At 37.3% G+C, this 72,089-nt stretch overlaps 2 protein-coding genes and 2 pseudogenes across 2 annotated transcripts; all 4 read left to right on the forward strand.

The window, feature by feature from the left end:
* The first annotated feature begins 14,227 nt into the window (after positions 1-14,227).
* Positions 14,228-15,196, forward strand: LOC126061360 (olfactory receptor 5K1-like). Its single transcript, XM_049857867.1, has one exon. The coding sequence runs from the start codon at positions 14,228-14,230 to the stop codon at positions 15,194-15,196; it is 969 nt and encodes a 322-aa protein (XP_049713824.1).
* Positions 15,197-19,615: 4,419 nt separating this feature from the next.
* LOC126061361 (olfactory receptor 5K4-like) lies at positions 19,616-21,766 on the forward strand (annotated as a pseudogene).
* Positions 21,767-48,558: 26,792 nt separating this feature from the next.
* Positions 48,559-49,527, forward strand: LOC126061362 (olfactory receptor 5K1-like). Its single transcript, XM_049857868.1, has one exon. It carries the CDS (start codon positions 48,559-48,561, stop codon positions 49,525-49,527), a length of 969 nt encoding a protein of 322 aa, XP_049713825.1.
* A 1,473-nt stretch (positions 49,528-51,000) lies between these two features.
* On the forward strand, positions 51,001-56,387 carry LOC126061363 (olfactory receptor 5K4-like; annotated as a pseudogene).
* The last annotated feature ends 15,702 nt before the right edge of the window (positions 56,388-72,089 follow it).

Consider the following 72,089-nt stretch of genomic DNA (forward strand, 5'->3'; position numbering starts at 1 on the left):
CAGATGTCACAAAACAATGTGTATTAATTGCTTAATGGGAAACTAATTTTCTCTGTAAACCACCTAAATTAAAATAAGAAAGAAAGAAAGAATTTATCCAGGGTCAAACACTTTACAAGTAACAACACTGGAATTCAATCCAGGTTGAAGAAAACTCAGACTTTAACAAATAAGTTTGTAGTGAGTCTCTAGGTCAGTTTTCTTTGAGGAACTTAAAAGACGTATATCATAACTACTGACTTAAGGATATTTAACCAAGACATACAATTAGAAGGATATATAAGTTGCACTTAATTAAGTGTCAAATGTGTTATGATGTCAAGTAATGTACCATGTAGGTCAGGAACAGGATTTGATTTAAAAGACCTGAGAAAGTCCTTATAGGGGAGATCAGACGGAACTCAAGGATGAGAAGAACTGGGGTGGAAAGACAGGAGTAGGTGTTTAGGTAAGGAAACATTATGAGCAAGATCATTGAGTCAAGGGTGAACTGAGTACACAGAGGAACAGTAAAGAGATGTACTGAGAGGAAGAAAGCAAAAGACTGAGAGCCCTGAGCTGAGAGGAAGGAAGGAAGGGGACAGATAAAACCCAGGCAGAGCATGAAGTATCTGAAATACCAAAACACAGAAAGTGGATTTGGATTGAAAAATAATGAGGGACCATTAAACATTCCTGAGCATAGGAGTACCTTTTCTTTTTTTCATTTATTCAAAAAATATTTATTGAGCACTCCAAGGTTCCAGACACTGTGAAGGTGTTGGTACTGCAATCATGAAGAAAGAAGAAACATTTCCTCCCGTCTTAAATCTATACGCTAATGGTGGCGGTAGAGTGGGTGTAATGAATTATACATGTGCCAACTAATAAATATATGCTATGCTTAGGTGTGATTAGCGGTATAACAACAACCAAAAAAAAAAGGTAATGAACATAAAGAGCTGCTATGGTGAACAGAAAAGATAGAAAAACAAGTTCAGTAATTCATTTAGACTAAATAATTGTTTTGGATTTAATTGTGCCCGCAAAATTTGTGTTGTAAATCCTAACCTCTATGCCTGTGGTTATAATCCCATTTGGGAATGGGTTGCCTTTGTTAAGTTAAGGTGGTAGAATGAGTGTAGGCTGTACCTTGAGTCAATCTCTTTAGAGCTATAAATAAGATTAAACAAGCAGTAGATAACTAAGACAGAATTTGGTACCAGAAGAGTGGAGTGCTCTTCGAACAGATAGCTAAAAAGCGAAGTGGTTTTGGAATTGGGCAATGGGAAGAGGTTAGAAGAATTTTAAGTTTCCTAATAGTAAAAGAGTAGATTGCCTCAAAGAGAGTGTTAATAGAATTGTGGATGTCAAAAGCAATTCTGGTGAAGGCTCAGAAGGAAGTGAGGAAAACTATAAAGTCGCTATTATCTTTGAGAATACATATGACACCAGCAACAGAATATTTTTAGAAATATACACATTAAATACGCTTATGGTGAGATTTTAAAAGAAAATGATGAGCATGTGATTGAATAATTGAGGAAGGGCCATGTTTTTTTTATCAGGGGAAAGAATTATATTCAAATGTTTAGTGGAAGGTAGAATTTGTAAGTGATAAACTTGGATATCTGGCTGAGGAGATTTCTAGGCAAGATCTTAAAAGGGTCATGTGGATCCTTCTTGCCACTTATAGCAAAATGCAAAAGAGATGGATTTAAAAATGAACTGTGCAAAATGAAACCATAACTTAAAGATTTTGAAAATTCTGCTGTATGAACTAAGGACACATGCCCTAAAACACTCACTGAGGACTCGGTGACTTAATCTTTTGTTAAGGAGAGTAAATCTGTGACTGACAGATCTAATCAACTGCCACAGCAGAAAACCCATCAACTTACAGGGAAGAAGACAAAGACAGAATGAAAGGAAAGCAAGCTGTCTGACCCTTGGAATTCTACAGGCAAGAAACAGGCCAAAGAAGATACATCTGCTTACCTCCAAGAAAGAAAACGACCATCCCTGGAGGAGCGTGGAGCTCAGGAGTATTGTTGGAAGGCACATGGGAAGCAGGGCCTTCTTAGTTTCAAAGGGTGGGGCTACCGTCTCCTGGATCTCAAAGGGTGCACCAGAGCCTACAAGGTTTCAAAGAGTTAGAGCTTCTCTAGTTCATTTCCAGAGTCTGGGGCTGCCTTTAAGGTGTGCCAGGGGGATGATGCTGCCACTCAAAGCTGTGGAGATGTGGCTGCCCTCTCCAAGGAGCAGAAGAATAAGGCCTGCTGGACCAAAGGGATGTGGTTGCCACTGAGACGGACTAGGAGAATGAGGCCACCCAGAGCCAAGGAGAAGAGTTGCCATGCCAGTGGGGCTGGTGGGCAAGGGTGAAATCCAGGGCCAAGGAATCTTCACCTAAAATTTAGAAAGCATAATCAACACGCTGAGTCTAGAGGGAAGATGGTCTCAGAGAAGACTTGATTATTTTCAAGCCTTGACAACTCATGTAAATTGTTCTGCTGGGTTTTGGACTTGCTTGGTGCCCATTATCTGTTCTTCCAATTTTTCCCATTTGTAAAGGCAATGTCTACTTTGTATCTGTTCCTCCATTGTACTTTGAAAACAGAAAATTTGTAGTCTAGTTTTCACAAGTTAACAGATGAAAATTAATTTTGCCCAAGGATGGAATACTCCTTAAGTTTCACCCATATTTTATTTAAGTGCTTCAGAAGATGAGATTTAGGACTTGGAGTTCATTTGAGACTTTTGGGATGATGTGATGGGTTGAATGTGTTTTGCATGTGGCAAGGATGAGAATTTTGGGGAAACAAAAAGTGGAATGTTATGGATTAAATTGTGATCCCCCAAAATATGTGTTGTATGTCCTAACTTCTATGCCTGTGGTTAAAATCCTATTTGGGAATGGGTTATGTTTGTTATGGTAATGAGGCTGGATAAGCCTAGGGTGTATCTTGTGTCAATATCTTTTGAGATATAAAAGAGATTAAGCAAGCAAAGGAGAGAAGAAGATATGCCGGAAGAAAAATTCCCAGGAACAGAAGTTAAAACAGAAAATGACCTTCCACCAGAGCTAACACTGAGAGAAAGCCTTTCCCTAGAGCTAGCATTCTGAATTTGAATTTCTAGCCTCCTAAAGTGCAAGACAATGAATTTCTGTTTGTTAAAGCCATCCTCTCGTGGCATTTCTGTTATAGCAGCACTAGATAAAAGACAATAGAAATATAAAAATTTTTCCAATGAAGACTTGAAGGACAGGTGGACAGATTCAATTCACAGAGTGAAGAAGTCGGTGACATTGGCTGAAATCACCATACCTTTTCATCTTTTCTTCACCAAATCCTGTTTATTTTTCATAAGCCTCATTAGATCTACTGCCTTCAGGAAGTGGTCAAAACAGTCTGGGAATTTTTTCTGCCCATTTTACATTTTATGCACAGAATGTTGAACGGGACTTAGAAATTAGATCTGTTACATAAGAGTCAGCAAGATGAGAGGTGGGGCCAAGATGGCTGACTAGGTAGGCGCTACCTCAGATCCCTCTTGCAACAAAGACTCAGAAAAACAAATGAATTGATCACATACATGACAATCTATGAACCATGACCAACAAACACAGATTTAAAGAGTTGACCTGAGTGACAGAGCCTGAGAATGAACAACCACGGGGAGGCAGTGACTGTTTTCGGAGCCTGGAGCCAGTGTCCCAGTCAGAAAACCTTGGCGCCGGGCTTTGGACTGGGCTCAGGGAAGCTGAGCACAGCATCCTGAGTGGGCGCAAACACGAGATGCAGCCCTAGCCCCCAGAAGTGACCTGGGGGAAGTCCAGCAGTGCATGCAGACAGCTCAGGGACGTGGCTGACAGGAGGAGAAGTCACCAGGAGGCAGCCACTGGTTTTGGAGCCGGGAGTGCAGCGTCCCAGCAGGTGAACCTTGGCGCTGGGCTTTGGACTGGGTGTGGAGGAACTAACAGCGGCTTCTGAGACAGCACGAGCACGTGATATGGGCCTGACCACTGGGAACAATCTCCACCCAGCCAGCACACACAGTCGACGCACTCCTTGGGAATCTCAGATAAAAGAGTCATCTCAATCAAGAAAAGTAACTTTGTCTATATTCCGGGGTGCTACTCTCTGCTATTTATCTGAACTCTCCCCTCCCCTTCCCAGGCAGCTTCATTAACATTGGAATTTCCTGAGGCAGAGAGTGAACTTCTCTGCGTTTTTACTTTTCCTTTTTTTTTTTTTTTTTTTTTGGTCTTTTCCTAACCCATTCTCCTGGCCTGAGAGAAGCAGCTACAAAAAACCCAGGGACCAAAAATCCTTCCCTAATTGGACTAAAAACACAGAACCAGCTCCAGCCAAGCATATGTGATCCACAGTCTTGGGCTTTCATCCCTACAGGGAACAAGGTGGCTATTATAATGCAAAGGCATTTCTGATAGGGATCTGACTGCATTTGTTTTAGCGGATTTACTGGAAAGACAAGTTTCCCAGGTCTGATATCTCTGCTATTCAACAGAGCCCTCACTGACCCACAACAGGAAACTGAGGGCTTAAGCTCCCCCCAGACCACCTAGCCTCCTGCCTTAGGGGTCTAAGGAGGGTGACACCTACCAATCTGTAGGGGTACTTGCATTGGGGGCCTAAGGTACAGCTGCAGAGCCCATCCTCCAAGATGCTTTAGGAATAGAGACACACTTACCTCACTGACACTTGGGGGAAGCCTGTCAGCATCCTGCCCCCCTGGAGTGTGAACCCCAGCTGCTACTAGAATCTGGTGCACACAACCATCACCACTACTTCTCTAGGTGGATAGGTGACAGTCTGCATCACATACTTGATGACACAAAATCAGATTCTACTCAAGAATAGTGAATGGACTCAGGCTTATATATATGGTAACAGCCCAAACCAGCTGGTAATAGGACATAAGCGAGCCAAGGGCTACAACAATCAAGACAGAGCAATCTAGTAGCCCATCTATGTATATTGAAAGAAAACAAAACAAGATAAGACTCAGTGAGCAAATATAGAATAAATCACTACAATATCTTAGTGATGGCTCGGAGACAGCAGTCGATATCAAACCACATAAAGAAGCAGACCATGACTGCTTGTACAACTCCCCAAACTAAAGAATCAAAATCTTTCCCAAATGAAGATATAATCCTGGAATTGCCAGATACAGAATATAAAAAACTAATTTACAGAATGCTTCAAGACATCAGGGATGACCTCAGAAATGAGATAAGGCAATCTACAGAAAAAGCCAAGGAACACACTGATAAAGCAGTTGAAGAATTCAAAAAGATTATTCAAGAACATAGTGGAAAATTAATAAGTTGCAAGAATCCATAGAGAGAGAGCATTCAGAAACCCAAAAGATTAACAATAAAATTACAGAATTAGACAACTCAATAGGAAGTCAGAGGAGCAGACTCGAGCAATTAGAATGCAGAGTGGGAAATCTGAAGGACCAGCGAATTAACACCAACATAGCTGAAAAAAAAATCAGATAAAAGAATTAAAAAAAATGAAGAAACCCTAAGAATCATGTGGGACTCTATCAAGAAGAATAACTTGTACGTGATTGGAGTCCCAGAACAGGGAGGGATAACACAAAACACAGAGAGAATAGTTGAAGATCTGTTGGCAGAAAACTTCCCTGACATCATGAAAGACGAAAGGATATCTATCCAAGATGCTCATCGAACCCCATTTGAGACTGATCCAAAAAGAAAATCACCAAGACATATTATCATCAAACTTGACAAAACCAAATATAAAAAGAAAAATTTAAAAGCAGCTAGGGATAAAAGAAAGGTCTCCTACAAGGGAGAATCAATAAGAATAAGTTCAGACTACTCAGCAGAAACCATGCAGGCAAGAAGGCAATGGCATGACATATATAGAGCACTGAAGGAGAAAAACTGCCAGTCAAGGATCATATATCCAGCAAAACTCTCTCTCAAATATGAAGGCAAATTTAAGACATTTACAGATAAACACAAGCACAGAGAATTTGCAAAAGCCAAACCAAAGCTACAAGAAATACTAAAGGAAATTGGTCATAAAACCAATAATATCAGATACCAGCACAACACAAGGTCACAGAACAGAGCATCCTGATACCAACTCAAATAGGGAAATCACAAAAACAAACGAAGATTAATCAAAAAAAAAAAAAAGCTCAAAACAGGGAATCATTGAAGTCAATATGTAAAAGATCACAATAATCAAAAAGAGGGACTAAATACAGGTGGCATAGAACTCCCATATGGAGAGGGATACAAGGCGATATAGGACAATACAAGTTAGGTTTTTACTTAGAAAAATAGGGGTAAATATTAAGGTAACCACAAAGAGGTATAACAACTCCATAACTCAAAATAAAAACCAAGAAAAACGTAACGACTCAGCAAACATAAAGTCAAATACTATGAAAATGAGGAACACACAAGTTACAAAGAAAAACATCTCAGCACAAAAAAGTGGACAAATGAAATTGTCAACAACACACATAAAAAGGCATCAAAATGACAACACTAAACACATACTTATCTATAATTACGCTGAATGTAAATGGACGAAATGCACCAATAAAGAGACAGAGAGTCTCAGACTGGATAAAGAAACACGATCCGTCTATATGCTGCCTACAAGAGACACATCTTAGACTTAGAGACACAAGCAAACTAAAACTCAAAGGATGGAACAAAATATATCAAGCAAACAATAAGCAAAAAAGAGCAGAAGTAGCAATACTAATTTCTGACAAAATAGACTTTAAAGTTAAATCCACCACAAAGGATAAAGAAAGACACTACATAATGATAAGAGGGACAATTGATCAGGAAGATATAACCGTATTAAATACTTATGCACCCAGTGACAGGGCTGCAAGATACATAAAACAAATTTTAACAGAAGTGAAAAGTGAAATAGACACCTCCACAATTATAGTAGGAGACTTCAACACACCACTTTTGGAGAAGGACAGGACTTCCAGTAAGAAGCTCAACAGAGACACCGAAGACCTAATTACTATAATCAACCAACTTGACCTCATTGACTTATACAGAACTCTCCACCCAACTGCTGCAAAGTATACTTTTTTTTCTAGCGCACATGGAACATTCTCTAGAATAGACCACATATTAGGTCATAAAACAAACCTTTGCAGAATCCAAAACATCGAAATATTACAAAGCATCTTATCAGACCACAAGGCCATAAAAGTGGAAATCAATAACAGAAAAATTAGGGAAAAGAAATCAAATACTTGGAAACTGAACAATACCCTCCTGAAAAAAGACTGGGTTATAGAAGATATTAAGAAGGGAATAAAGAAATTCATAGAATGCAAAGAGAATGAAAACACTTCCTACCAAAACCTCTGGGACACAACAAAAGCAGTGCTCAGAGGCCAATTTATATCAATAAACGCACACATACAAAAAGAAGAAAGAGCCAAAATCAGAGAACTGTCCCTACAACTTGAACAAAAAGAAAGTGAGCAACAAAAGAATCCATCAGGCACCAGAAGAAAACAAATAATAAAAGTTAGAGCTGAACTAAATGAATTAGAGAACAGAAAAACAATTGAAAGAATTAGCAAAGCCAAAAGCTGGTTTTTTGAAAAAATTAACAAAATTGATAAACCATTGGCTAGACTGACTAAAGAAATACAGGAAAGGAAACAAATAACCCGAATAAGAAACGAGATGGGCCACATCACAACAGACCCAACTGAAATTAAAAGAATCATATCAGATTACTACAAAAAATTGTACTCTAACAAATCTGCAAACCTAGAAGTAATGGATGAATTCCTGGAAAAACACTACCTACCTAAACTAACACAATCAGAAGTAGAACAACTAAATAGATCCATAACAAAAAAAGACATTGAAACTGTAAACAAAAAACTCCCAACAAAAAAAAGCCCTGGCCCGGATGGCTTTACCGCAGAGTTCTACCAAACTTTCAGAGAAGAGTTAACCCCACTACTACTAAAGGTATTTCAAAGCATAAAAAATGACAGAATACTGCCTAACTCATTCTATGAAGCCACCATCTCCCTGATACCAAAACCAGGTAAGGACATCACAAAAAAAGAAAATTACAGACCTATATCCCTCATGAACATAGATGCAAAAATCCTCAACAAAATTCTAGCCAATAGAATTCAACAACATATCAAAAAAATAATCCACCACGACCAAGTGGGATTTATACCAGGTATGCAAGGCTGGTTTAATATTAGAAAAACCATTAATGTAATCCACCATCTAAATAAAACAAAAGACAAAAACCACATGATCTTATCAATTGATGCAGAAAAGGCATTTGACAAAGTCCAACACCCATTTATGGTAAAACTCTCACCAAAATAGGAATTGAAGGAAAATTCCTCAACATAATAAAGGGCATCTACACAAAGCCAACAGCCAACATCACTCTAAATGGGGAGAGTCTGAAAGCATTTCCCTTGAGAACGGGAACCAGACAAGGATGCCCTTTATCACCGCTCTTATTCAACATTGTGCTAGAGGTCCTAGCCAGAGTAATTAGGCTAGACAAAGAAATAAAGGGCATCTGGATTGGCAAGGAGGAAGTAAAATTATCTCTACTTGCAGATGACATGATCTTATATACAGAAAATCCTAAGGAATCCTCCAGAAAACTACTGAAACTAATAGAAGAGTTTGGCAGAGTCTCAGGTTATAAGATAAACATACAAAAATCATTTGGATTCCTCTACATCAACAAAAAGAACATTGAAGAGGAAATCACCAAATCAATACCATTCACAGTAGCCCCCCAAAAGATAAAATACTTAGGAATAAATCTTACCAAAGATGTAAAAGACTGATATAAAGAAAACTACAAAGTACTACTACAAGAAACTAAAAAGGACCTACTTAAGTGGAAAAACATACCTTGCTCATGGAAAGGAAGACTTAACATAGTAAAAATGTCTACTCTACCAAAAGCCATCTATACATACAACGCACTTCCGTTCCAAATGCCAATGACATTTTTTAAAGTGATGGAGAAACAAATCACCAACTTCATATGGAAGGGAAAGAAGCCTCGGATAAGTAAAGCATTACTGAAAAAGAAGAAGAAAGTGGAAGGACTCACTCTACCTGATTTTAGAAGCTATTATACAGCCACTGTAGTCAAAACAGCCTGGTACTGGTACAACAACAGGCACATAGACCAATGGAACAGAATAGAGAACCCAGATATAAATCCATCCACATATGAGCTGCTGATATTTGACAAAGGCCCAGTGTCAGTTAATTGGGGAAAAGATAGCCATTTTAACAAATGGTGCTGGCATGCCTGGATATCCAGCTGCAAAAAAATGGAACAGGACCCATACCTCACACCATGCACAAAAACTAACTCCAAGTGGATCAAAGACCTAATCATAAAGACTAAAATGATAAAGATCATGGAAGAAAAAATAGGGACAACCTTAGGAGCCCTAATACAAGGCATAAACAGAATACAGAACATTACCAAAAATGACAAAGAGAAACCAGATAACTGGGAGCTCCTAAAAATCAAACCCCTATGCTCATCTAAAGACTTCACCAAAAGAGCAAAAAGACCACCTACAGACTGGGAAAGAATTTTCAGCTATGACATCTGCGACCAGTGCCTGATCTCTAAAATCTATATGATTCTGTGAAAACTCAACCACAAAAAGACAAACAACCCAATCAAGAAGTGGGCAAAGGATATGAACACACATTTCACTAAAGAAGATATTCAGGCAGCTAACAGATACATGAGAAAATGCTCTCGATCATTAGCCATTAGAGAAATGCAAATTAAAAGTACGATGAGATTCCATCTCACTCCCACAAGGCTGGCATTAATCCAAAAAACAGAAAATAATAAATGTTGCAGAGGCTGCGGAGAGATTGGAACTCTTATACACTGCTGGTGGGAGTGTCAAATGGTACAACCACTTTGGAAATCTATCTGGCATTTTCTTAAAAAGTTAGAAATAGAACTACCATACAACCCAGAAATCCCACTCCTCGGAATATACCCTAGAGAAATAAGAGCCTTCACACAAACAGATATATGCACACCCATGTTTAGTGCAGCTCTGTTTATAATAGCAAAAGGCTGGAAGCAACCAAGGTGTTCATCAACGGATGAATGGTTAAATAAATTGTGGTATATTCACACAATGGAATACTATGCATCGATAAAGAACAGTGAGGAATCTGTGAAACATTTCATGACATGGAGGAACCTGGAAGGCATTATGCTGAGTGAAATCAGTCAGAGGCAAAAGGACAAATATTGTATAAGACCACTATGATAAGATCTTGAGAAATAGTATAAACTGCGAAGAACACATACTTTTGTGGTTACGATGGGGGGAGGGAGGGAGAGTGGGAGAGGATTTTTTATTGATTAATTAGTATATAAGAACTGCTTTAGGTGAAGGGAAGGACAATGCTCAGTACATGGAAGGTCAGCTCAACTGGACTGGACCAAAAGCAAAGAAGTTTCTGGGATAAACTGAATGCTTCAAAGGTCAGCGGAGCAAGGGTGGGGGTTTGGGGACCAAGTTTTAAGGGGACTTCTAAGTCAATTGGCAAAATAATTCTATTATGAAAACATTCTGCATCCCACTTTGAAATGTGGCATCTGGGGTCTTAAATGCTAACAAGCGGCCATCTAAGATGCATCAATTGGTCTCAACCCACCTGCATCAAAGGAGAATGAAGAACACCAAGGTCACACGATAACTAAGAGCCCAAGAGACAGAAAGGGCCACATGAACCAGAGACTTACATCATCCTGAGACCAGAAGAACTAGATGGTGCCCGGCCACAACCGATGACTGCCCTGACAGGGAGCACAACAGAGAACCCCTGAGGGAGCAGGAGATCAGTGGGATGTGGACCCCAAATTCTCATAAAAAGACCAGACTTAATGGTCTGACTGAGACTAGAGGAATCCCGGCGGTCATGGTCCCCAAACCTTCTGTTGGCCCAGGACAGGAACATTCCTGAAGACAACTCATCAGACATGGGAAGGACTGGACAGTGGGTAGGAGAGAGATGGTGATGAAGAGTGAGCTAATTATATCAGGTGGACACTTGAGACTGTGTTGGCATCTCCTGTCTGGAGGGCAGATAGGAGGGTAGAGAGGGTTAGAAACTGGCAAAATCGTCACAAAAGGAGAGACTGGAAGGGCTGACTCATTAGGGTGAGAGTAAGTTGGAGTATGAGTAAGGTATATATAAGCTTATATGTGACAGACTGACTTGATTTGTAAACGTTCGCTTAAAGCGCAATAAAAATTATTTTTAAAAAAAAGAGTCAGCAAGATGATTAGCACAGACTTTAGTGAGGGTCATTAGCGTTAACCACAGTATTTTACAGAGCATCTTTAATTGATGCCATATGGTTTCCGTGTTTTGGGAACAGAATCTCTTTTAACAGAAATACACTGATGTCAGTTCAAGAAAATCCCCTTAGAATTAGATGGAAGACAAGCTTTGCACTCTAATTATAGTCACTGACCTATTAGTAGTCTCCAAGATTTTCATTCTTTTAATCCCAAATGTTTTAGAGACCAAGATTTATATTTAGAAATTTATTTGTGCTAACACCATAAAGCAAGTAAAAAGCTCTTTGCCTCAAAGAAATACAGGTAAGAGAAATATTCTAATTTATTTTTTTAATATTGACATCTACAATTATTTATTTCTCAAAATTATTATCTCCATTGTTCTTAGAGTTTAACTCATTACTTATCTTTCTAGTTTTTCTCTAAATTGAAAACTGTGAGGAGCTAGAACAAGACACAGTACTGCAATTCATCCCCACTTTTTCTGATTGTAAGGTTCAATTTCAAAACAGACAAGTGAAGTCACAAAATAATTCTATGAAATAATTCAAGTTTGTTGTTATTAAGTGCCATCGAGTAGGTTCCAAGTCATAGCAACCCTATGTACAAAAAAGAAACACTGCCTGCTCCTGTGCCATCCTCAGAATCTTTGCCATGTTTGAGCCCGTTGCTGCAGCTATGCGAATTTAAAGTTATTTCTAATTTAGCTGAATAGATGGTTTATATTTAATACTTTTAAATAAAGAAATAAAAAATATTTAGCTAATGTCTGCCTTTTGATGTTTATGGAAAAATTAATTTCAACATTATGGAAAAATAAATCCATTTTGACCATAGAATTTACATGATTACCATCTTCTGCTGAAATGTTCTTCTGCTAACACTAAATAAAACTCAGAAATCCTAAGACAATTTAAAGTATTTTAGAAAACTAACATATAAAGACAAGCTTAGGTTAACTTATAAATTTATAAGCTATTGTGATATAATTCAGAAAATTTTATAATTTTCCAAGGAAACAGAAATATAGTAGATAAACTGGACAACATGATTGATGTAATTAGTACCACTAAATTCTACACTTGAAAAGTCTTGAATTGGCAAATATTGTGTTACGTTTATTTTTACAACAATTTTTGAAAAGTCAATTCAAGTAATAGAAAGATACCTGAATTTTTTCAAATGAAGAGTTTGAATAATTTCCTTTGTAGGCTCTTCTTCAAAGTTAATAATCTCCATTTGCAGAGTCCGCAGTGGTCACTCAGCATCATTGGTAGGATACCCAAAACAAGTTCACTTGTCGCAGGTGATTAGGGTAGAGCTCAGATTTGAATCAATTCTGCCTATTTACAAGAACATTTTACAGCTTGCTTCACAGAAGTATAAATCAGAGTTAATCTCCCAATGCTTACAATCTAATAAGCAAATTGTGCGTACACATATAATAAAAGCAATGTATATTAAACATGAAAAATTGCAGATAATGTTAGGTATATAACATGCTTAAAAAAAGAGATCAGTGTGGTCTGGGTTATTTAGTTAAAATTTTATTACATATCTTTATATGTTAATTATGCCTTAGAAAAGTATGGAAAGGATGTAGATATTTGGTCAAAGCACCAAATATCTATATTTGGACTAATGATTAGTAAGAAATTATAGCCTGAGCAGGGTCAGTGTTTACGAAAATGAGTAAGTGTGGCACTGGGGATGGGGATGAGGTAGCCGAACAATGGATGGACAGGGTGAGAAAGCTGGAAGAGTTACTGGTGTATGTGGGAAATAAGCACAGGTATGGATCAGGTCACAAGGAACCTTAAATGTCGTCCTAAAGAATTTGAAATTATCTTAGAAACAGCAAATATTAAAGCCTTCTTGGAAGCAGTGTTGCATTTTACAACGTCATGAAGTAATGGCCACTGAACTTCAACAAAGATAAATAGATCTGGAAATGATCAGGAGAACGTGGCCTTAAATAAATAATGAAACAATGGGGAACTTCTATCTGATAAATGGTAGAAGTCTCTATGGAACAAAGTGGAGAGCATACATAACTGATATTTATCAATTCTCATAATATGGTCATAATTATTAGAGTATGATCACCAAATTTCAAGATTAGAACAGCATGAGACCCTTAAGGCTAGAAATGGAAAGTACACAGATAAAGAAGGAAAATATTAGTATTTTATCTACATATAGTCTCAAAAATTTGCTCCATCCTAGTAGAATGGGTTAACGGAAATATAAAGATGATATATACCAATTAACTTACTAAGGAAATTCATGGATTTTTATTTCTATTGCTTTCCAAGGTAAATTTCTTTAGATAGTTCCCTCCTTAATAATCGTTAACCTTTATGCACTTTCTAAGTCATAAATTTAACACATCCATACTTTGTAATTTATAAATTTTCACTCCATTGTGATAGTATATAAAAAAAATTGCTTACTGGAAATATGTATATATATGTATATAAGGATCGTCAATACAAAAACTGCCATTGAAATATTTGAGAACACTAATTCTCAGATACCCTGTATTTGTCCACTATCTTTGTATAAGTTCACACACAGAAACCTTTTCACTGCAAGCATCTCCTTGGAATTATGAAAATAGTCTTGTGAATCTTGAGTGTCAGCACTTGAGGTCATATAGGATGACAGTTTAGGGGAACTAACACTTCCTAGAATTATGCGTGCCTGTATTTCACAGACAGCAGGGGAGGCTTGGGGGAGTGGCTCTACTTCGTGTTTTCCAAGAGAAATTCGAAGCAACAATTAGAAACATTCTAAATTAGAATCTTATCTCCCCATAATTTCCACCTCAACAGAGAAAGTAGAGATGACCCAGGACAATCACTCCTTGACAACTGAGTTTATGCTCATAGCATTTACGGATCACCCAGGTCTGAAGATTCTTCTGTTTGTGGTATTCTTTGCTATTTACCTAATCACCATGGTGGGGAATCTTGGGTTGGTGGCGTTGATTTTCCTGGAGCGCCGTCTCCGCACACCCATGTACATCTTTCTGGGCAACCTGGCTCTGATGGATTCCTGCTGTTCCTGTGCCATCAACCCCAGGATGTTAGAGAACTTCTTTTCTGAGGACAGAATGATTTCCCTCTGTGAATGCATGGCACAATTTTATTTTTTCTGCCTTGCTGAAACTGCAGACTGCTTTCTCCTGGCAGCAATGGCCTATGATCGCTATGTGGCAATATGTCGTCCACTGCAGTACCACACCATGATGTCGAAGAAACTCTGCATTCAGATGACCATAGGGTCCTACATAGCTGGGAACCTGCATTCCCTTATTCACGTAGTACTTCTATTAAGGTTAACCTTTTGTGGATCTCATCAAATCAATCACTTTTTTTGTGATGTTCTTCCATTGTACAGACTCTCCTGTGTTGACACATATATCAATGAACTGATGGTCCTTATCTTTTCAGGGTCCGTTCAAATCTTCACTATTACTGTAGTCATAATATCATATCTTTGCATCCTTTTCGCAATTTTCAAAATAAAATCCAAAGAAGGAAGAGGCAAAGCTTTATCTACTTGTGCATCTCACTTTCCCTCTGTCTCAATATTCTATGGTTCTCTTCTCTTCATGTACATTCGACCAAGTTCAGTTAAAAAAGGGTATAAAGATATACCAGTTGCTATTTTTTATACTCTAGTAATTCCTTTATTAAACCCTTTTATCTATAGTCTAAGAAATAAGGACGTGATAAATGTTATGAAAGGAATTGTGAAGAAGAGAAAACCTCATAGTATTCTGAAACAAATATCTCCTGTAACAAATTGATTTTAATTAAATAAACTTTTTTTCAAAGCCAAGGATTCTGGGAGAATGGAAAATGGCCATTTTGTAGATCAAATATTAAATCACTGAACTGTGATGGTTTTTAGGTTAAATAAAGTGTAAATGGTTAAATAAGTTCAGAAGGGAGGGATTCTATAAAATATATTTCAAAATCTAAACTACTAAGGTCCCTTGGGAGCCAATTAAATGACTACTCCTAAGGTCACGAACTGTGGCAGAGTGGAACTAGCTACATTTTTCAACATATCCAGCAAATCCTAGGAATAAAAATTGGTATGTAAAGGTTGCCTCCATTTAACATTGTTGGCAAATTTATGGAATCTCTAAGCATAGTCCTACTGCTCACACTCATTTCAAGTTCTCATATATTAATTACTTAAGCCATACCATCTAGGAGGATTAAACTGCACATTTGAATTCGATTCTCAACTTCCTTTGAGTTGTTCGAGATTTTATTTTTGAAATGGATTTATACAGAATATGTATTCTCAAATCAAGAGCATCTTTATCTTTTGTGTGAGTCCTTTCTTCTGTTAAGCTCTCTAAAATAGAGTGTTTGTATAATGGTAATTTATAAATCTTAGCTGAAACTGTTGCTATTTATATGAAAGTCCTATGGATTTGAACGTTTTCACATAGTTTGATAGTCGTCCCTGATGCCTGACAGTATAATTGCTGAATATATCAATTAATTCAAGTGTTTTTTCCCCCAAGATAGCATTATTTATCTTGTTTGTTATTAGGAATATCAGTAACCTGTACCAATTCCTATGTATATTATTGGAATATACATTAACATTATTGGAATATACATGAACATTAACAAAAACCTGGAGATGCTGCTTGGTAAAAATGAGGCAGGAAAGAGTGAAACTCCTAAAATCTAAACAACGAAAACAAACAAAAAAATTATTGATTACTTAAATGTGCAAATATGAAAGGGAAAACGGTTTAATAGGAACTCACTCTCTGCTAGACACAAAACTACACCTCTCAGATATATTGCCTTCCAATGAGTTAGGCATTATTTTTCATGCTTGTCCAGAGTAAAAAACTGATAGGTTGAAATATTAAGTAGTTCGCCCAAGTTCCTGCAAGCATTTGAATGGAGTTAGTATTTGTACCAATGATGCCTTTTCCCCATATCATTTTACAGCTCCTTTCACAGAAACATAAGTCACAGTTAATCTCTACATCCTTAAAATCTAATAAGGAAGATGGACATACACATATGATGGGAAAAAGCAATGTAGATCATACACGAGGAATTTTAGGCTGTGTTGGGTATATAGCATGTGCTTGTGAATGCAGAACGTGGAGATCGGTGTAGCCTGAGGTATTTAGTCATCAAGTAGCATCAGAAATAACAGATATACAAAAAGTGGGAAAAAAACTGATATGGGGGAAAACAGGAATAAAAGCATGAGCAGAGTCAATGTTTACAGAAATGAGTGTGACAATGGTGGTAGGAAATGAGGGAGGTGAAGGATGAGTGTAAAAACCTGGCAAAGCTATTGGGTAAAGCTGTTGGTGAATGTGGAATATAAGGATGGAAGTGGATCCATTTACTGAGAATTTTAAATGCCACAATAGGGAATCTCAGTTTATCTTAGAGGCATCAAACATTGATGTCTTCCTGGTAGCAGAGTGCAGTTGTCCCTCCCTATCTGCAAGGGATTGGTTCCAGGACCCCTGTGGGTGTCAAAATCTGAGGATGCTCAAGTCCTTTATATAAAAGGGCATGGTATTTGCATGTAACCTACGCATATCCTCCAGTATACCTAAATCATCTCTAGATTACTTGTAATACACAAAACATTGTAAATGCTGTGTAAATACTTGTTAACGCTTACACTTAATAATGCTTTTCAGTCTTTGCAAGCATTTTATCAAGAACCAGAGAGACCATTTTTGCCTTTGTAAGACAGCACTTCAACTGACACTTGCATAAATTTCAGTTTCTTTCTGCTTTATTGTGCAAATGTTCTATTCTCAACACCCTTACAGCCCACTGCAGCAAGCAACATGCCACTTTTCAAAATATCTAAGATTTTTCTGGACGCCTCTTTAACTCAGTACAGAAGTCACTCCTGACTTTAGCCAAAAATTAGACATGCGTATAAAACAAACAATAACACATGTAGTTCAACTATGTATATGAGACTGAATGGGCACACCAGCCCAAAAGCAAAGGTGAGAAGGCAGGAAGGGACAGGAAAGGTGGGTGAACTGAAATGGGGAAACTGAAGTCGAGATGGGAAGTGTTGACACATTGCCGGGCTGGCAATCAATTTCACAAAACAATATGTGTATTAATTGTGTAATGAGAAACTAATTTGCTCTGTAAACATTCACCTCAAGCACAATTAAAAAAAAAAATGAGCAGAGGAAAAATAAAAGAATTTTTATAGAAAGATTTAAGAATAGGTTGTTACTTGATAACATTAAGCCAAACAAGCTACTTTCGGAGCGCTGTTTTTTTTTGGTTGTTGTGTTTGGGCGGGATCTTCTATTTGTTTCTCCATTAGAAGCCAATGGTACAATATGCCAACTTCTCACTATGGCTGCTTATTCTGGGGCTTCTGAGAAGGCTCTTTTATGTCTGGAGTCTGGTTTCCCCCTAAACTGTTACTTCCTTTTCTAAGAAGACTTGGTCTATTAGCAAAGCAATTAATACCTAGAAAGGAGTACACCTCCCCAGGAACATTCTATTATAATTCATTTCTCTCTTCCTGCCTGTTTGGCAAGACTATTCAGTGAGCCTCTTGGTTTAGGACCTGTAAGCAGCCTCTGATGGTGTACTGGTCAAGAGCTATGCTGTTAATCAAAAGGCCTGAAGTTCTAATCCACCAGCTGCTCCTTGAAAGTCCTATGGAACAGTTCTACTCTGTCCTATAAGTTCCCTAAGAGCTGCGATTGAGTTGATGGCAATGGGTTTGGTTGGTTTTTCAGAAGCAGGCTCTTAAATTTATTTGGTCTTTTGTAAATTGTTATTTTTTACCCTTAGGAAACAAGCAAAGCAATGAACACTTAATAATAAATTAAGGTGGAAAGTAGGCTAATCCATTTTAGAAAAATTTTTCTACAGGAAGGTTTTTCCAGTTAAACTTCTACCTCCCATTAGCCAGAAAATTAATTTAACAATATCTGATTTCATGAGCAAGCTGGTCAATCCATATTTTAATGTAAAACAAAGGGAATATTTGGGATCTTTAATCTGATTTTTTCTAAAGAACCTATTCATTTGATTAATGTTTTTTCCCATAACTCTCTCACTTACATTGTGAATCTCACCAATCTAATTTTTCCTTGTTTGAGAATGATTTAAGAATCCTGCCCTGTCTTTAAACCTTAAACCAAAAATATTCCCTGAAGTCTACCTCAAACCAAAAATAGCTTATCTTAACTAGTAAAACATGTCTACCTTGAGCATTACGCTTTTTTAAGAACTATCTGTATGGCATGAAATTGGCAACAGCAACTTGAAAGATTAGATAGAAACCTTAGGGGGCAGTGTCTGTTTATGCTGATGGGGGAGGAACAACTCAGAAAAAGAGGGTGAGAAAGGTTGCACAACTCAAAGAATATAACCAATGACACTGAATTACATATGTGGAAACTGTTGAATTGGTGTATGTTCTGCCCTGTATATCCTCAATAACAACAAAATTAAAAAAAAAAAAAAAAAGATCTAGGATTTTTATTTTCTCATCAAAAGATAGCACTTTACACTCCCTTTTAGCATTTGAGGGATTGTTTTGACCACTAAATTGCTTTTTAGGAGGCATTTCTTCACAGAAACAAAGGGTACACACAACACAAGTAGCAAACAATGGAGATGCAAGGCAAACAATGTTCAAACAAAGCCTGTTGGACAGAGTTTGAGGAGATATCTGTAAAAGGGTGGGAGGGCATGGCAGGGTATGCCTACACATCATTTCATTCGTGTGGATTAAAGATAGTGTTCAGCATCTGGTGAACTCAAGTTTTGCTTTTTGGAACTTACTTTTTTTTTTTTTTTTAATATTTTCTATTTGTAGTTGGTTGAATCCGCAAATGTAGAAACCGTGGTTACGGAGGGCCAACTGTCAAATGATTTATTTTAGAAAACTGATGTGGCATTTGACTGCAAAGAGAGTCTAGAAGCAATGAGACTAACTGCAATTATTCAAATATCAGTAGTAAGAGCTAAAACTGAAGACTATAAAAGAGAAATTCATGATGCCTTTTTGGCCAAGACTAAATGATTGAATTAAACTCAATTTCTTGATGAATTAAACTGGTCTGTTTTTCTTTTGTTTTTTTACACACTTTTCTGGGGCTCTTTATTTGCCCAGCTTCTCTCGGCAGGGTTACTTTTTACACTTGCCTGCTCTCTGGCTCCTTAATTTGCTGGTAGTCATGGGAATTGAACAAGTGGTTCTCTGTGTAGTTAAGCCTGGATGTAAAAGAAATGCTCTTTAAGAAAGCGAATGTTGCCACAGGAGTCTTTGTATGTAAAGTGGGCCAAGAAATGCTTCTTTATGAAAGGAATGCAGTTAAAATTGTTTTGGAGGGGACTTGGAGCTCACCTTTTCTAAAGTTTCCCAGACAACTTAAAAGGTTTTTGTTGTAATCAGCTGTTTCTGGGAAATAAGGTACTAGTACTGAATGGTTATCACCACTCCCTGAGACATTGAGTTAGAGCTGTTTAACCTCATCCAGTGATGTGTTTATGATCCCTCCTGCAGCATATGTGACTATGATCGAAAACCTGTGTAACAAGCCCTTGAAACCAATCACTGTAAGCCTCTGTACACAATTATTCAATTGAAGCCTATTCCCCACCTTCTAACCCACACTTCTTATGACCTTAACAAAAAACAAAAATTATGATACAAATGATTGTATTTATCATTTCTTTGTTCCTTGGACTGTATCTGTTCCTGTTAGAAGTTCCCTTGTTGGAGCCATGAGTTTTTCACTTATGTAAACTGGTATCTCTCTGCATTCAAATGTATCTTCTTTTGTTTGTTTGTTTACTTTTACTGAATAAATCCTCCTACGCATATTTCAAGGACTGAATGGTTTTGTTCTCTACAACAACTGTAAGAAAGGAAAGCGATGCATAGATATAAACTACATTTTAAAGAACAACAAATAGTAAATTGTAATTGTTGGATAATAAAGCCTGTTACTTTCTTGTATCAACCATGTCATCTCTGATTTTATATTACCAGTGCTTCTTACAGTAACAGACACGTTTGAGCATTCATTAAACATTTTCTGACTATATGATGTGATTTTTGAATATTTTTGATTACTAGTGAATTTAAATAATTTCTATACCTTTATTTACCATTTACCTTATTTCTGAAAATCACCTGCTGGTGTCCTTTGAGTACTCTTTCAAAGAGCCTTGCCATTTTTGTTGTTATTTATATATATTTTATATAAAAAGGCTATTGGACTTTTATATGCAGTTGTGATACATTTTTTTGTCAATAATTTGTGTGCCTTCCTGATTTGCTTTTGATGTTTTGTGATGTACAGATATTTTCATTTTAAGATCCTCAAAACTATTAATTTATCCCTTTGCAATTTGTTCTTTCTTTTGCTACTTAAAATTTCCCAATATGAAATCTCATAATCATTATTTTTAAATACTTTAAATTTTTACATTTAGTTCTTGAATTAGTCTGGGATATATTTTTGGTGAACTAATATAGGTTTCTAAATTTATTTAGATTTAAATTAGATGATAGTTTAATTCCCTTATAAGGGAATTATATTGAAAAATAGCTAAAAATATTTATTAAAGAAGTTGATTTTCATGTAGCATCCTCTCCACACACCCTGGACAACCTGGCTCTGATGGTTTCCTATTGTTCCTGTGCCATTACCTTCAAGATATTAGAAATATTAGAGAACTCCTTTTCTGAGGGCAGAATGATATCTCTCTATGAGTGCATGGTACAATTTTATTTTCTCTGCCTTGCTGAAACCGTGGACTGCTTTCTCCTGGCAGCACTGTCTTACGATCACTATGTGGCAAGATGTAGTCCACTGCAGTACCACACCATGATGCCGAAGAAACTCTGCATTCATGTGACCACATAAACCTTTATAACTAGTAACCTGCATTCCATAATTCATGTTGTGCTTCTATTAAGGTTAACTTCTGCAGGCCTAATCAAATCGACTACTTTTTTGTGATATTTTGCCCTTATACAGATTATCCTGTACTGAACTTTTTATTGACAAACTAATGATACATATTTTTTCAACGCCTACTGAAATCTTCACCATTGCCACTGTCTTCATCTCTTTGCATCCTTTTCACGATTTTCAGGATGAAATCCAAAATAGCAGAAGTAAAGCCTTTTCTACCTGTGCATCTCATTTTCTCTCTGTCTCAATAGTCTGCATTTGTCTTCTCTTGTGTATTTGACCATCTGAAGAACAGGATAAAGAATACCAGTGGCAATTTTTTATATACTATTAAATCCTTTATTAAACCCTTTTATTTATAGTCTGAGAAATAAGCAGGTAATAATTCATGAGGAACTATAATATTCCTAAGCAAACTTCATCTTCTACAGCAAATTGATGTTAATTTATTAAAATGCTTCTCTAGGAAAAGAAAAATATGTTTTATACAAAATATTAATCTCTAAATCATTAGGCTGTGTTTGTTAAAATACGCATGACTGGAGTTTCAAAATATTCTGCCAGACTTTAATACAATATTTTATCTGTTTATTGGCTATTTTCATTTCTTCTGTGAATTGTCTGTTCATTTTTCCTTCATCTTACTGTTTCTTTTTTTGCCCTCATTTATTTCTACCACTGTTGATAGAGAAGATATTAAAATGCTGTGACTATTTGTGCAAGTAGTTTCTCTGTGTGTTGATAGTCTTTTAATATTTTTTGTGATATTCATGTTTAGTAAACATTTTAATGTGATCTAATCATACTTATTGTTTTTTTCCAATATTGTTTATTTTATGTTCATTTGTTTAGAATTTCTTTCCTCAATTTGAGATCTGATATTAGCTAACTTTTCTTTTTTCTCTTTTTCTTTATCTTCTCCTGCTCTTTCTCCCTGCCTTTCTCTTCTTTCTTGATAGTTTAAGTTTTTGCCCTTGACTCTTGGCACTTCCTGAAACTTCTTTAGTACATGGCATGAGGTGTGGATGTAACTTTTTTTTTTTTTTTTTGCCTGTGTCTTCCAAAATATTCCACAGATTCATTTAGTTTGAATAAACACCAAAGGAGTACTTCTTTGGAAACCCGAAAAAGTCATTCATGCTAAAATTCTCTAGAATTCTAGATTTTCTAAGAAATAATAATAACCAATAAACAAATAGAGTTTGTGTATTACATCCTAAAGTATATGATGAAGCTCAAATAATGAAAACAGTTAACTTTTAGATCAAGAATCAAGAGATGGATCAATGGAACAGGTCATACTATTCAAAAGTAAATTCCTTGTAAAATAAGCAGCACACCATAAATCAGAGAAGAAAGAAATTATTGTTTAATAAATGTTCGTGTGGCAATTGGCTATTTCTCTTTTCTGTTTGTGTTAAAATTTATATGCCACCTCTCATGCAGAGATTTTTTTTTTTAATTTTATTGTGCTTTAATTGAAAGTTTACAAATCAAGCCAGTGTCTCATACAAAAATTTATACACACCTTGCTATATAGCCTTAACTGCTCTCCCCCTAGTGAGACAGTCCGCTCCTTCCCTCCAATCTCTCTTTTTGTGTCCATTCTGCCAGCACCTGATCCCCTCTGCCCTCCTTTCTCCCCTCCAGATGGGAGGTGCCAACATACACTCGAGTGTCTACTTGATCCAAGAAGCTCATTCTTCATTAGAATTTTTTTCTATCCATTTGTCCAGTACAATCCCTGTCTGAGGAGTAGGCTTTGGGAATGGTTCCTGTCTTGCGCTAACAGAAGGTCTGGGAGCCATGATCGCCGGGGTCCTTCTAGTCTCAGTCAGACCATTCAGCCTGGTCTCTTTACAAGAATTTGTAGTATGCGTCCCACTGCTGTCCTGCTCCTTCAGGGGTTCTCTACTGTGTTCCCTGTCAGGGCAGTCATCTGCTGTAGCCAGGCACAATCTAGTTCTTCTGGTTTCAGGCTGATGTAGTCTCTGGCTTACGTGGCCCTTCTGTCTCTTGGGCTCATAATTACCTTGTGTCCTTGGTGTTCTTCATTCTCCTTTGCTCCAGGTGGGTTGAGACCAATTGATGCATCTTAGATGGCCACTTGCTAGCATTGAAGACCCCAGACGCCGATCTCCAAAGTGTAATGCAGAATGTTTTCATAATAGATTGTACTATGCCAATTGTACCCCCGCCACTGCTACACTGGCCTTCGAAGCATTCAGTTTATTCAGGAAACTTCTTTGCTTTTGGTTTAGTCCAGTTGTGCCGAGCTCCCTGTATTGTGTTTTGTCTTTCCCTTCACCTAAAGTATTCTTACCTACTATCTAATTAGTGAATACCTCTCTCCCATTCTCCCTCTCCCCTCTCGTAACCATCAAAGAATATTTTCTTCTCTGTTTAAACTATTTCTCAAGTTCTTAAAATAGTGGTCTTATACAATATTTGTCCTCTTGCAGCTGACTGATTTCATTCAGCATAATGACTTCCAGTTTCCTCCATGTTATGAAATGGTTCCCAAATTCATCACTGTTCTTTATTAATGTGTAGTATTCCATAGTGTGAATACTCCACAATTTATTTATCCATTCATCCATTGATGGGCATCTTAGTTACTTCCATCTTTTCACTATTGTAAACAGTGCTGCAATGAACATGGGTGTGCGTATATCTTTTCTTGTAAAGGCTCTTATTTCTCTAGGGTATATTCCAAGGAGTGTGATTGCTGGATCTTATGGTAGTTCTAGTTCTAGCTTTTTAAGGAAGCACCAAATTGATTTCCAAAGTGGTTGTACCATTTTACATTCCCACCAGCAGTGTATAAGTGTTCTGGCCTCTTCACAAACTCTCCACCATTTATTATTTTGTGTTTTTTTGGATTAATGCCAGCCTTGTTGGAGTGAGATGAAATCTCATCGTAGTTTTGATTCGCATTTCTCTAATGGCTAATGATTGTGAGCATTTCCTCATGTATCTGTTAGCTACCTGAATATTTAGTGAAGTGTCTGTTCATATCTTTTCCCCATTTTTTAATCGAATCATTTGTCTTTTTGTAGTTGAGTTTTTGTAGCATCATGTAAATTTTAGAGATCAGGCACTGATTGGAAATGTCATAGCTAAAAACTTTTTCCCTGTCTGTAGGTAATCTTTTTACTCTTTTGGTGAAGTCTTTGGATGAGCATAGGTGTTCGATTTTTAGGAGTTCCCAGTCATTTACTTTTATTCTGCGTTGTTAGAAATATTTTGTATACTGTTTATGCCATGTATTAGGGCTTCTAATGGTGTCCCTATTTTTTCTTCCATGATCTTTATGGTTTTAGATTTTATATTTAGGTCTTTGATCTATTTTGGGTTCGTTTTTGCGCATGGTGTGAGGTATGGGTCTTGTTTCCTTTTTTTTGCAGATGGATATCCACTCATGCCAGCACCATTTGTTAAAAAGACTGTCTTTTCCCCATTTAACTGATCTGGGACCTTTATCAAATATCAACTGCTTATATGTCTGGATTCTCAATTCTATCCCATTGGTCTATGTATCTGTTGTTGTACCACTACCAGGCTATTTTCACTACTGTGGTGGTATAATAGGCTCTAAAATCAGGTAAAGTGAGGTCTCCCATCTTGTTCTTCTTTTTCAGTAATGCTTTACTTATCCAGGGCCTCTATCCTTTTATTATGAAGTTGGTGATTTATTTCTCCACCTCATTAAAAAATGTCATGGAGATTTAGATTGGAATTGCCTTAAATCTATAGATCGTTTTTGGTAGAATAGACGTTTTTATAATGTTAAGTCTTCCTATCCATGAGCAAGGTATGTTTTTACACTTATGTAGGTCTCTTTTGTTTTGTAGTTTTCTTTGTATAAGTCTTTTACATCTCTGGCAAGATTTATTCCTAAGTATTTTATCTTCTTGGGGGCTACTGTAAATAGTATTGATTTGGTGATTTCCTCCTCGATGTTCTTTTTATTGGTGTAGAGGAATCCAACTGATTTTTGTATGTTTATCTTATATCCTGATAATCTGCTGAACTCTTCTATTGGTTTCGGTAGTTTTCATGATGATTCTTTAGGGCTTTCTGTGTATAAGATCATGTCATCCACAAATAGAGTTACTTTTACCTCTTCCTCTCCAATCTGGATGCCCTTTATTTATTCATCTAGCCTAATTTCTCTGGCTAGGACTTCCAGCACAATGTTGAATAAGAGTGGTGATAAAGATCATCCTTGTCTGGTTCCCAATATCAAGGGGAATGCTTTCAGACTGTCTACACTTAGGATGATGTTGGCTATTGGTTTTGTATACATGCTCTTTATTAAGTGGAGGAATTTTCCTTCTATTCCTATTTTGCTGAGAGTTTTTATCATGAATGAGTGTTGAACTTTGTCAAATGATTTTCTGCATCAATTGATAAAATCATGTGATTCTTGTCTTTTGTTTTATTTACATGATGGATTACATTAATTGTTTTTCTAATGTTGAACCATCCTGCATACTGGTATAAATCCCACTTGGTCATGGTGAATTCTTTTTTGGATATGTTGTTGAATTCTATTGGATAGAATTTTGTTGAGAGTTTTTGCATCTAAGTTCATGAGCGATATAGGTCTGTAATTTTTTTGGTGTCTTTACTTGGTTTTGGTATCAAGGATATGCTGGTTTCATAGAATAAGTTTGGGAGTATTCTGTCCTTTTCTATGCTTTGAAATACCTTTAGTACTAGTGATGTTAACTCTTCTCTGAAAGTTTGATAGAACTCTGCAGTGAAGCCCTCTGGGCCAGGGTATTTTGGGGGGGGATGGGGGAGTTTTTTGATTACGTTTTCAGTCTCTTCTTTTGTTATGGGTGTATTTAGCTGTTCTACCTGTGTTTGTATTAGTTTAGGTAGGTAGTGTGTTTCTAGGAATTCATTCATTTCTTCTAGGTTTTCAAATTCGTTAGAGTACAATTTTTTATAGTAATCTGATGTGATTCATTTAATTTCAGATGGGTCTGTTGTAACATCACCCAACTCATTTCTTATTCACTTTATTTGCTTCCTCTCCTGTTTTTCTTTTGTCAGTTTGGCCAATGGTTTATCAATTTTGTTAATTTTTTCAAAGAACCAGCTTTTGGTCTTGTTAATTCTATTGTTTTTTTTCTGTTTTCTATTTCATTTAATTCGACTCTAATTTTTATTATTTGCTTTCTTCTGGTGCCCGTGGGTTTCTTTTGTTGCTCTCTTTCTATTTGTTCAAGTTGTAGGGATTATTCTTTGATTTTGGCCCTTTCTTCTTTTTGTATGTGTGCATTTATTGATATAAATTGACCTCTGAGCACTGCTTTCACTGTGTCCCATAGGCTCTGATGGGAAGTGTTTTCATTCTCATTGGATTTTATGAATTTCTTTATTCCGTCTCTAATGTCGTCTATAACCCAGTCTTTTTTGAGCAGGGAATTGTTCAGTTTCCAAGTGTTTGATTTCTTTTCCCTGCTTTTTCTGTTATTGATTTCTACTTTTATGGCCTTATTGTCAGAAGAGATGCTTTGTAATATTTCAGTGTTTTGATCCTGCTAAGGCTTGCTTTATGACCTAATACATGGTCTTTTCTAGAGAATGTTCCATGTGCACTAGGAAAAAAAGTATACTTGGCTGCGGTTGGGTAGAGTATTCTTTATATGTCTATGAGGTCAAGTTGGTTGATTGTGGCATTTAAATCTTCATGTCTTTATTGAGCTTCTTTCTTTTGTGTATTGTTGACAGTTTCTTTTTCCCACTTAATTTTTTGTGCTGAGTAGTTTATCTTTACATATAGTCTGTTCCTCGTATTTGTTGTTGTTGGTTTTGTTTCTGCTGAGTCTCTATTTTTTTCTTGTATTTTATTTTAATGCGTAGGGTGTTTGTCTCCTTTGTGGTTATCTTCATATTTACCCCTATTTTTCTAAATTTGAACCTAATTTTTATTTCTTTGTGTCACCTTGTCTTCCTCTCCATATGAAAGATCTATGACTACATTTCTTAGTCCCTCTTTATTGTTTTAATGTTGTCTTCTTTTACATAATAACATCGCTGTTTCCCTGTTTTGAGCATTTTTTTAACTTGATTTATTTTTGTGACTTCTCTGTCTGAGTTGACATCTCGTTGCTTTGTCCAGTGTTCTAGTCTCGGGTTGATATCTGATATTATTGATTTTCTGACCAAAGAACTCCCTTTAGTATTTCTTGTAGTTTTGTTTTGGATTTTATAAATTCCCTAAACTTTTGATTATCTGGCAATGTCCTAATTGCACCTTCAAAGATGAGAGACAGTTTTGCTGGATATATGATTCTTGGCTGGCAATTTTTTTCCATCAAAGCTTTGTATAAATCATCCCATTCCATTCTTGCCTGCATGGTTTCTGCCAAGTAGTTGAAGTGTATTCTTATTGACTCTCCTTGTAGGTGACTTTTCGTTTATCCCTAACTGCTCTTAAAATTATCTCTTGATCTTTGGTTTTGGAAGTTTGATTATATCCTGATGATTTTCTTTTAAAATCTAACTTATGCAGAGTTCGATGAGCATCTTGGGTAGATATCTTCTCATCTTTCACAGTATCAGGGAAGCTTTCTGACAACAAATCTTCAACAATTCTCTCTGTATTTTCTTTTATCTCTCCCTGTTCTGGTACTCCAATCACTCACAGGTTAATTCTCTTGACAGAGTCCCACATCATTCTTAAGTTTTCTTCATTTTTTCAAATTCCGTTGTCTGATTTTTCTTCAAATATATTGGTAGTAAAAAATATTGGTAGTACCAAGTGCTATATCTTCAAGTTCACAAATTCTGCCTTCCATTTGCTCAGTTTTGCTTCTCGACTTCCCATAAAAAAAAAAAAGAGTTGTCTAATTCTGTGATTTTATTGTTAATCTTCTGAATTTCTGATTGCTGTCTGTCTATGGATTTTTCCAGCTTATTAAATTTTTCATTATGTTCCTGAATAACCTTTTGAATTTCTTCAACTGCTTTACGTGTGTGTTCCTTGGCTTGTTCTGGGTATTGCCTGATTTCCTTCCTGATGTCTTGAAGGGTTCTGTATATGAATCTTTTGTATTTTGCATCTGGTAATTCCAGGAATGCACTTTCAACTTGAAGATCCCTCTGATTCTTTGTTTTGAGAGCTTGTTGAGGCGATCACGCTGTGTTTCTTTATGTGACTTGATATCGACTGTTGTCTCCAAGCCATCTATAAATTATTGTATTGGTTTCTCTTATGTTTGTTTACTGTATCCTAGCTTCTTGATTTGTTTTGTTTTGATATGACCAGATGGGTTGCTTGAGTGAGCTAGCTTGATTATTTTCACCTTTGGAGCTCTGAGGTCCTGTCCCCAGGTGGCTAGAGCTGTTATCAGGTTTATCAGTTTAGGAGTCCATTCACTTTTCTTGTAAGAACTCAGCTCTGGTGTCCAGGTAGCTGATCATCAAGTGTGTGGTACAGGCTCTGTCCTACATTTTCAGGGGCAATTGGTGTAGGTACTGGTATCTGGCTGCAGCAGGGGGTCACACTCTGAACAAGGCAGGGGGCTGAGAATCATTCCCCAAATGTCTCTGAAGTGGGTGGGTTCTGCAGATGAACCATGACACTCAATGTTTTTGGTTGCAAGGACTGGGAGGTGCCAGGTATCCTTGGACCCCTGTCATGGGTGTCTGGGTGACTTGAGTAGAGCTACCAGTCCTTAGGCCCTTGATGTGGGTAGGCGAGAGCCCTGTTTAATAGGCAAAATGGTGTCAAACCTCAAATACCCACCTCTTCACCATGCAGCTGAAACACTTGTAGTCTGCCAACAAGGGCCTAGTCTTCCGAAATAGGCCCACACAGGTCCATGCAGGGGGAAGGGTACTCAAAGTACATAGGCTTTTTATGCCTGGACAGGAGCCACTTCTATCCTGAGCTCCCCTGGTTAGTGGATCTGACAAATTATCTTTTCCCCCAAATGCAAATTTATTCCTTCTTCAAGGCAGGGAAGATGGCTCTAGGCACTCAACAGGGTCTATATCAGTCCCAGGGAAATCAACAGCCACTGAATCCAGCTTGGAGACTGGGGGGCAGGGTAAAATATATGCAAGTACTTAGCTTTTGCTGAGAGCTCCATTCTTCTCTGGTTCCAGAGGTGTGAGTAGGCTGTGTGTTTGGCTGCTTCTCCTTGAGGAAACTGCGGCTGAATGCTATTGTCAGCCTGCTGCAGCCACTCCCGGGAATGGTGCCTGAGGGCTTTGGTGATTCAGGTCCAGTAATTCCTCTCCTCTTCTGAACCATCTCTTCCTCACCCTGCCACTCAGTTCATTTTCTAACTTTGCCTTTGATGTTCGGGGCTCCTAGCTTGTCATAAATATACTTGTTTCACTTGTTTTTTCAGGTCTTTGTTGTAAGAGGGCTCGCTGGAAGCACCTGTCTATCTCACCATCTTGGCCCCACCTCCTACAGAGATTATTTTATAAACATAATTTGTATTTTCTCTTTTATAGCATGAATTTTTATACATACAATTTTAATTCAACTGCAGTTCATTTTTAAATGTTGTGAAGAATCAAAATTTGATTTGTAATGGATTACAAGTAGTTCCAGAAGCATTTGTTAACTAGTTCTTCCCTTAAGTACCAATTTCACATCTGTTTTTATACATGTACACTCACACACTCTTATGTTCATGCACATAGGAGGCCTATTTCTGGCCTGGCTAATCCGCACAACACAAAATAAGACAGGTACAAGTTCTACCCTTATATTCCATCAGGGAAACACTAGAAGCACTCACTCATCTATGCCAAGAAATTTAGAAGGCAGGTACCTGGCCAACTGCTTAGAAGAGATCCATATTTGTGCCCATGCCAAAGAAAAGCATCCAGCAGAAAGCAGAAATTATTGAACAATATCTTTGTTATCACACAAAAGTAAAATTTTGCTGAAGATAACTCAAAAATGTTTGCAGGAATACATTGACAGGGAACTGCCAGAAAATCAAGCCAAATTCAGATGAGGACATGGAAGGAGGGATATGATTGCTGATGTTAGATGGATCTTGGCTAAAAGCAAAAAATCCCAGAAAGATGTTTACCTGCCTTTTATTGACTATACAAAGGCATTCATTTGTGTGGGTCATGACAAATTATGAATAACATTGTGAAGAATAGGAATTGCAGGACACTTAATTATGCTTAAGTGGAACCCCTATGTAAACCAAGAGGCAGTCTTTAGAAGGAGGGAATAACAGGTGATTTAATATCAGAAAAGATGGGTATCAGGGTTGTATCCTTTCACCATATTTACTCAATTTGTACGCTGAGCAAATAATCCAAGGAGCTGTACTATATAAAGAAGAACACAATATCAGGATTGGAGGAAGACTCATTAACAACCTTCAGTATGAAGATGACACAATCTTGCTTGCTGAAAGTGAAGAGGACTTGAAGCACTTACTGATGAAGACCAAAGACCACAGCCTTCAGGATGGATTACAACGTCATGATAAACAGAGAAAAGATTGAGGTTGTGAAGAATTTCAGTTTACTTGGATCCACAATCATCAGCCATGGAAACTGTTGTTGTTGTTGCTGTTGTTGTTGTTGTTAGGTGCAGTCGAGTCAGTTCCAATTCATAGCGACACTATGCACAACAGAACGAAACACTACCCGATCCTGAGCCATCCTCACAATCGTTGTTATGCTTGAGCCCATTTTTGCAGCCACTGTGTCAATCCACCTCATTGAGGGTCTTCTTCTTTTCTGCTGACCCTGTACTTTGCCAAGCATGTTGTCCTTCTCTAGAGTCTGAGCCCTCCTGACAACATGTCCAAAGTATGTAAGACACAGTCTTGCCACCCTTGCTTCTAAGGAGCATTCTGGTTGCACTTCTTCCAAAACAGATTTATTCGTTCTTCTGGCAGTCCATGGTATATTCAATATTCTTCACCAACACCACAGCTCAAAGGCATCAATTCTTCTTCAGTCTTCTTTATTCATTGTCCAGCTTTCACATAAATATGATGTGTTTGAAAATACCATGGCTTGAGTCAGGCACACCTTAGTCTTCAAGGTGACATCTTTGCTCTTCAACACTTTAATGAGGTCCTTTGTGGAAGATTTACCCAGTGCAATGCATCTTTTGATTTCTTGACTGCTGCTTCCATGGATTTGATTGTGGATCCAAGTAAAATGAAATCCTTGACAACTTGAATCTTTTCTATGTTCATCACGATGTTACTCCTTGGTCCAGTTGAGAGGATTTTTGTTTTCTTTATGTTGAGGTGCAATCCATACTGAAGGTTGTGGTCTTTGATCTTCGTTAGTAAGTGCTTCAAGTCCTCTTTACTTTCAGCAAGCAAGGTTGTGTCATCTGCATAACATAGGTCGTTAATGAGTCTTTCTCCAATCCTGATGCCCCATTCTTCTTCATATACTCCAGCTTCTCAGATTATTATCTGAATAGGTATGGTGAAAGAATACAATCCTGGTGCACACCTTTCCTGACTTTAAACCAATCAGTATCCCCTTGTTCTGTCTGAACAACTGCGTCTTGATCTATGTAGTTTCCTCATGAGCACAATTAAGTGTTCTGGAATCCCCGTTCTTCCCAACATTATCCCTAATTTGTTATGATCCACACAGTCGAATGCCTTTGCTAGTTAATAAAACACAGGTAAACATCCTTCTGGTATTCTTTGCTTTCAGCCAGGATCCATTTGACATCAGCAATGATATTCCTGCTTCCACGTCCTTTTCTGACATCGACCTGAATTTCTGGCAGTTCCCCGTCGATATACTGCTGCAGCCATTTTCAAATGATCTTCAGCAAAATTTTGCTTTTGTGTGATATTAATGATATTGTTCTATAATTTCCACATTCGGTTGGATCACCTTTCTTGGAAATAGACATAAATATAGCTCTCTTCCAGTCAGTTGGCCAGGTAGCTGTCTTCCATATTTCTTGGCATAGACGAGTGAACAACTTCAGCACTGCATCCGTTTGTTGAAACATCTCAATTGATATTCCACCAATTCCTGGAGCCTTGTTTTTCTCCAATGCCTTCAGAGCAGCTTGGCCTTCTTCCTTCAGTACCATCAGTTTCTGATCATATGCTACGTCTTGAAATGGTTGAACATTGACTAATTCTTTTTGGTATAATGACTCTGTGTATTTCTTCCATCTTCTTTTGATGCTTCCTGCATTGTTTAATATTTTCCCCATAGAGTCCTTCCCTATTGCAAGACGAGGCTTGAATTTTTTCTTCAGTTCTTTCAGCTTGAGAAATGCTGAGCATGTTCTTCCCTTTGGTTTTCCATTTCCAGTTCTTTGGACATGTCATTATAATACTTTACTTTGCCTTCTCAAGCCGCCCTTTGAAATCTTCTGTTCAGTTCTTTTACTTTGTCAACTCTTCCTTTTGCTTTGGCTGCTCGACATTCGAGAGCAAGTTTCAGAGTTTCCTCCAACATCCATCTTGGTCTTTTCTTTCTTTCCTGTCTTTTCAATGACGTCTTGCTTTCTTCATGGATGATGTCCTTGATGTCATTCCACAACTCATCCGGTCTTCAGTCACCAGTGTTCAATGCACCAAATCTATTGTTTGGATGGTCTCTAAAATCAGGTGCGATATACTCAAGGTCATATTTTGGCTCTCGTGGGCTCGCTCTGATTTTCTTCAGTTTCAGCTTGAACTTGCGTATGAGCAATTGATGGTCTGTTCCACAGTCGGCCGCTGGCCTCATTCTGACTGATGACATTGAGGTTTTCCATCGTCTCTTTCCACAGATGTAGTCCATTTGATTTCTGTGTCCTCCATCTGGCGAGGTCCATGTGTATAGTCACCGTTTATGTTGGTGAAAGAAGGTATTTGCAATGAAGAAATAGTTGGTCTTGCAAAATACTATCATTCCATCTCCAGCATTGTTTCTATCACCAAGGCCATATTTTCCAGCTAATGATCGTTCTTCTTTGTTTCCAACTTTCGTGTTAAAATCAGCAGTAGTTATCAATGCATCTTGATTACACGTTCGATCAATTTCAGACTGTGGCAGCTGATAAAAGTCTATTTCTTCATCTTTGGCCCTAGTCGTTGGTGGGTGTATTTGAATAATGGTCGTATTAACTGGTCTTCCTTGTAGGCACATGGGTATTATCCTATCACCGACAGCATTGTACTTCAGGAGAGATCTTGAAATGTTCTTTTTGACGAAGAAAGCAACACCATTCCTCTTCAAGTTGTCATTCCCAGCATGGTAGACTATATGATTGTCCAATTCAAAATGGCCAATACCAGTCCATTCCAGTTCACTAACGCCTAGGATATTTTTTATGTATTCCATTTCATTTTTGATGATTTCTAATTTTCCTAGATTCATACTTGGTATATTCCAGGTTCTGATTATTAATGGATGTTTGCAGCTGTTTCTTCTCCTTTTGAGTCATTCCACTTCAGCAGATGAAGGTCCCGAAAGCTTTACTCCATCCACGTCATTAAGGTCGACTCTACTTTGAGGAGGCAGATCTTCCCTAGCCATCTTTTGAGTGCCTTCCAACCTGGGGGGCTCATTTTCCAGCACTATATCAGACAGTGTTTCGCTGCTATTCATAAGGTTTTCACTGGCTAATGCTTTTCAGAAGTAGACTGCCGGGTCCTTCTTCTTAGTCTCTCTTAGTCTGGAAGCTCAGCTGAACCCTGTCCTCCATGGGTGACCCTGCTGGTATCTGAATACCAGTGGCATAGCTTCCAGCATCACAGCAACACCCAAGCCCCCACAGTAGGACAAACTGACAGACACTTGGGGGAACCAAGGAAACAGCAGTCAAGAAATCAAACAGTGTATTGCACTGGGCAAATTTGCTCCAAAAGACCTCTTTCAAGTAGTAAGAAGTGAAGATATGCATAACCTTGAGAACTCAGGTGATCCTGACCCAAGTCATGATATTTTGACCACCTCAATATGCATGAGATAGTGAACAACGAGTAAGGAAGACCGAAGAAGAATTGATGCATTTAAATTATGGCGTTGGTGAAAAATATTGAATATACCATGGACTGCCAGAAGAATGGAAAAAATCTGTCTTAGAAGAAGTAGAGCCAGAATGCTTCTTAGAAGCAAGGATGACAAGACTTCATCTCACCTATTTTGAACATGTTATCAGGGCAGAACAATCCCTGAAGAAGGACATCATGCTTGGTGGAGTAGAAGGCCAGCAAAAAGAGAAAGACCCTCAACGAGATGGACTGACAAAGTGGCTGTAATGATTCGCTCAAACATAGCAAAGATTTTGAAGATGGCACTGGACCAGGCAGTGCTTCATTGTGTTATATATGGGGTCGCTATGAGTTGGAATGGACTCCATGGAACCTAACAACAACAAAAAATATCATCAATATGGAGATGACCCAGAATATGTATATTTCCAGCTCTCATGTTTCCCTTAATCCCCAGACGCATGTATCCAATTGCCTATTGGATATCTTCCCTTGAATGACTCAAAGACATCTGGAATTTAACATGTTCAAACTGCAGCTCTTGAATTCTCCTATCACCGTGGTCTTCCCTGATCTTCTTCAACTTGATGGTGGTATTATCCAACTAGTTGGTCAATTCAGAAATTAAGGGTAATCCTCCCTCTTCCTCTCCCATCACACACAAATTTTCATAAGACCTGTCAACTCTATCTCTGAAGTACAAGTAGTCCCCACTTAGGACATACTGGAGTTATGATGAACTGCACTTACAACTTTCCATTTTGGGGTTTTTTGTACATCTTGTCTTCTGTCATATGTACTACCTACAGTGTCATAGCACATAATTTGTTGATGTTGTGGTTCTTATGTCAAACCCCAAAGACAAATAAAGATCAGATTTATAAAGACACTGATAATAAAAGGCAATGATAATGACAACTTAAATAAATAAAAATGAGGTATTCCACTTATATTGGACCCAACTTAGGACAGAGTCATTGGAATGGAGCCTTGCCGTAAAATGGGGAATATCTATATATCTTAAATGTGCCTACATCTCTCTATTTAAACTTCTTATATACAAACCGTGGTGGCATAGTGGTTAAGCGCTACAGCTGCTAAACAAAAGGTTGTCAGTTCGAATCTACCAGGTGCTTCTTGTAAACTCTATGGGGCAGTTGTACTCTGTCTTATAGGGTTGCTATGAGTCAGAATCGACTCGACGGCAATGGCTCTGGTTTTTTTAGTTTATATGCAATTCCATTCTGCCTTCGTCTCTCACCTGTACAATATTAATAACTTCAAACTGATCTCCGTGATTTCACAACTTAACATTCCTTTTTAATTTCTTATCACAAGCCAATTTTAAAAATACCACAAAAAGTGTATTTCAAAAACTGTAGTGTCCTACCCGTCATAAATGATGCATTCCAGTTGAAACCGCTTCCTAATTTTTTAGCTACTTCTCTGTAAATTGAACATCAGATTTCTTACCGTCAATTGTAGATATATTAACTAACCTCCTGTTATAACCCATTGCTATCCAGTAGATTCCAACTCATGACAACCCTATAAGACAGAGTAGAACTGCCCTATAGGGTTTCCAAAGCTGTAATCTCTGTAGAAGAAGGCTGCCTCATCTTTCCCCATCCGGTGTCTGGTTGTTTGCAACCAACGGATCTTTCCATTAGCAGCCAAGTGCTTAAACACTGTACCATCTAGACTCATAGCATATCCCCTCAGAGTCTTTTTACCCTTTTCTTTTGTTTTTGTTCTCTTGGCTGTTTTCATTTCTCTCTTTAATGCCCCTTGCTTTTGTTGTAGAATCTCTTGTCTCTTGGGAACCTTGAGATTTAGTCTTAATTTATAAAACGATTTTGTCTTTTTCTCCAATTTCTTTTCTGTTAGTTTTCATTTTATACATATTTTTGTCCATCTTGGTTCTCATTTTGGAATTTTTTTTTATAAAAGCTCTTTCTCTTTGTCTGAAAATGCTTGCTTAAAGATAATTAGGTTTAGATGTTGTGTTACAGTTTTTCTCTGTCTATGGCTGTTTTTCTCGGAAGAATTTTCATCAGCTGAAATACTTTTAATTCTCAATTTTTATTTTCTTCCTCTATTAATTTGGTATGGATGTGGCTTGTAAATTTTCTGTTGATTTTTAATTGCTTTGTTTTCTCTGGATCAGCAATGATAGATGACTCTATTTAAGTAGGCTTGAGGGGATTCTGTAGATTACTGTTATTAGTATGAGAGCACTTTCCTCTGTTGGTACATGATTTGCCACTTCTTAAGTAGAAGGTTCATCTTTGAGGGATGGAGCTAGTTGTGTCTTTTAGCCTTGTGATCTTGTTCCTGTAGCAACTTGACTAAATTGAGTTTCCCCAGGAAAACAAATTCTGAGATGGAGATTTGCATGCAGAACATTTGTTGAGGAACATTCTCAGGCTCAATCTTTATTGAGGGAGTGAAGGAAGTAAGATTAGGCAAATGGCTAAGTTTAACTTTAATGTAGTCACAACAAAAATCCCAACCAATTTCTTGGGGAAGTGAGGAGCTGGGATTTTCCTTCAGAGTTTCCATGCCACAAAGTAAGGGCTCTGAATTTCATACTTTCTGTGGAGTAGTTATTGGATACAGGCTGCCTCAAGGGAACAGTGTGAAATGAATGAGGCAGCTCTCTTCAGCCAAGGTCAATTCCTGGGCAGAGATTCATATGAGAACTGCCAGCTATCAACAATCTCACAGGGAATTAAGGTGGGATCTGGGCAGTGAACCACAGATTCACTACAGTCCACCTCTTAGACTGTTCAGAGTGACTTGTTTCATATAATAAGCTCTGGCGACAGCTCCTCTAGGATACTGTTCTTGTCTTTTTTTGAAGAATTTTAAATGATGAATGTTAGTGGGACAGCTTACAGCTTTCACTGCTGCAGCTACTCTCAAGGCCAAAATTAATATTCTTATCCTTCCTCTAGGCTCCCTTTGCCTTTAGCTAATACTTCTGCTGGTTTAGGTGGCTCATATAGTGGAGTGACACAGAGGTCTGATCTTTGAGCTCTAAGTCCTTTGTCACCATGCCCTTTTCAGGTCACTTTATTGTCATTTGTCACTTTATTGTTAAACTTGGATAAGGGAGTACCAAGTCATACCCATGGATCACCTGAATGCCAAACATATTCTTCCCAGCCCCCACTGAACAACAGGAACTCTACCTCCTCCCCATGATTAGGGTCAATTATCCTTGCAAGTCTGTAACTCCTTCCCTTGCCTTCTAGTCTCTTGCTACAAGGAACCCAAAGTGACTGGGTCGCAGTTATAGCTTTAAGTACAATGGGATTTTTGCTGTGTTTCCTAGTAAAAGCATTTCTCCTCTGAGATCCAGGACTCCTAAATTCATACAGCTCAGAGTTCTGGTGAAAAAGGTGCAAATTCCCCAAGTGCGCTACTTAGGGAGTTCCTGGATTCATTTTATATGGCCCAAATAAATATACTACTGAGGACATATGGTCCAAGTAAATATACTACTGAGGCACCATATAGTGGTCATTGATTTATGATGTACAATGCTTCCTAGAAAATGAAGCTTTCATATTACAAGATATCCACTCCAAGACGATACCTTAGTTGTTCTTTCAAAGGCCATTCCATCAATATATTAAGCTAGTAGTTTCTGGATGATGTGGAATATTATAAGACCAAACCATATAACCAAACCAAACCCAGTACCGTGATAGGACCAGTAAGCCACTAATTGTCCAATGCCACACCTTTGCTGTAAAATAGGTTTCTTGGTCCAACTCATAGTTATGTACCACTCTTTCAGCCCTCATATAGTTGTTCTATCTGAAGTCTTGCAGATAGGAAAATATAACCCATACCTGGATTATATGCCAGTTCTAGTCAAGGTGAATTTCTGCTATTTTTAAGGTGGAGGAATTTACAGTAGCTAATTTGTCACCAAGTGACTGGTTGATTTCCTTGAGAAGTGTTGCCATATTAGGGGCTGCACATTGGTTTCTGTCACTGGCAAGTCTGACATTTGGAAGTGACAGTAATTAGATTAGCTTTGAAAAGTAGGAACCCATTTTCATATGCATAGCTTCCATCCCAGCCATCATAGCTACTTTGATTTTCTAGGAAGAGGGTGTAAGATGAACAAAGCTGCAAGATTTCAACTGGCTGAGTCATTTTGTCAACCTGGTCGTTTAGTGTATCTGTCACGATAGATGTTCTCTGGTGGACAATAACATCTGATATAATTTTTCCACACTTCACATCTACTGTTATCATGGATTGAATTATGTCCCCCCCAAAATGTGTCTATCAGATTGGTTGGGCCATGTTTCCCAGTATTGTGCAGTTGTCCTCCATTTCGTGATTGTAATTTTATGTTGACAGGATTAGGGTGGGATTGTAACACCACCCTTACTCAGGTCACCTCCCTGATCCAAGGTAAAGGGAGTTTCCCTGGGGTGTGGCCTGCACCACCTTGTATGTCTCAAGAGATAAAAGGAAAGGGAAGCAAGCAGAGAGTTGAGGAACTCATACCACCAAGAAAGTAGCACCAGGAGCAGAGCAATTCCTTTGCACCCAGGGTCCCTGCGCCTGAGAAACTCCTCAACCATGGGAAGACTGAGGACAAGGACCTTCTTCCACAGCCAAAAGAGAGAGAAAGACTTCCCCTGGAGCTGACTCCTTGATTTTGGGCTTTTAGCCCTCTTTACCGTGAGGAAATAAATTTCTCTTTGTTAAAGCCATCCATTAGTGGTATTTCTGTTATAGCAGCACTAGATGACTAAGACAACTGTGCTTTTATATGCTTCTTCCAAAAATCTTTTCGTCCTTAATCTTTTCATCTTTCTTCTCACAGGCCACTGACCAACATCTAAGGCATTCACCTTCATCCTAAATCTTTATATTCTTACCTTGGACCATTTCTCTTTCTATAAAATGGAAAAAGATGATTAGTTCATTGCACAAAGTAAGAATTTACCCTTACTGAGGTCTTTCAAGATCACTCCTGGAGGGAGCTATAGTTCAGCAGCAATACATTTTGTTTCGTACCAATATACCAAACTGATCATTCAAGAACCAAGCTTGGCATTTTATATTCTCTGTCAGCTGATCATAAAGGGTCCCCCATGAGGCCAGAACAGTGAGCTAAGGAAGAGCGGTCAGTGCAACAGAGGTAGATGACATATGGTCTGGGCTACCTACTTGTGCAATTTGCTGTGCCCTCTGGCTTGCTCATGCCTGATCTCGGAGAAACCACTTTCACCTTAAAATGCATTGTTCCTGTACCTTCTTCAACCTATACTAGATTAGTGTGACCAATTCCTGCTCATTAAGGGCAGTTCTGGTCTCATGGTCATTCAGTATCCTAATATCAGGAGCTCTGTCTCTACCAAGGTTCATAACATATCAGGGAATTATTTTTTGAATAATGTATAATCTTCTACCATAGATTTCAGTGCACTTTTTTCAAAACCATAGAAGTTTAAGTTGTGATTCTCCTTTTGTGGTTTTCTAGAACCTTTCCACAGTTCTTCTCATCTTGGATACCTCTAATACCAAAGGTCTGCTGGGTCATTTGACCCAAAACTCAGAACTTCTTACATCATACCTCGAATGCACAGAAGAGCCCTTTCCTCTTCTGGAATGAACTCAAAACTGGCATTTTTCTCCCATTTGGACAGATATATCTGTGTTTGTATCTGTTTCAACTGTGTCAGACATTAAGAAAATATAGTAAATAATTTTAAGCAAGACTTTGAATTACTGGATTAGTGCTAAACTTAGATTTAAAAAATAATAAGGAAAATACATCTTGACATTTTTAAATGACTATAACAATTATGAGGCAGTTCTACTCTGTTTTATAGGGTCACTATGCGTCAGAATTGACAGCAATGGGTTTGTTTTTTTTAAATAACAATTATTCCTATTATTTTAATAATAGTATTCATGAAAGAAAACAATGATTTCTATCATTAACACATAATAAAACAAAAACTTATTTTTAATACCAGTTACTAGATTTAATCTCATTCTATTTACATTTTTTATTTTTACGTTTTACACTATACACAATATTTAATACAGTGGTACATCTATATAATTTATAAGTAAAATGAATATAGTCCAAATGATTTTACTGATATGAATGGACAGCTAAAAAATCTTGAAATCACTCCTGTAGTAAAACCGCTAATAGATGGATCGCAATTAACAACCCAAAGTATGTGAAATAATCTCAGGAAAACTCTAGAATAAAAAAAGGGAGACAAAATACAGAACTGAGGGGCGCACAAACGTCATGAAGGGCAAAGAGAGAAACATAATCCAAGGTTAAAGATTGAGATGGCACAGTTAGGAAGACAGGAGAAATGAAGGTTATCACAGAAGCCAGAGATGAGAGACCTTCAGTAGTATCAAACACTATCCCTTGGTCAGGAATATAATTAGGAAATGCTCTTTAGAGTTGGCATTTAGAGCTTGGTTGTGACTTTAGTGAGAGAGAAGTTTCAGTGAAATGGTGGGGGCAGAAAAATAATAAATGTCTAGGAATAAATAAAATACAACAATAAGCCAAAAAACCAAACCCAGGGCCGTTGAGTCAATTCCAACTCATAGTAATCCCTATAGGACAGAGCAGAACTGCACCATAGAGTTTCCAAGGAGCACCCGGCGGATCCGAACTGCCAATCCTTTGGTTAGCAGCCGTAGCACTTAACCACTACGGTTTCCAAAATAAATGAGTATAAATAATAAAAATAATAAAGGGAACCATATAAAACAATTCCCAATCTAACACCCTACTCCACCTAGTATCTCTTAGAAAGGTCTCCTTATGTCACAGGTGCTTAAGCTTCAGTCAACTTTTTTTATTATCCATTCTCTAAGTCTTGTTCTTTCAAGTTTCTAGGCATTTATTTATGTGGTTTCCTCAGGCTACTGACCTTCCACATGTTCTCTATTAAATACTACTTATCTTACAAGGTTCATCCGAAATGACACTTCCATTGAGAAAACTTTTTTTCTTCCTTCTGGCCATTATTGACTTCATTTGCTATATTCCCACATGGTAAGTTTACACTTCTTTTGTAATGCTTATCACAGCTTTACTTGTACTCTAGTTAGTAATGTAAGTTTCTTTCTTCCTTGCTAGTTTATGAGCTTATTATCATGAGTGACTTCTAAGATCTATGAATGGCTCATCCCCATTGAGCTCACATCTTGTGCCCTGTTGTGTCTATTGTCTTATCCAATACCCTATGTATTATAAGTACTTAATAAAGGTTGAAGAAAACTCAAATTTTAGCAAATAAGTTTGTAGTGAATCTCTAGGTCAGTTTTCTGTGAGGAACTTAAAAGATGGATAACATGACCCCTGACTTAAGGATATTTAATCAAGACATAAGACATTAGAAGGCTATGCAAGTTGCATTTAATTAAGTGTCAAATACGTTATAAAAGCAAGTAAGTAGCAGGTAGTTCAGGAAGAGGGAAACACAATTTAATTTAAAGGACCTGAGAAAGTCTTCATGGGGAGATCATATTGACCTCAAGGATGAGAAGGATTAGAGTGGAAAGAGGGAGAAGAAGGTGTTTTAGGAGAAGAAATATTACGAGCAAGTTCATTGAGTCAAGGCTAAACTGAGTACACAGAGGAACAGTGAAGTGATGTGCTGAGCTGAAGAAAGCAAGAGGCCAAAAGCCCTGAGCTGAGAAAAGACAGCAAAGGGACAGGTAAGACATAGGCAAAGTACGGAGTATGTGAAATATGGAAAAACAGAAAATGCAATTTGTTTGAAAAATAATGAGGGACCATTAACAATTCGTGAGCATAGGAGTGACTTTTTCTTTTTTTTCATTTATTCAACCTATATTTATTGAGCACTCCAAATTGCCAGACACTATCAAGGTGCTGGGAATGCAGTAATGAACAAAACACAGAAAGTTCCTCCCTGCTTTAATCTATGTGCTAATGATGGTGGTAGAGTGGGGGCGATGAATTATGCATGTATCAACAAATAAATATATGATATGTTGAGGAGTGATTAGTGATATAAAAAGCAAAAACAAAAATGAAAAACAGGATAAAGAAGATGAAGGGCAGCTTGGTGATCAGAAAAGATAGGAGAACAAGTTCAGTAATGCATTGGGACTAAATAGTTGTTATGGATATAATTGTGTCCCCCAATAATTGTGTTGTAAATCCTAAACTCTATGCTTGTGGTTATCAACCTATTTGGAAATGAGTTGTTTTTGTTATATTTACAAAGCAGGATGAACTAGGGTGTATCTTTTGTCAATCTCTTTAGAGATAAAAATGATATTAAGCAACCAAGCTAGAGTATCAGAGATTGGGGAAGAGAGATGCTAAGCCACATTAAGACCACCCAGGAGAAGAAGCTAAAAGAAACGAGGACTTTCCTCCAGAGCTGACAGAAAAAAAAAGCCTTCCCTTATAACTGGCACCCAGAATATGTACATATAGCTTCCTAAACTGTGAGAAAATAATTTTCTGTTTGTTAAAGCCACCCATCTGTGGTATTTCAGTTAGAGCAGTGCTAGGTATCTAAGACAGAATTTGGTACCAGGAGAGTGGATGCTGTTCTAACAGATACCTAAAATGTGGAAGTGGCTTTGGAATTGGGAAATGCGTAGAGGCTGGAAGAGTTTTAAGGTGCCTAATTAAAAAAAAAATGTTTTTTTTTTTTAATAGTAAAAGCCTAGGTTGCCTTGAAGAGACTTTTGGTAGAACTATGGACATCAAAGTCAATTCTGGTGAAGGCTCAGCAGGAAGTGAGGAGAGTTATAAAGGAAGTCTCTATCATTTTAAAGAATACACATGGTGCCAGCAATAGAATCTTCCTAGAAATATGGATGTTAAACGTGCTTCTGGTGAGGCTTTAAAGAAAATGATGATCATGTGATCGAACAATGGAGGAAGGGCAATGCTTTTTATGAAGTGGCAGAAAACTTGTCTGAATTATGTTCAAACGTTTGGTGGAAGGTAGAACTTCTAAGTGATAAACTTGAATATCTGATTGAGGAGATTTCTAAGCAAAATCCTAAAAGGGTTACATGGATTCTTCTCACTACTTATAGTAAAATGTGAGAGACAAGAGATGGATTTAAAAATGAACTGTGCAAAATGAAATCTGAACTTAAAGATTTGGAAAATTGTGTTGTACAAATTAAGAATGCGTGCCTTAAAATGTTCTCCAAGGACTTGGTGACTCAGTCTTTTCAGGAGAGTAAGCCTGTATCATGGATCTAACCAACTGGCACAGCAGAAAACCAATCAACTTACACTGAAGAGTACAGGGACTAGGAAAGAAAGCTATCTGCCTCTTGGAATTCTACAGGCAAGAAACAGGCCGAAGGAGCTATAACTGTTGTCCTCCCAGAAAAGAAAATGGCCATCCCTGGAGTACCTCAGAGATCGGTAGAATTGTTGGAAGGTGCATGGGAAGCAGGGCCATCTTAGCTTCAAAGGGTGGGTCCAAGGTCTCCTGGATCTCATATGATGGGGCCAGAGCCTCCTTGGTTTCAAACAGTCAGATCTTCACTCGTTCAATTAGAGAGTTTGGGGCTCCTGTTAAAATGTACCAGGGAAGTGTAGCTGCCACTAAAAGCTAAGATGATGGGGCTGTCCCTCCCCAAGGGTCAGAAGAACAAGGCCTGCAGAGACAAGCAGGTGTGGCCACCACTCAGATAGACTAGGAGAGTGGGGTCATCCAGAGCCAAGGAGCAGAGATGCTATACCATTGGGCCTGGAGGGCAGGGCTTAGGCCAAAGCCAAAGGATCTGCACCCCGATTCAGAAAGTGTGAACGACACTCAGAATCTGGAGGGCAGGGACCTTGCTCAGATAGTCTCAGAGAAGAGAGGATTATTTTCAAGACTTGGGGGTTAATGTAAATTGTTCTGCTGGGTTTTGGACTTGCTTGGTGCACTTTATCCCTTCCTTTTCTCCAGTTTCTCCAGTTTGTAATAGGAATGCCTACCCAGTCCCTGTTTCATCATTGTGCTTTGGAAACAGGTCATTTGTAGTCTAGATTTCTCAGGTTCATACATGAAAAGAAATTTCTTAAATTAAATGTCTTAAATTCTCTCCCATATTTGCTTTAAATCTTCAGAAGATGAGAATTCGGACTTGGAGTTGATTTCAGACTTTCAGGATGATGTAATGGTATGAACGTGTTTTACATGTGGCAAGGACATGAATTTTGGGGGGTTGAAGGGTGGAATGTATTGGATTGAATTGTGTCCCCCCAAAATATTTGTTGTAAATCCTATCCACTCTGAGGTTATAATCCCATTTGAGATTGGGTTGTCTTTGTTATGTTAATGAGGTGAGATGAGTGTAGGGTGTATCTTGAGTCAGTCTCTTTTGAGACGTAAAGGAGATTAAACAAGTAAGCAAGAAAAGTAGAGATGGGGAGGAGAGAGATGCCAAGCTACTTGAAAACCACCTAGGACCAGAAGCTAAAAAAAACAAAAACTTTCCTCCAGAGCCAACATAAAGAGAGAAAGCCTTCCCCTAGAGCTGGCACCGTGAATTTGAACTTCTAGCCTCCTAACGGTGAGAAAATAAGTTTCCGTTTGTTAAAGCCATCCACTTGTGGCATTTCAGTTGCAGCATCATTAGATAATTAAAAGAATAGTTTTTCCAATGAAGGCTTGAAGGACATGGGAACAGATTGAATCCACAGAGTGAAGAAGTCAGTGACCTTGGCTGAACTCATCACACCTTTTCTTTCTTCCACCAAATCCTAATTATTTTTCATAAATAAATAAAAAAATTTTTTTTTTCATAAGCCAGATTAAATCTACTTCCTTCAATAACTGATCAAACAAGTCTGAAACTTTTTTCTGGCCATTTCACATTTTATGCACAGGATGGTGAACAGGATTTAAAAATTAGATCAGTTACATAAGAGTCAGCAAGATGATTATCACAGACTTTAATGAGCGTCATTTGCTTTACCCGCAGTGTCTTACAGAACAAAATAAGTGCCGCACAATTTCTACGTTTTGCCGACTGAATCTCCTCACAGAAATACACTGATGTCAATTCCAGAAAATCCCTTTAGGATTAAATGGAAAACAAATTTTGCACTCTAATTATAGTCACTGACCTATTAGTAGTCTCCAAGATTTTCATTCCTTTAATCCCACATGTTTTAGAGGCCAAAATTTATATTCAGAAATTCTATTTGTCTTAACATCACAAGGCAAGTAACAAGCTGTTACAAATCCTTCTCAGAAAATCCAGGGAAGAAAAATATTCTACTTCGTCTTAACACTTTTCACACCTGTAAATATTTATTTCTCAAAATTTATTATCATCATCGTTCTTAGATTTCAACTCATTTATCTTTCTAGCTTTTCTCTAAATTGAAAACTGTGAGGAGCTAAGATAAGACAAGATACTGCAATTCATCCTGACTTTTTCTGATTATAAGGAAGAATTTCAAAACAGACAGGTAAGGTCACAAATTATTTCTATTAAATACTTCAAGTTTGTGTTGTTGTTAGGAGCCAATGAGTTGGTTCCAAATCATAGCAACCCTATGTACAACAGAACAAAACACTACTTGGTCCTGTGCCAACCTCAAAATAATTGTTATGTTTGAGCCCATTGTTGCGGCTATGTGAATTTAAAGTAATTTCTAATTTAGCTGAATAATTAGATGGTTTATATTTAACACTTTTAAACAAATGAATAAAATTTTTAGCCAGCTTCTTCCTTTTGATGTTTATGGAAAAATTAATTACAATCTTATCGGAAAATAAATCCATTCTGAACTTACAATTCACATGATTAACATCTTCAGTTGAAACGTTCTACTGCGATCACTAGATGAGATAACCTTGTAAAGCAAAACAAAATTTGTTCTTAAAAATCCTAAACTATTTAAAGGGCTTTAGAAAACTAAAGTATAAAGGCAAACTTAATTTAGTAGTTTATAAATTATTGTGATATAATTCAGAAAATTTTATAATTTTCCCAGGAAACAGAAATATAGTAGATAAGATTGTAGAGCATGATTGATGTAATTAGTGTTATTAAATTGTACACTTGAAAAACCTTCAATTGTCAAGTGTTGTGTTACATAGGGAGCCCTGGTACCACAGTGGATAAGAGCTTGGCTCTTATCCAGATAAGCTGAGCAGTTCAAATCTACGAGCTGTTACTTGGAGACCTTATGGGGCAGTTCTACTCTGTCCTATAGGGTCACTGTGAGTTAGAATCAACTCAATAGCAGCAAGTTTGGGGTTTTTTGGTTTAGTGTTACATATATATGTTTACAATGATTTTTTAAAAATCATTTCAAGTAATAGAGAGCTAACTAAATTTTTTCATATAAACAGTTTTGAATAACCTAGGCTCTTCTGCAAAATTAATAATCTCAATTTGCAGAGGGCACAGTGGTCACTTAGCATCCTTGGTAGGGTACTGAAAACAAGTTCACTTGATCAGAGCAGAGCTAGGATTTGAATCAATTCTGCGTATCCACCATATCATTTTAAAACTCCCTTCACAGAAGTATGGAAACCCTGGTGGCATAGTGGTTAAGTGCTATGGCTGCTAACCAAAAGGTCAGCAGTTTGAATCTACCAGACACTCCTTGGAAGCTCTATGAGGCAGTTCTACTCTGTTCTATAGGGTCACTATGAGTTGGAATCGACTCGATGGCAAAGGGTTTGGTTTTTTTTTTGGTTTCACAGAAGTATAAGTCAGACTTAATCTCCAAATGCTTACAATGTGATAAACAAATTGTGCATACACATATAATAAAAACAATGTAGATTAGACATGAGAAATTCTAGATTATGTTGAGTATATAACGTATGCGTAAGGACTCAGAAACGGAGATCAGTGTGGTCTGGGTTTTTCAGTTAAAATTTCATTTAAAAAAAATTTTTTTGTTTATATATGTAAACTATGCCTTAAGAAAAAGATTGAAAGGACATAGATATTTGTTCAAAGTGCCAAATATCTATATTTGGAATATTGATTTGTAAGAAATAATAGCATGGGTAGAGTCAGTGTTTATGCAAATAAGTGAGTGTGGTGCTAGGGGTGGGGGATGAGGGAGCCGAACAATGGATGGAGAAAGTGAGAAAGCCTAAACAGCTATTGGAGAATGTGGTAAATAAGGATGGAGGTGGATCAGGTTACAGAAAACCTTATAAGCCATCCTAAAAAAATTGAATTTATCTCAGAGACAAGAAATATTGGAGTCTTTCTGGCAGCAGAGTGATGTCTCTGGCAATATCATGATGTGATGACCATTGAACTGTAGCAAAGATAAGTAGATCTGAAAATGATCAGGAGAATGTGACCTTAAATAAGTTATCAAACAAGGGAGAGCATCTGTCTGATAAATAGTAGAGGTCTCTACAGAACAAACTGGAGAGGACACAGAATGGATGTTTATCAAATCTCATAGTATGGTCACAATTATTAGAGTATCATCATCAAATCTCACAATATTAAAACAGCAGGGGACATTTCCAGGTAGAAATGGAAAGTGTTCAGATAAATAAGGAAAATATTAATATTTTATTTACGACTGGACTAAGAAAATTTGGTCCCTCATAGCCAAATGTGTTAATAAAAATATGAAGATGATATACACATTTAACTTATTAAGGAAATCAATGAAATTTTATTTCCCTGGCTTTCCAAGGTAATTTTCTTTTAAAAGTCCCCTCCTTAATACTTAGGAACCCTGATGAACATTTTAAATTATAAATATAACACACCTTTTTTTTTATAGTATGTTATTTTTAAATATTCACAGCATTAGGATAGTTTATAAAAAAAGTTTGCTCAGTGAAAAAATATATACACAGGAAAATTGATTTTAAATACACTTTAAGGATCATCAATACAAAAACTGACATTGAAATATTTGAAAACACTAACTGTAGGGTACCCTGTATTTGTTCACTATCTTTGTGTAAATTTATAAACACAAATCTTTTCACTGCAAGCATTTCCCTGAAATTATCAAAATATTCTTGTGAATTTTGACGTTCAGCCCTTGAGGTCTAATGTTCCCTAGAAGTATGTGTGTCTATATTTCAGAGACATCAGGGGAAGCTTGAGGGAGGGGCTACTCCCTGTCGTCCAAGAGAAATTCAAAGGGAAAATTAGACACACTGTAGATTAGAATATTATCTCTCCATAATTTCTGTCTCAACAGAGAAAGTAGAGATGACCCAGGACAATCGCTCCTTGACAACTGAGTTTATCCTCATAGGATTTACGGATCACCCAGACCTGAAGGCCCTTCTGTTTGTGGTATTCTTTGCTATCTATCTGATCACCATGGTGGGGAATCTTGGGTTGGTGGCATTGATTTTCATGGAGCGCCGTCTCCACACACCCATGTACATCTTTCTGGGCAACCTGGCTCTGATGGATTCCTGCTGTTCCTGTGCCATCACCCCCAAGATGTTAGAGAACTTCTTTTCTAAGGACAGAATGATTTCCCTCTATGAATGCATGGTACAATTTTATTTTCTCTGCTTTGCTGAAACTGCAGACTGCTTTCTCCTGGCAGCAATGGCCTATGATCGCTATGTGGCAATATGTCGTCCACTGCAGTACCACACCATGATGTCGAAGAAACTCTGCATTCAGATGATCATAGGGGCCTACGCAGCTGGATTCCTGCATTCAATTATTCAAGTAGTACTTCTGTTAAGGTTAACCTTTTGTGGATCTCATCAAATCAATCACTTTTTTTGTGATGTTCTTCCATTATACAGACTCTCTTGTCTTGACCCTTATATCAATGAACTGATGATCCTTATCTTTTCGGGGTCCGTTCAAATCTTCAGTATTACCACAGTCCTAATCTCTTATCTTTGCATCCTTTTCACTATTTTCAAAATGAAGTCCAAAGAGGGAAGAGGCAAAGCTTTATCTACTTGTGCATCTCACTTTCTCTCTGTCTCAATATTTTATGGTTCTCTTCTCTTCGTGTACATTCGGCCAAACTCATTTAAAGAAGAGGATAAAGATATACCAGTTGCTATTTTTTATACTCTAGTAATTCCTTTATTAAACCCTTTTATCTATAGTTTAAGAAATAAAGAAGTAATAAATGTTATGAAAAGAATTATGAAGAAGAGAAAATCTCATAACATTCTGAAACAAAGATCCCTTGTGACAAATTGATTTTAATTAGATACACTTTTTTCAAAGTCAAGGATACTGGGAAAATGGAATATGGTCACTTCATATATCATATACAGATCAATAAGACACAATGATTTATAAATCATGTATAAATGACTAATTAAGTACAGGAAGGAGGGATTCTGCTAAAATATATTTCAAGAACTAAACTGCTAGGATCTCTTAGGAGTGAATTAATAGCCTACTCCTAAAGTTTTTTGTTTTTTTTTTTTTAAAGTTGGAAATTCTGTCAGAGTGGAGTTAGCTACTATTTTCAACAGATTCAATAAATCCTAGGAATAAAATTCGATATATAAAGCTAGCCTCTAAATAGCATTGTTGGCAAATTCGTGGAATTCCTAAGCATGGTCTTACAAACTCACACGCATTTCCAATTCTCTTGTATTAATCACTTAAACCACACCATCTATCAGAAGCAAACCGTGCACTTGAATTCAATTCTCAAGTTTCTTTGAGTTGTTCAAGAATTTATGTTAGAATATGGATTTATACAGAATGTGTATTCTCAAATCAAGAACATCTTTATCTCTAGTGTTAGTCATTTTTCCTTTCAAGCTTTCTGAAATAGAGTGTATAATGGTAATTTATCAACCTTTAGTTGAAAATACTGCTATTTATGTTGAAAGCCCTATGGATCTGAATGTTTTCACATAGTTTAATAGTAGTCCATGATGCATGACAGTACAATTCCTGAATATATCAATTAATTCAAGGGTTTTCCCACAGGATAGCATCCCTTTTTTGTTATTAGGCATATCACTAACCTGCACTAATTCCAGTGTAAATTATTGGTATATTATGAGCATTAACAGAAAGCTAGAGATGCTGTTCAGCAAAAATGAGGCAGAAAATAGTGAAAATCCTAAAAAGTAAGCAACAATGAAAAAAATAATTTATTGATCAATTAAATATACAAATATGAAAGGAAAAATGGTTTGATGAGACCCTGTCTCTGCTAGACACAAATCTACATATTTCAGACATATTCCCTTTCAGCGAGTTAGAATTTATTTTTCATCCTTTTCAGAGTAAAAATTCAGACTTTGAAATATTAAGTAGTCTGCCCAAGTTCAGGCAGGCATATGAATGGAGTTAGGATTTGAATCAATGATGCTCTTTCCCTGCTCTGTTTTCCAGCTCCTTTCACAGAAACTTGAGGCACAGTTAATCTCTACGTGCTTAAAATATAATAAGGAAATTGGGCATACATTTATCAGGGGAAAAAACAATGTAGATTATACACAAGGAATTTTAGGTTGTATTGGGTGTAGCATGTGCTTGTGAATGCAGAGAATGGAGATCAGTGTAGCCTGGGGTATTTAGTCATTAAATAGGACCAGAAACAAGAGGTGTTCATAGGGTGGAAAAAAATTGGATTTGCTGGAAAAACAGCAATAAAAGCATAAGCAGAGTCAATGTTTATGGAAATGAGTGTGACAATCGTAGGAGGAAATGAGGAAGTTGAAGGATGGGTGTAGAAACCTGGCAGAGCTATTGGTGAAAGCAGTTGGTGAGTGTGAAAAATAAGGATGGAATAGGATTCATTTACTGACGATGTTAAAGACTCATCAGGGGTTCTGAATTTTTCTTAGAGGCATCAAACATTGATGTCTTCCTTGTAGCAGAGTGCAGTTGTTTCTTGGTGTCTGCAGGGAATTGGTTTCAGGACCCCAGTGGACACCAAAATCTGAGGGTGCTCAAGACCCTTATATAATATGGTTTAGTATTTGCATATAACCTACACACATCCTCCAGTATACTTTAAATCATCTCTAGATTGCTTATAATGCCGAAAACATTGTAAATGCCGTGTAAATACTTGTTAATGCGTACACTTAATATTTTTTCAGTCTTTGCAAGCACTTTATCAAGAACCAGAGACCATTTTTACCATTGTAGGGATAGCATGTCCACTAACACTTGCACAAATTTCAGCTTCTTTCTGCTTTATTGTGTGAATGCCCAATTCTTTCTTAACAGCTTTACGGCCTACCACAACGAGTGACATGCCACTTTTCAAACTATCTAAGATTTCTGGACACCCTTTAAGTTCCTTACTGAAGTCACTCCTGAAGTCCACTCTTCACCCAAAGATTAGACAGGCGTATAAAACAAACAATAACACACATAGTTTAACCATTTACAAGAGACTAAATGGGCCCACTAGACCAAAAGCAAAGGTAAGAAGGCAGGAAAGGGACAGGAAAGCTGAACAAATGGAAATGGGGAGTCAGAGGTTGAGAAGAGTGTTCACACATTGTGGGGATGGTAGTCAATGCCACAAAGCAATATGTGTGTTAATTATTTAATGACAAACTAATTTGCTTTGTAAACTTTCACCTAAAGAAAAAACAAACAGAACGATTAGAGAAAAGCAAAAGAAAGAAATTTTATAGGAAGATTGAAGAATAGATGGTTATTGGATAAAATTAAGTCAAACAAGTTAATCTCAGGGTCCTTTGCTGGGTGGGGTCTCCCACTTGTTTCTCTCATTGGGAGCCAAGGTACCATATGCCAGCTTCTCACTAGGGCTGCTGATCCTTGGGCTTCTGAAAGGCTCTTTTATGTGTGGAGATTGGTTTCACCCTAAACTATTACTCCCATTTCTAAACAGCCTTGGACTATTTGCAAAGAAATTAACACCTGGAAAGGAGTTCACCTCCCCAGTAGCATTCTATTATAATCTTTTTCTCCTCCCACCTGTTTACCAAGACTATTCAGTGAATCTCTTGGTTCAGGGACCTGTGAGCAACCTCTGATTGTGAAGTGGTTAAAAACTGGAGTGCTAACCAAAAGGTCAGCAGTTCAAACCCACCAGCTGTTTCTTGGAAACCCTATGGGCCAGTTCTACTCTGTCCTATAGGGTCATTATGAGTCAGAATCCACTCAAGGGCAACAGGTTTGGTTTGGTTTTTTGGAAGCAGCCTCTTAAATTCACTTTCTTCTTTTCTAAATTGTTATCTTCTGAAAACTTAATAATAAATTAAGGTGGAAAGTAGAGTCATTTTAGAAAGATTTTTCCACAGGAAGATTTTTCCAGTTAGAGTTCCATCTTCTATTAGCCAGAGAATTAATTTAAGAAAATTGATTCCATGAGCAAGTTGGTCAACCCATACGTTAACATAAAACAAGTTAATACTTATGATCATTATATTTTTCTCTAAAGAACCTATTTATTTGATTAATGGTTTTTCCCATAACTCTCTCACTTACCTTGTGAATCTCACCAATCTAGTTTTTCCTTAAAAAAAATTTCCTTGTTTGAGAATAATTTAAGGAATCTGCCCTGTCTTTAAACCTTAAACCAAAAATATCCCCTGAAGTCTTCTTAAAAGGAAACAGTTGTTCATCTTAACTATTTAAAAATGTCTGCCTTGAGCATTATGCTCTCTTAAGAACTATCTATCTGGTGTCAAATTCACAACAGCAACTAGAAAGATTAGATAGGAACCTTAGGGGGCAGTGAGTTTGTGTTAACGGGGGAGAAACAACTCAGAAAAGGAGGGTAAGAATGTTTGCACAACTTGAAGAATGTAATCCATGTCACTTAATTGAATATGTAGAAACTGTTGAACTGTGGTATGTTCTGCCCTGTATATCCTCAACAACAACAAAATAAATGCAATTTAAAAAAAATAAAAGAAAAAAACAAAGATCTAAGATTTTTATTTTCTCATCCAGAGATAGCATTTTACGGTCCCTGTTAGCCTTTAAGGGGTTGCTTTGACCACTATTTTGCTTTTTGGGAGCCATTTTTTCATAGAAAGAAAGGGTGCACACAACACAAGTAGCATACATACAAGACACGAGGTGAACAATGCTCAAACAATGAGTGCTGGAGAAAGACTGAGGATCTGTGAAATGGTGGCACATTACAGCAGGGTATGCCTACATATCACTTCATTCATGTGGATTCATTGTAGTGCTCAGCACGTGGCAAATCCAAGTTTTGCTTCTTGGAACTGTCTTTTCTTTTGAATATTTTCAATTCGTAGTTGCTTGAATTTGCATATGTGAAATCCAAGGTTATGGAGGGCCAACTGTAATCAACTGTAATATGATTTCTTTCAGAAAATTGATTTGAAATTTGACTGAAAGAGGGGCTAGAAGCAATGAGACTAACTACAATAATTCAAATATTAGGTGGTAAGAGCTGAAACTGAGGAAGACTCTGTAAAGGAGAAGTTCATGAGGCCTTTTTTGACCCAGACTTAATGATTGCATTAAGTTCAGTGTTTAGATGAATTAATCTGGTCTTGTTATTTGTTACATGCCTGCCTAGGACTCTTTATTTGCCCAGCTTCTCTCAGCTGGATTACTTTTCACAAGCACCTGCTATATCTGGCTCCTTTAATTGTAGTAGCCCTGAGAACTGAGGGAGTGTTTCTCTCTGGTTCAAACCAGGATATAAAAGAAATACACTCTAAGGAAGGGAATATTGCCACAGGTGTCTTTTTGTGTAAAGTGGGCCAAGAAATATTCCTTTATGAAAAGGATGTAATTAAAATAATTTTGAAAGGGAAGTGGAGCTGGCCTTAACTAAAGTTTCCCAGACAACTTAAAATGGTTTTGTTTTAACCAGCTTTTTTGGGGATATAAGGCACTAGTACTGAATGTTTATTACAACTCCCTGAGAACCTGGTTAGAGTTGCTTAACACCAACCAGTGATGTGTTTGTTATCCCTTCTAAAGGATATGTGACTATGATTGAAAACCTCTGTAATTAGCTCCTGAAATCAATCACTGTAAGCCTCTGTACACAATTATTCAATAGAAGCCTTTCCTCGCCTCCTAATCATCTCTTCTTGTGACCTCAAACAAAAACTAACCAACTGAATGATTGTATTATAATTTCTTTTATTATTCCTGTTAGAAACTCTCTCACTGGAGCCATCAGTTTTTAACTTATATAAGCTAGTATCTCTCTGCGTACAAATGTATCCTTTTTTAAGTTTTTACTGAATAAATCCTCCTAAGCTTATATCAAGGACTGAGTGGATTTCTTCTTACAACAACTGTAAGAAAGGAAAGAGCTACATAGATATAAACAACATTCTAAATAACAACAAATAGTAAATTAAAATTGTTGGATAATAAAATCAAAGTCTGTTACATTCTTGTGAGTATCTACCATGATATATCTGATTCTATATTATCAGGATTTCTCACAGTGACAGACATATTCAGACCATCCAATAAACATTTCCTGGCTATTAGATGTGATTTTTGAATATTTATGATTACTAATGAAGCTAAATATTTTCTTTATATTTGTTTAGCATTTACATTTTCCTAAAAATCATCTGCTTGTGTCCTTTGCCTACTCTTTCAAAATCATTTTTCTTGTCTTTTATATATACATTTTATATAAAAAGGCTATTGGATTTTTATATGTAGGTGTAATAATTTTTTTGTCAATAATTTGCATGCCTTCCGGATGTGCTTATGATGTTCTGTGATGTACAGATACTTTCATTTCAAAATCCTCAAATCTAGTGATTTCTCCTTTTGTAGTTTCTTGTATTGCCACTCAAAACTCCTCAAAATGAAATTTCATAATCACTGATATTTTTAGATACTATGATTTTTTACATTTAATTCTTGAATTAGTCTGGAATATATTTGTGGTTAATGATCTAATATAGATCTCTACATTTAAATGACTTTTTAAATTTAGGTGAGAGTTTAATATAATTTCAATCAAAATAATAGAATAATTGCTCAAAGAATTTGGTGAAGAAGTTCTAATGTTTGTCCCAAAACTAAGTCAAGAAAATATTGAAAGTGACATGTATAAAATATTCATTTTAAAATGCATGACAAATCTACAATACTTTAAACAACCTCATATAAGTTCAAGAATCAATAAACATACTATGGAAAACAATAGATTGACTAGAAGCCAACCCAAATATATGGTAAGAAGAACATCACCAATAAATTAGGACAAAAAAAGAGTTCTTTTGTGTCTGGTTCTACGGCACATTTTTAACTATTTTGACCTTTTTTCCTTGTGGTGTTTTTTAGTTAAATTTTTACTATGGAAAATGCCAAAAATAGATGAAATTACTCACCATATACCTACCATCAAGTTTCAATATATATTTAGTATAGTTATTTAAGTTAATATATAATAGATTTATTATTTTTATTTTAGAAAGAATGAATACTTTTTGAATTTCTCATTTTATTTTCTAATATAGTAAATATATTAGGCTGTTTTGAAACATTCACTCCACTGGGATAGTATATAAAGAATCATGTATGCAAAATTATGTATAAAAGTATATTACCTTAAAAGAACAACTCTGCATTCATATGACCACAGGGATTTTCATAGCTACTAACCTGCATTCCATTATTCATGTTGTGCTTCTTTTAAAGTTAAATTTCCACAGAGCTAATCAAATTGACCACTTTTTTGTGACATTTTGCCGTTGTACAGACTATCCTGTACTGACTGTTTTATTAATGAACTAATGAAATATATTTTTTCAATGCCTATTCAAATCTTCACCATTACCACTGTCTTAATCTCTTACCTGTGCATCCTTTTCACAGTTTTGAGAATGACATCCAAATAGGGGAAAGGTAAAACCTTTTCTACCGGTGAATCCCATTTTCTGTCTCAATATTCTACATTTGTCATCTCACGTACGTTCGACCATTTGAAGAAGAAGATAAAGATATACCACTGGCAATTTTTTATACAATAGTAATTCCTTTACTAAAGCCATTGAATTATAGCCTGAGAAATAAGGAGGTGATAAGTGATCTGAAAAAAAATCATGAAGAGCTATAATATTCCTAAACAAACTTCATCCTCTGCAGCAAATTGAGTTAATTTATTTAAAAGCTTCCATAGAAAAAGAAAAATGTTTTATACAAAATATTAATCTCTAAATCATTAGTCTGTGTTTGTTAAAATGTGTAAGACTGAAATTTCAAAATATTCTGCCAGACCTTAGTCTGTTATTTTATGTGTTTATTGGCCATTGTCATTTCTTCTATGAATTATCTGTTTCTTTTCTTTGATCTTACTTTTTTTTCCCCTCATTTATTTTTACCACTGCTAATAGAGAAGATACTAAAATGTGGTGATAATTTGTGGCAAGTAGTTTCTCATGTTGATAGTCTTTTAAGATTTGTTCATGATACTTACATTTGATAAACATTTCAATTTGATATAACCATATTTACTGATTTTTTTATTTTATAGCTTATTTTATGCTTATTTGTTTAAAATTTCTTTCCTTAATCTGAGGTCTGATATTAACAAAAATTTGTTTTTCTCTTTTTCTTCTTCATCTTCTCCTCCTTATTTTCTCTGCCTTTTTTTTCTTTTTTGATAGTTTAAATTTAGCCTTGACTCTTGATACTTCCTGAAACTTATTTAACAAAAAGCATGAGGAGTGGATATACCTTTCTTTTGTTGCTTATGCCTTCCAAAATATTCCACACATGCATTTAGTTTGAATAAATATCGGAAAAGGACTTCTTTGGGAACTGGAAAAAAATCATGCTAAAATTTTCTAGACTTTGAGGAAGCTGGGCCAAGATGGCAGAGTAGTCAGGGTCTTCCTGTGGCCCCCCTTACAACAAAGACCCCCCAAAAAAAACAACTGAGTCAATTATATATGACAAGCTAGGAGCCCTGAACATCAAAGGCAAAGTTGAGGAATCAGACTGAGCAGCAGAGGGAGAGAGAAATGTTTTAGAAGCAATGAGGAGTTGCCACACCTGACCTGGCTGAAATTGGCACTCACAGGCAGATTCCACTGGTGCAAGTGCAGAGAGGTAAACAGTGGCATTCAGGACACATTTTCAACATCAGGAGTGAACAATGAACAGTCTGCTCAACCCTACAGAACAAGCAAAAAGCAGCCGTCAGTCAGCAAAAGATAAGTACCAGTGCTTAACATACCTCGTAGATCCAAAAATACCCCTTCGAGAAAAGCCTTTCTCCACTTACCTGCTCCCTTCCTGATCTGAATCCCCTAACCAAATTGATAAGGAAGGAGTAAAAGTATCTCTATTTGCAGATGATATGATTTTTTATTCAGAAATCCCTAAAGAATCTACAAAAAGGCTACTAAACCTAATAAGATTTCAGCAAAGTATCAGGATACAAGATAAATGTACAAAAATCAGTTGAATCCCTCTACACCAACACAGAGAGCCTCTAGAGGAAATCACCAAATGAATACAATTTATAAAAGCCCCCAAGAATATAAACTACTTAGGAATAAATCTAACCAGAGATGTAAAAGAACTACACAAAGAAAACTATAAGACACTACTGCGACAAACCAAAAGAGACCTACATAGTGGAAAAACATACCTTGCCCATGGATAGGAAGACTCAACATTGTGAAAATGTCTATTCTACCAAAAGCAACCTACAGTTACAATGCAATCTCAATCCAAATTCCAGTGGCATTTTTTAAGTAGATGGATAAACAAATTACCAACCACAGATGGAAAGGGAAGAGGCCCTGGATAAGTACAGCATTACTGAAAAAGAATAGCAAAGTGGGAGCCCTCATACTACCTGATTTTAGAACATACCGCCACGGTAGTCAAAACAGCCTGGTACTGGTACAACAAGAGATACACAGACCAATGAAAACAGAATTGAGAATCCAGATATAAATTCATCCCCCTTGAGCAGCTAATATTTGACAAAGGCCGAAAGTCAGTCAAATGGGGAAAAAACAGTCTTTTTAACAAATGGTGCTGGCATAACTGGATATCTATCTGCAAAAAAATGAAACAAGACCTATACCTCACACCATGCACAAAAACTAACAAAATGGAACAAAGACCTAAATATAAAATCTAAAATGATAAAGATCAGGGAAGAAAAAATAGGGATAACGCTAAAAGCCCTTTTACAAAACATTACTAACAATGCACAAACACCAGAAGAGAAACTAGATAACTGGGAGCTCCTAAAAACCAAACACTTACCCTCATCCAAAGACTTCAGTGAAAGAGTAAAGAGACAACCTACAGACTGGGGAAAAAATTTTGGCTACAACAAATCCGATCAACATCTAATCTCTAAAATCTATAAGATGCTGCAAAACCTCAACAACAAAAAGACAACCCAGTCACTTCACCAAAGAAGACATTCAGGCGGTTAACAGATACATGAGGAAACGGCCATGATCATTAGCCTTTAAAGAAATGCAAATTGAAACTGCAATAAGATACCATCTCGCCCCAACAAGGCTGGCATAATTCAAAAAACACAAAATAAGAAATCTTGGAGAGGCCGTGGAAAGACTGGAATACTTATACACTATTCATGGGAATGTAAAACGGTACAACCCCTTTGGAAATCAATCTGGCTCTTCCTTAAAAAGCTAGAAATAGAACTAAGATAAAAAAAAAAAAAATAAGATATGACCCCGCAATTCCCCCCTTGGAATATAACCGAGAGAAGTAAGAGCCTTTACACGAATAGATATATGCACATCCATGTTCATTACTGCACTGTTTACAATAGCAAAAAGATGGAAACAGCCAAGGTGCCCATGAACAGATGAATGGATAAACAAATTATGATATATTCACGCAATGGAATACTACTCAATGATAAAGAACGCTAATGAACCCATGAAACATCTCATAACATGGAGGAATCTGAAAGGCATTATGCTGAGTGAAATTAGTCAGTTGCAAAAGGACAAATATTGTATGGCACCACAATTATAAGAACTAAAGGAAAGATTAAACACAAAAGAAAACATTCTTTGATGGTTAGGAGGGTGGAGAGGTCAGGAGAGGGGTATTCACTAATTAGATTGTAGACAAGAATTATTTTAGGTGAAGGGAAGGATGACACACAGTACAGGGGAAGTAAGCACAACTGGACTAATTCAAAAGCCAAGAAATGTCCGGAATACAACTAAACACCTTGAGGGACACAGTAGTGTGGGGAGGGGGAAGGGTTGTCTTAGTTATCTAGTAATGCCATAACAGAAGTACCACAAGTGGGTGGCTTTAACAAAGAGAAATTTATTTTCTCACAATCTAGTAGGTTACAAGTCCAAATTCAGGGCAATGGCTCCAGGGGAAGGCTTTCTCTCTCTGTCGGTTCTGGAGGAAGGTCCTTGTCCTCAATCTTCCCCTGGTCAAGGAGTTTCTCAGGCACAGGAATCCCATGTCCAAAGGACGTGCTCTGCTCTTGGTGTTGCTTTTTTGGTGGTAAAAGGTCCCCAGTTCTTTGCTCACTTCTCTTTACTTTTATCTCTTGAGAGATAAAAGGTGATGCAGGCCACAGCCCAGGGAAACTCCCATTACCTTGGATCAGGAAGGTGACCTGAGTAAGGGTGGTGTTACAACTCCACCTAACCCTCTTAACATAAAATTACAATCACAAAATAGAAGACAGCCACACAATACTGGGAATCATGGCCTAACCAAGTTGACACATATTTTGGGGGGACACAATTCAATCCATGACAGGGGTGGTCTGGGGACCATGGTTTCAGGGAACATCTAGGTCAAGTGTCCTAATAAAGTGTATTAAGAAAATGTTTTGCATCCCACTTTGGTGAGTGGCACCTGGGGTCTTAAAAGCTAGCAAGTTGCCATCTTAGATGCCTCAATTGGTCTCAACCCACGTGGAACAAAGGAGAACGAGGGACACTAAAGACACAAGGAAAATATGAGCTGAAGAGAAAGGACGGACCACATAAACCAGAGACTCCATTAGCCTGAGACCGGAAGCACTAGATAGTGCACACCTACTACCAATGACTGCCCTGACAGGGAACACAACAGAGAATCCCTGATGGAGCAGCAGAAAAGTGGGACGCAGACCTTGAATTCTAGTAAAAAGAACAGACTTAATGGTCTGACCGCGACTGGAGGGACCCCAGAGGTTATGGCACCCAACCTGTCTGTTAGCCCAAAACTAAAACCATGCCTGAAGCAAACTTTTCAGACAAATATTAGTCTGCATTATAAGACACAAATGATACTGGTGAGGAGTGTGCTTCTTAGCTCAGGTAGACACATGAGACTATATGGCCAGCTCCTGTCTGGAGGGGAGTTGAGAAGGCAGAGGGGGACAGAAGCTGGTTGAATGGACATGGAAATACAGGGTGGAGAAAAAAAGTGTGCTGTCACATTATAGGGAGAGCAACTAGGGTCATATAACAATGTGTGTATATGTTTTTGTATGAGAAACTGACTTGAATTGTAAACTTTCACTTAAAACACAATAAAAAGAAATTCTAGAATCCTGGATTTTCTAGGAAAAAAACAAATCTATTTTGTATATTAAATATTAAAATATAAGATGAAGCACCAACAATTAAAACAGTTAACTTTTAGATCAAGAATCAATAGATGAACCAACGGAGCAGATCATATTGTTCAAAATTAAATTTCTACATAAAATAAAAAGCATACCATAAATCAATAAAGAAAGAAAGAATTATTTAATAAATGACCCTATGTCAATTGGTTAAGTATTTATCTTTTCCGTTTGTGTTAGAATTTATATGCCTCCCTCATGTAGAGACTGTTTTAGAAACATAATTTGTATTTTCTTTTTTATGGCATAATTTTTATACATACCACTTTAATTCAACAGGAATTCATTTTTAAATGTGGTGAAATAAGAATTAAAATTTGATTTGCAATGGATAACAAGTTGTCCCAGAAGTATTTGTTAACTAGTTCTTCCTTTACTCACCAATTTCACAAGTCTTCTTTTTATATGTGTACTCTCACGTGTACATGCACATATGAGGTCTATTTCTAGCCTAGCTAATCTGCACAATACAGAAGAAGACAGGCCCAATTTCTACCTTATGTTCTATCAGGGAAGTGCTAAAAGCACTCCCTAAATTAGGCCAAGAAATTTGCAAGAGAGCTACCTGGGCAACTGACTATAAGAGATCCATTTTTGTGCCCATGCTAAAGAAAGATGATCCAACGAAAAGCAGAAATTATCAAACAATATCATTAATATCGCATGCAAGTAAAATTTTGCTGAAGGTAACTCAAAAACAGTTGTTAACAGTACATAGACGGAGAAGAGACAGAAATTCAAGCTGGATTCAGAAGAGGACTTGGAACCAGGGACATCATTGTTGATGTCAGATGGATCTTGGCTAAAAGCAAAGAATACCAGAATGATGTTTACCTGTGGTTTATTGACTATCCAAAGGCAATTGATTGTGTGAATCATAACAAATTATGGGTAACACTGCACAGAATGGGAATTCCAGAACACCTGATTGTGCTCATGTGGAACGTGTACATAGACCAAGAGGCAGTAACTGGAACAGAACAAGTGGAAACTTCATGATTTAATATCAGGAAAGGTGTACATCAAGGTTGTATCCTGCTGAAAAAACAATCCAAGAAGCTGGAGTATATATATGAAGAAGAATGTCGCATCAGGAACATGAGGAAAGACTCATGAACAACAAGTGATATGCAGATGGCACAACCTAGCTTGGTGAAAGCAAAGAGAACTTGAAATACTTGTTGATAAAGATCAAAAACTACAGCCTTTAGTATGGATTACATGAGGACATTAAAAAAAAAAAAAATCCTCACAACTGGACCAATAAGCAATATCATGAAAAACAGAGAAAAAAATATGAAGTTGTCAAGGATTTCATTTTACTTGGATCCGCAATCAATGCCCATGGAAGCAGCAGTCATGAAATTAAAGAAGATATTACATTGGGTAAATCTGCTGCAAAACACCTCTTTAAAGTGTTAAAAAGCAAAAACGTCACTTTGAGGACTAAGGTGCACCAGACCCACGCCATTGTATTTGCAATCACCTCATAAGCCTGCAAAAGCTGGGTAATGAATAAGGAAGACTGAAGAATTGATGCACTTGACTTATGGTGTTGGAGAAGAATATCGAATATTCCATGGAATGCCAGAATATTAAACAAACCTGTCTTCGAAGAAAAGCCAGAATGCTCTTTAGAAGCTAGGAGGAGGAGACTTCATCTCTGGTGTTTGGACATGTTATCAGGAGGGACCAGTCCCTAGAAAAGGACATCATGCTTGGTTAAGTTAAGGGTCAGCAGAAAAAGAGGAAGACCCTCAATGAGATGGAGTGATACAGTGGCCTCAACAATGGCCTCAAACATAGCAACGATTGTGAGCATTGTGCTTTCATTCTGTTGTGCATGGAATCTCTATGAGTGCCCATTTACAACATATTGGAGTTACCACAAACCGCACACACAACCATCCATTTTGGGGGGAGTTGTACATCTTATTGTTAGTAATGTGTACTATGTGCACTGCTGTGGCTTATGAATTGCTGATGTTATCATTCTCATGTCAAACTCCGAAGACAAAGATGAGATTTATAAAGACACTGATCTAAAAAAGGCAATAATAATGAAAACAAAACAAAACAAAAACGAGGTGTTCGGCTTATATCAGAAACGATCTATGACTGAGTCATTGGAATGGAACCTTGTAAGTCGGGGAATATCTGTATATCTTAAATGAGCCCACATCTCTCCATTTTAACTTCCTGCGTGCCATTCCATGCTGTCTTCATCTCTCACTTGAACAATACCAGTAGCTCCAAACTGGACTCCCTGCTTTCATTCTTTACATTTTTTTTTAAATTTCTTATCACAAGCCAATTTTAAAAATAGTACTAGAAATGAATTTTGAAAGCTGTGATGCCTTACCAACAGTAAGCTATGCATTGCAGTTGCAACCACTTTCTAATTTTGTAGCTACTTCTCTGTATATTTTTTCTCTTAATTTAATTAATTTATTTTTTTGTGATTTGTGTTTTTTTTTTTAAATTGTACTTTATGAAGCTTTACCAAAACAAACTAGTTTCTCATCAGTTAGTACACACATTGTTCTACGACACTGGTTAACAACCCCGCAACACATCGACACTCTCCCTTCTCAACCCTGGGTTCCCTATTGCCAGCTTTCCTTTTCCCTGGCCCAGGGCTTGGGCCCCCCTTTAGTCTTATTTTGTTCTATGGGCCTCTTCAATCTTTGGCGGAAAAGTGACCTCATTACTGAGCTGAAAGTGTATCCAAGGGCTGCACTCTCAGGGTTGCTCCAGTCTCTGTCAGGCCAGCAAGCCTGGTCTTTTTGGGGAGTTAGAATTATGTTCTACATTATTCTCCAGCCCTGTCCAGGACCCTCTATTGTGATCCCTGTCAGAGCAGTCAGTGGTGGTAGCTGGGCACCATCTAGTTCTACTGGACTCAGTCTGGTGGAGGCCGTGGTAGATGTGGTCCGTTAGTGCTTTGGACTAATGTTTCCTTTGTATCTTTAGTTTTCTTCATTCTTTCTTGCTCCTGAAGGGGTGAGACCAGTGGCATATCCCAGATGGCCACTCACAGGCTTTTAAGACCCTAGACACTACTCACCAAAGTAGAACATAGATCATTTTCTTTATAAACTATGTTATGCCACTTGAGCTAGATGTTCCCCAAGGCCATGGTCCCCACAGCCCTCAGCCCAGCGATTCGGTCCCTCAAAAAAAAAAATTTTTTTTTTTTATGGCGCTACAAAGACCTTGCCTTACAGGTTGTGCTGGCTTCCCCAGTATTGTGTACTGTCTTACCCTTTACCAAAGATTCCACTTATCTATTGTCTATTAAGTGTTTTTCTATCCCCACCCTTCCTCTCCCTTGTAACCATCAAAGATTGTATGTAAACCTTTTCATTCGTTTTTACAGTAGTGTTCTTATGCAATATTTGTCCTTTTGTGATTGACTTATTTCTCTCAATATAATGCCCTCCAGATTCCTCCATGTTATGATTTGCTTCACAGATTCATCATTGCTCTTCATTGTTGCGTAATACTCCATTGTGGGTATGTACCACAGCTTGTTTATCCATTCATTTGTTCATGGACATCTAGGTTGTTTCCATTTTTAATATGGTAAACATTGCTGCAGTGAACATGGTTGTGCATCTGTCTATTCGTGTGACAACTCTCATTTCTGTAGGAGATAGTCCTAGGGGCGGGATTGTTGAATCATATGGCATTTCTATTTCCAGCTTTCTAAGGAAGCGCCATATCATTCTCCAAAATGGTTGTATCATTTTGCATTCCCACTAGAAGCACATAAGCCTTCTGATCTCCCCACAGCCCTCCAACATTTGTTTTTTCCTATTTTATTGATTTGTGCCAGTAATGCCAGCGTGAGATGGTATCTCACTCTGGTTTTGATTTGCATTTCTCTAATGGCTAGAGATTCTGAGCATTTCCTCGCGTGTCTGTTGGCCGCTTGAATATCTCCTTTGGTGAAGTGTCTGTTCATTTCCTTTGCCTGTTTTTTTAATTGGATTATTTGCCTTTTTGTTGTAGAGGTGTTGGATTTTCCTGAAGATTTTACAGATTAGACCTTTGTCTGATTTGTAATAGCCAATTTTTTTTTCCCAATCTATAGGTTCTCTTTTCACTCTTTTGGTGAAGTCTTTTGATGAGCATAAGTGCTTAGTTTTTAGAAGATCCCGGTTACCTAGCTTATCCTTTGGAGCTTGCGTGTTGTTGGCTGTGGTTTGTATCTTGTAATGCCCTGTATTAGGGCCTCTAGCAGTGATCCTATTTTTTCTTCTATGCACTTCATCGTTTTTGGCTTTATATTTAGGTCTTTGATCCATTTTGAGTTAGTTTTTGAGTATGGTCTGAGGTACGGGTCCTATTTCATTTTTTTGCTGATGGACATCCAGTTTTGCCAGCACCATTTGTTAAAAAAAAAAATCCTTTTCCTTTTTGATGGACTTTGGGCCCTTGTCAAAGATCAGACTTACGTCTGGGTTCTCAATTCTGTTCCATTGATCAACGTATCTGTCGTTGTACCAGTACAAGGCTGTTTTGACTATCGTAGCTGTACAGTAGGTTCCAAGGTCAGGTAGTGCAAGTCCTCCTACTTTATTCTGCTTCAGTGGCGCTTGACTTATCCAGGGCTTCTTCCCTTTTCATGTAAAGTTGATGGTAAGTTTTTCCATTTCTTTAAAGAATGTTGTTGGTATTTGGATCAGGATTGCATTGTATTTGTAATTACTTTGGATAGAATTGTCATTTTCACAATGTTGACTCTACCTACCCATAATCATGGTTTTTCCATTTAAGTAAATCTCTTTTGGTTTCTTGCAGTAGTGTTTTGTAGTTTTCTTTGTATAGGTCTTTTCCATCCCTGGTTGGATTTATTCCCAAGTATTTTATTTTTTTAGGGGCTATAAATAGTATTGTTTTCCTGGTTTTCTTTTCATCATTTTCTTTATCGGTGTGTAAGAATCCAACCGATTTTTGTATGTTTACCTTGTATCCTGCTTCAGGGCTGAATCTTTCTATTAGTTCCAGGAGTTTTCTTGTGGAGTCTTTCGGGTTTTCTACATATAGTACCATATCATCTGTAAATAGGAAGAGTTTAATTTCTTCGTTACCAATTTGGATGCCCTTTATTTCTGTTTCTTGCCTTATTGCTCTAGCTAGGACTTCCAACACAAGCGTAAATAGGAGGGGTGATAAAGGGTATTCTTGTCTTGTTCCTGTTCTCAAGGGGAAAGTTTTCAATCCCTCTCCATTAAGAATGATGTTGGCCATTGATTTTGCATATATGCCCTTAGTTATTTTGAGAAATTTTCCTCCTATACCGATTTTATTGAGAGTTTTTATCAGGAATGGTTGTTGGTCTTTGTGGAATGCCTTTTCTGCATTGATTAAGAAGATCATGTGATTCTTTTCTTTCCTTTTGTTTATGTGGTGGATTATGTTGATTGATTTTCTAATGTTGAACTATCCTTGCATACCTGGTTTGAATCCTACTTGGTTGTGGTGTATTATTTTTTGATATGATGCTGAGTTATATTGGCTAGAAATTTGTTGAGAATTTTTGTGTCTATATTCATGAGAAATATTGGTCTGTAATTTCCTTTTTTTGTGGTGCCTTTGCCTGGCTTTGGTATCAGAGTTATGCTGGATTAATAGAATGAATTTGGAAGTATCACTTCCTTTTTATGTTTTGAAATAGTTTGAGTATTACTGGCGTAAGCTCTTTTCCAAATGTTTGGTAGAATTCTCCAGGGAAGCCAACAGGGTCAGGGCTTTTTTTGGTTCAGAGTTTATTACCTTTTCAATCTCTTCTCTTGTCATGGGTCTGTTCAGATTTTCAATGTCATTTTGCATTAATTTGTGTATGGAGTGTGTCTCTAGAAATTTTCCATTTCCTCTAGGTTTTCAAACTTGTTGGAGTATAGTTTTTCATAGTACTTTGTTATGGTCCTTTTTATTTCAGTTGGGTCTGTTGTAATGTCCCCCATTTCATTTCTTATTTGGGTTATTTACATCCTCTCCTGTTTTTCTTTTGTCAGCTTGGCTAGTGGTTTGTTGATTTTGTTGATCCTTTCAAAGAACCAACTTTTGATTCTGTTGATTCTTTCTATTGTTTTTCTATTCTCTATTTCATTTATTCCTGCTCTGATCTTTATTATTTCATTTCTTCTGCTGCCTGTGGGCTTCTTTTGCTGTTCTCATTCTATTTGATCAAGTTGTGTAGCTTATGTTTTGATTTTGTCCCTTTCATCTTTTTTGATGTGTGCATGTATGGCTGGAAGTTGACCTCTGAGGATTGCCTTTGCTGTGTCCAAAAGGTATTGGTATTGAAAGGGGCAGCATGAGAAAGAAATTGTAGAGGCCTAACGTCCTGGGTATTGTTGCATTGTTTCTACATGGCTTGCATAGTTAGCTTTTGCATACCCCGGTGATTTTGTGATTTGTGGTTTGTTTCCTCCTTTCCCTCTCCCATTCTAAATGATTCTGTAAAATTTAAAGCTAACCTATGTTCCTCTTGAACAAGCAGAACAACAATCAATAAGATCTGGGACGAGACAACCAGACAATATGGGCCCATCTTGTGATGAAAACCACTATGGCATCAAAGGACCTCTAAAGAATACCCACAGAAGGTCAACATGTCTGAAATGTAGTCAACATACCCCCCACTTAAAGGGGAACTGACATTCTCCAGGTTCTTCAAGCCTAAGCCCTAACTCTACAAAACCCTCTGGTTGGTCTCCAACAGACAGGCAGATTTTGGAGGAGCACATTCCCCTCTGTCTCTTGTATACCAGTATACAGTAAAGCCCTCCTCTTGCTGCTTACCTCACCCCTATCTCAGTATTGGCTTAGCAGCAGGTGGCTCAAATCCATGTTTTACGGTAACAACATGATGTGTTTTCATTCTCATTTGACTCCAGGAATTTTTTGATTCCATCTCCGATTTCTTCAATTATCCAGTTGTTTTTAAGCAGTTTCCATGTAATTGATTTTTTTTTTTCCTTACTCTTCCTGTCGTTGATCTCTACTTTGATGGCACTGTGGTCAGAGGAGATACTTTGTATTATTCAATGTTTTGGATTTTGTTGAGTGTTGCTCTGTGGCCTAAGATGTTATCTGCTCTGGATAACGTTCCATGTATGTTGGAAAAGAATGTGTACTTCGCAGCTGTGGAGTGGTCTATATATGTCTGTGTCAAGTAGGCTGATTGTGCTTTTTAGTTCTTCTGTATCTTTACTGAGTTTCTTTCTAGATGTTCTGTCTTTTACGGAGAGTGGTGTGTTGAAGTCTCCTACTATTATTGTGGAACTGTCAATTTCTGTTTTCAGTACTGTTAGAGTTTGTTTTATGATTTTGGAGCCCTGTCATTGGGTGCATAGATTTTATTATGGTTACATCTTTATGATGGATCATCCCTTTAATCATTATATAGTGCCCTTTTCTTTTACGGTGAATTTTGTTTTAAATTCTAGTTTATCTGAGATCAGTATTGCCATTCCTGCTCTTTTTTGGGTAGTTATTTGCTTGATGTATTTTTTTCTATCCTTTGATTTTTAATAAATTTACATCTTTGCCTCTAAGGTGTGTCTCTTGTAGGCAACATATAGATAGATCCTGTTTTTTTTTTTTTTGCTTTTGTTTTTTATCCGTTCTGTCACTGTATGTCTCTTTATGGGTGCAGTTAGGCCATTTACATTCAGTGCAATTATTAATAGATGTAGTGCTTTTTGTTGTTGTGGTGGTAACATTTTCTTTGTTCCTCTTACTCTCTTGTGCTGAGTTGCTTTTGTTCGTTGATTTCTTTCTCATTTCTTTTGGTTTTTTTGATTTTGTTTTTAATGGAGATTTTATGTGTTTCTTCTTTATTTTGATGTGTAGGCTTGTTAAATCTTTTTATGGTTACCTTGAAATTTACCCTTATCTTCCTAGGTTTGAACCAGTCTTTTATTACTGGATATCGCCCTGCCTTCGTGTCCATTAGAAAGCTCTATAACTACACCATTTATTCCCACTTTTATTGTTCTGTTGTCGTTGTCATTTACAGATTAACCTCTCTGGCTCCCTGTTGCAATTCTTTTGGTTTTGGGTAGTCCTTGAGAGTTCATTTTCTAGGTTGGTATCTGGCTGGTGAGATCTTGCCTCCTAGATTCAGGCTGTGGTCTGATGTTGTTTGTTTTCAGATGGAAGGACTCCCTTTAATAATTCTTGTAAGTTTGGTTTGGTTTTTACATATTCCCTTAATTTCTGTTTATCTGGAAATGTCCTAATTTCACCATCATATTTGAATGAAAGTTTTGCAGGGTATGTTATTCTTGGCTGGCAATTTTTTTCTTTCAAGGTTTTATTTATTGCCTTCTTGTCTTCATGGTTTCTGCTGAAAAATCAGCACTTAGTCTTTTTTTTTTTTTTCTCTGTGACTCTGTTTTCTCAAGCTGCTTTCAGGGTTTTTCTTTGTCTTTGGTTTTAGTGAGTGTGAATATGATATACCTTGTTGTTTTGCTTTTGGTATCTATCCTATAAGAGCTTTGTTGAGCTTCTTGGATGGTCAGCTTTTCATCATTCATGATATTACAGAAATTTTCTGCCAGCAATTTTTCAATGATCCTCTATGTGTTTTCCATTTTCTCTCTCTGTTCTGGAACTCCAATCACTTGCAAGTTTTTGCTTTTGATTTTATCCCACTTAATACTCAGGGTTTCCTCATTTTTCTTTGTTCTTTTTTCTGATTTTTCCTCAAAAAAAATTGTGTCCAACTGTTTGTCTTCAATTTCGCTGATCTTCTCTTCCATCGTTTCAAACTTGCTTCTCAGCCCTTCTATGAGACTCCCCATTTCTGAAATCCTGTTGTTTATCTTTTGGATTTCTAATTGCTGTTTTTGTATGATTTCCAGTTGTGAATTTATTTTTCAATTTTGTTCCTTATTATTTTCCTGAATTATTCCATTTTTTTGTCTCTGTTTTCCATGAATTTGCGTTTTCCATAAATTTGTCTATTTTTTCCCTCATTTTTGTCTCCTTTTTGCTTCAACTCCTGGGTAGCTCTGAATATTAGTGATTTGAATTCCCTGTCAGGTAGTTCTAGTGCCTTTTCTTCTACTGGAAAGTCATCTGGTGTTTAATTTTAGATATCTAGTGCAACCACCCTGTCCTTTTTTGTACCTTTTGATATTGTCTGCTGTCTTTGGTACATTCAGTAGTTATTTTCTTCATTTCTTGATTGTAGATTTGTTTGTTCAGTCCTGCTTTTTTGTTTTATTTGTTTATGTCTGAGTAGGCGGGCTGTGTGTTCTCTGTTGTTGCTTGTCGGTTTTCATGATACTTTTCACCTGCTTGTCCAATGGACAGGTCCAGTCATTCAGCTATGGTGCAGCAGGGCAGGTCAAGCTGAAAGGGAGGGGCTGGGATGGGTTGTTTGTGGCACATACTAGGGCCAAGAGGGCTGGCCAGGAATCAGTGCTGGGCAGGTTCCAGTAGGCTGTGCCTGTGCAGCTCGAGGGTGTGATGTTCAGTGCATGGTGTGAGTAGGCAAGAAAGAGGGGGGAGGTTGTGATGCATGGAGCTAGTATGGGTATGGAAAAGAGGAGAGGGAAATAGAAGCCAAAAACAAAGAAACAAGAAAAGGAAAAAAAAAAAAAAAAGAGTGCTAAGGGAGCTTGCCTTTGGAGTGGAGAAATGGGAAACCAAGAAATGGAGAAAAGCAAAAAGGGAAAATAAAGAAAAAGAGAAAAAGGAAGAAAAAAAAACTAGATAAAAATTTGGGAAAGAAAAGCCCCCAGGGGTCCCATCAGTGTGGCTGCAAAGACTAGGGTAGTGGACCCAAGCTGGGCAGTGTAGCCTGGCTCAAGGAAGTATAGATGTCACACAGCACCAGGTATTCAGAGATAGGAAAAGAAGGTAAGTATAGACAGACAAGAATCAAGAAATGTAGAAAGACAGAAAGAGAAAAAGAGAGGGAGAAATAAAAAAAAGTAATGCCTCCAGGGATCCCTCCTACATGGCTGTGCAGATTAGGAGAGTGGTTCCTAAGTCGTGCAGTGCAGCCCAACTTGAAGGCGCTCCCAAGGGCAAAAAGAGAAAGAAAACAAACAAAACGGGACAAAGAAAAAAAAAAAAAAACCCAGGTATCCCACCAGTGGGATGGGGCTTCACAACCTTTTGTGAAGAAGCAAAGATGGCACATGCAGCCAGGTGTTTGAGAAAAGAAGGACTAGGTGGTGGGAGACATGGAAGAAACCAAAAGAAATGGAAAGAAGCAATACCAGCTCAGGGACACAGCCAATGTGGGTGGGATGAATCCAAGCAGCCTGGGGCGGAAGCAGTTGCCTCCCAGCCAAGAGACTGCAGCTGGCAGGAAGCAGAGGAGGCAAAAGGGTAGGCGGGAGAAGGTTGGGGATTAGAAAAGCATATATTACTCTTTGCCAGGTGTTCTGTCTCCTGCTGGGAAATTCCTGAAGTTGCTTTCCCATACTCCTTATCTGCCTATCTGCCATGTGGAAGGAGCAAATCCAAGCAGCACAGATGCTGCACTTCCTGGATGGCCCAGACATCACAACCAGCCAGGAAGCTCAGAGTTAGAGCAGTGGGGAAGGGTGGGGGGGTGGGAAAGCATGTATTGCTGGTTACCCGGTGCTCTATCTCCTGCTGGAAGCTCCATGAAGCTGCATTCCTGTACTCCCTGTCGTCCAATCCCTGACAGGAGTCCAAGATGGCAAATCCACCTTGAGTTAGATGATAAGGGACTTCAGCACATATCTCTCCTCACTCTCAGTCCTCTGTCAGTTTCTTATTCCATTCGGTGTTTGGCTGAGTTCTTTATCTCTTCATTTGACACTTTGGTTTCCAGGAACGACGTTTGTCTCTGTTTTACTTAGTTTTTCAGGTCTTTCCTGTGGAGGGACAGTGTGGTGCTTCTGCCTGTGGCACTATGTTGGCTGGAAGTCTACTTCTCTGTAAATTTAACATCATTTTTTTTGTCTTCGATTGTAGACATATTAACTAACTTCCTGTTATAACCCATTTCCATAGAGTCGATTCTGATTCATAATGACCCTATAAGACAGAGTAAAACTGCTCCACAGGGTTTCTAAGGCTATAATCTTTACAAAATCAGACATTTTTCTCCCTCAGAGAAGCTGATGGTTTTCAACCACCTGACTTTGGTTAGCAGCTGAATGACTAACCACTATACCACCAAGACTACTTTCATTCTTATTTTAGTATATAA

The sequence above is a fragment of the Elephas maximus genome, chromosome 18 (genome assembly GCF_024166365.1).
Source record: "Elephas maximus indicus isolate mEleMax1 chromosome 18, mEleMax1 primary haplotype, whole genome shotgun sequence".
In the NCBI taxonomy this organism is placed as follows: domain Eukaryota; kingdom Metazoa; phylum Chordata; class Mammalia; order Proboscidea; family Elephantidae; genus Elephas; species Elephas maximus.

Bases quoted from the DNA above. Each gene is read 5' to 3' on its own strand.
- LOC126061360 (XM_049857867.1), top strand. From the start codon at position 14,228: ATGACCCAGGACAATCACTCCTTGACAACTGAGTTTATGCTCATAGCA.
- LOC126061362 (XM_049857868.1), top strand. From the start codon at position 48,559: ATGACCCAGGACAATCGCTCCTTGACAACTGAGTTTATCCTCATAGGA.